Source organism: Pinus tabuliformis, chromosome 2_1 (assembly GCF_031772625.1).
Source record: "Pinus tabuliformis cultivar Carrire ecotype Pingquan chromosome 2_1, CPIR1, whole genome shotgun sequence".
Taxonomy (NCBI): domain Eukaryota; kingdom Viridiplantae; phylum Streptophyta; class Pinopsida; order Pinales; family Pinaceae; genus Pinus; species Pinus tabuliformis.
Window position 1 is genome coordinate 496,783,818 of NC_142299.1, and position 72,089 is coordinate 496,855,906.

The window sequence follows — 72,089 nt, forward strand, 5'->3', positions numbered from 1 at the left end:
GTAAAGAGACATTTGTCTAGATGATAGATACTCAATGTTAGAATCTAACTGAAATTGTGTGTGGTCATATTCTGAAGATGTTTCGAAGTTTTCTAATGTGTTCAAAATTTGACTATCTTCACTGATTTCAGAAATGGTAAAGACAGGTTGTACAGTGTCCTCATCATCAACCCATTCATTATCTCCTACTTCTGTAATTGCTTTTGCTGGAGGATACAAATTGAATTTCTTTGTCGAATTACCATCAGAAATATACATATCCCCAAATCTACAACTGATAAAAGCATCAACTGTGGCTAGCCAAGGTCTTCCTAAGATGAGTGGGTGCCCTCCTAGATTACTCTTGGGATTTAAAATCATGAAATCTACTGGATATTCCCAAGAATCTAAGGAGACCGAAATGTCTTCTAATACACCATCTGGTTTGATAATTGATCGATCTGCAAGTTGCAATAAAGTAGGTGGAAAAACAAGATTAGGAAGTTTTAGTTGTTCCATAGTTTGTCTACTCATAATGTTGATAGCAGCCCCTAAATCAATCAAAGTATTTGGAATTTCTATCCCATTGATATGTGTTTTGACAATTGGACTACCAGGATCTACATACTTCTACATGGTAATTTTTCCCATCATGATATCTGCAATTTTTCCTACCAGGTGGATTCTTCTTGTATCTCTTGGTTTCCTTCTTGGTCTTTTGAGACTCAACTCCTTTATTGTTTTTGCTAGAATAGGAATCTCTCTAATGGCTTGTAACAAGGGAATCTTGATACAGACATTCTTTAATTCATCTAGAAAATCATAATCAGGCAACAAGATTTGTTTTTTCGCCCCTTTGTCAATTTGTAATCTTTAAAGAAAAGGAGGTGTAGATGAAGATGCAGGTTGCTCAACTATAGGAGTTGTTGGGGTTGACTCTTTTTATTTTTCTTTTTGAGTGCTTGGGTTTTGAAGAGGTGCTTCAGAACCTTTATTGGCTTCAAGAGAATCTTCCTCAGAAATGCTTTTCTTTTGAGCATCTATAGAAGGCTTGTCTAGAACTCTACCGGATCTGAGTTGCACATCATTGAGAGGAACAATCATATAGGTAGGAAATTGTTGTCCTTCTACCATGTAAGCATTTTGAGGGTTTTTATTATTGGGATTTGGCAATGGCTGGGAAGGTAGTTGATTTGTCTTCTGTTGGAATGGAAGCAAGAGTTGGGAATTTGGATTTTGTTGAGAAGGTTGTTGTTGTTGTGGAAATGGTAATGAAAGTTGTGGATTTTGATTTGGAAGTTGTGGAGCTTGTTGGTTTTGAAAAGATGGAGGATATTGATAAAATTGAGCAAATCTCCCATAAGGATTTTGCATACCTTGTACCCATGATTGAAATGGATTTTGAGGTTGGGACCAAGGTTGTTGCCAAGGATTCCAATTTGGTGGGGATTGAAAGTTCATAGGGTTGTTAAACCCTTGATTTTGTTTCCCCTACCAAGGTCTCCTTGAAACAAAACAGAGAGACTCAATTGAATTTGGATCTTCTTGAAAGACAGCTTTGAGCCCAGGAATTGAAGGACAATCCTTGGTCTCATGGTTTTCTGAACAAATCACACATGTTTCTACAACTTTTGCATCCAAGGGACATTCCCTTAGAGAATGTTTCTTTCTACATTTCGGACAAAAGATGGCCAAAGCTTCAGCTTCAACTTTCTGCTTGTTTTGTATCTTGAGGGTGTCTAGTTGCTCACTAAGACCTTCTAAAATCTTAGTTTTGAACTCATCAAGCATGTTGCCAATCTCAGCCCTACTTACTGATCCAGTTGCAGATTTGTTTGCTCTAATACGAGAAGGATCTCTAGGCCCTTTCCCAGTTTTAGATTTTCCCCTTGAGAGATGGACACATAACTCTGCTATATCATGAAGTGGAAGCTGAGATATATCTCCTTTTCCCATCATGTTCAAAATATCTATCCATTCATCTCTAATGGCTTTTAATAGAAGGGCTTTCAAGGTTTCCTCATCTAGGTTATTCATTTTTGCTCTTTTCAGATTGTATTGAAATCTTTCAAGTAAATCCTCCAAGTTTTCATCTTCTTTTTGCACCATTTTGAATACCTCATCCTTGTGATTGGTGGGCATACAATAGTCCAGGTATCTATCCAAAAATGTTTGTTTCATATCATTCCAAGTCCTAATGGATTGAGTGACTAATCCCATGAACCATTTTAAAGCAGCTCCCTTCAATGTTGAAGGAAACAATTTGAGTTTTTGAGAGTCTTCCATATAATCATAAGTTCGACACACAACTTCAAACTCAAATAGAAATGTTTCAGGATCCTCACTTCGCAACCCATGAAAGTTTGGGAGGATAGAAGGTGAGATGTTTTTCATTGTTGTTCGAGATTCCTCATCAACTATAGGAAATCCAAATGAGTTATCTCCATCCCTATTTCCCCCATTGTTACCTCTACCTCCTCCATTGTTTCCTCCTCCTCCTCTACCTCTACCTCTACCTCCTCCAAACTCGTTTACTACTTCCTCTGCCATGATAGTTTCCTCAGAGACTTCAAAATCCTCTAGTTCTTCTACTAATGGCGAATGAGGTGGAATTTCTCCTTCTTCTTCTTCAGGTGATTCTACTTCCTCAATTACAATGTGTTTTCCTGTAGAAGTAAAGAAAGGGTCTTTTCCTAACTCAGATTCGGTGGATAGTGTGGGAGAATCTCCTAATTCAGCTACTGCCTCTTGAATTCCAGGAATCCTAAGGGTAGGAGTGTGAGTTAGAGATGATGGAGGTGTTTCTTGTTTATTCCTTGAAGTAGATGGAGTTGTAAAAATCGAACTCTTGGCCATAGCTAAAAACCTTCCCCTAGATTCTCTTGCTCTATGCATGTCATTTTTTTTTATTTTTTCTTCAAGTCGGACTAATAATTCTCTTTCTGATCTTCCAGGTCACTCTAGGTGCAAGAAGAGAGCATACTCAAGAAATCATTAAACCAATAACTCTCTTTTCTGATCCTCCAGATCACACTAGGTGCAAGAGGAGAGCATACTTTGAGAAGTTATCAATTTTTACCTTCCTTGAAATTTTCTTGTTTTTTTTTCAAAGAAATTGGCTACCTAGTTTCACTTCCTCGGCAACGGCGCCAAAATGTTTGGTCAATTTAGTGTGTCCTAAATTGCTATTTAAAATGTCAATCCGAGAGTCGTAAACTGCTGAAGTGAAGTGCACTGTATATGCAAGATAACTGATTTCTTATTTCTTTGTCGTTTTTGAGTTTTTGGTTTGTTTTTGGGTTTATCTTCTATTGATTCCCTAATGTGAGATGGCAGAATTGAAAGTCAAGTATGGATGGCAATGGTGACTTCTACAATGATTTTCCAAACTTTAAAGTTCTCAAAAAGGTTTCAAAACTTGCTGTGATGAAATCAATTCCTAAGAGAAAATAAAAATGTACCAAAACAGTGAGCTAGTGACAATGAAGCCCAGTATCCTTGCTGCTGTATAAAAAGAAAAAAAAACTGAACTCAAAGCAATTCAAAGACTGTAAGCAAAGCAAACTAAATCATACTACTTCAACTCATATTCTGACCCCTCACCATTCGACTCGCTCTGGCTATAGGAGGTAATCATAAACAAATTGAGTAATCTGATATCTAAATTGCATGAAATGAAATTGCATAAAATGAAACTAAGATTAAACTATGCATTCATACTTCAATCCAGGAAAATGACATGAGTAATCTAATCACTAACTTGTAGAAAAGTAAACTAAATCATACTACATCAACTCATATTCTGATTCCTCACTATTTGAGTCGCTCTGGCTATAGGAGGTAATCATAAACAAAATGGAGTAATATGATATCTAAATTGCATGAAAGTAAATGAGCAAAACAGAACTGAAAGAAATGACAATGCTGGAATTAAAACTCAGAAAATAAATCAGCAGAACGACAAGATGATTTCATGTCATTAGTCACTAAAAACTATGTAAATTTCTCGGGCTGTCTACAAGAACCTGAAAGAAAAACACTGATCAGTTAACAATCATGAGAAAGCATAAAAGAAAATATGGACAACAGTTAACATGAATATCAGAACAGTGTAATATATACAAGCAAACGATTATGGAAGCAGTAACATAATGAAAGAAAGCAAGAAACTATACAGTAGTTACAGAGCCTTGGTGTACAGGGGCCCTCTGCAACCTTGGCCAATGAACAATCAATCACAAACTGAACTTTAAGAACACTGTCTTCTCATATATTAGAATGCAGTCAAAACATGAAGATAGAGCACAACATAGTGGGCTCGTAAAACAGTCAAGATTACATATATAAAGCTAACTATCAAGCGTATGATAACACGTTATTTATAACTGAGGATGCTACAACTAATTCCTAAATTCTGCGCTGTCAAACAGAGACGTGAATAACCACGTCCTGAGATCTAGCGGTATGGTAGCCGTGACAATTAAATCTAAGGAGTGGTGGTTGTTCGATTTGGTTCACAGAGCGGTCCACAGGTGTTAGCACACCTCCAGATATTAAGGAATTTGCCATGCAGGTCTTCATGTGGTGAAAAATAGAGTCGTGCCACCGCAAAACTCTTAGGTTGACCACTGCTTTGACTGCCCTTGACCATGGCTATTTGTGAGTGATTCAGCTGAACCAAGGGGACACGCTCCATGTACGCATCATTTGCAGCTTGCCCATGTGGCTGGATTATCCAGTAGACACCTGTAACATAGACTTCAACAAAATAGTTGTGGAAAGTGACAAGTTTCCGCAGCTGATTGAACAAAAATCTAGATCAAACAACAGTCACAAGACATAGTTAGGAAACCATTTTATAAGCTCTTTTAAAACTAATATGCAATAATTTGATAGCTTGGTGGGTGAAGTAACTGGAAAAGAAGGCTAAAAAGGTGTATAGGGAAGATGCAAGTTTGGGACTCAACAGTTACGGCAGGGGTTTTGCGAAGGTATGCGGTTATATGGGTTTTGGGGTTTTAACGCCCGTGACTTAAGAAAATCATTTGATGTGATTTTAAACAGAAGAAAAGGAGATAAAGAGGGGGATGGGCGAGGAAATGGAGAAGGGTGAGGATATCCGGTGTAGGCCTTTTCTGAGTAAAACCAAGGACCGAGCTTACTTCTGCTCTCTGAACATCAATAACAGGTAGCAGAGCTAACACACACCATGCAGAATGTACTGCAGTACCTTGAGGATCATTATCATTATCGATGATTTCTCTCGCGTCTGTTAACAATTTACATCATTGGTTGGTAATCAAACGATGTCTTCCCATGTTCGAATTCAGATCACATATTCACATGGTTAGACTCGTACTTGAGCGAACGATTGAACGAGATAGAAGACCCCGGATCTAGTTTCATCCATCCAGGCTGTGATTTTAGGAGTACTAAATCATATGTACAATGGCCTTACACTGATGGTCATCCATTCATGGGTCTATATCTATAGATGACTATCTATGTACATGTAATGAAAGTTTATATGCTGAGCATGGGTATGCCTTCCCTCAGTGATTCATGAAAAAATCAAAATATCATGATATATGTATTGTAATTGATGCAGGTAACCTTCCACTTCGAAACCTCCTCATCACTTCATGAAGCATTTCATTTGACATTTACATTTTTCGACTTCATGCTTTAGGGGGCAGCTATTACAGATCCATTTGGGCATATCACTCCCATCATCTAGATCAGTGTTTTAGGGCTCATCAAACCCTAGTTTCAGTTGCTACATGCCCTAAATAAGTCAACCTCTTGAATTCCTCCTTCCCAGACAGTTTCATGACTTGAAGACATATTGAAATGATCTCTAAAGGGACCAGCGCAGGTAGGCCCATGTAAGGGTGCATTGCAAAGCAGTTAAGCCCATTCCAGGGTGCTTTGTAGAGCACTTAGGCCTTCTTTGACCTGCACTGGGAAAGATTGAGTGAAATTCACATAGGGTTTGGGGAATATTCTTATCTCTTGGAGTCTTCTATAAGTTTCCCTCACTTATCAACTCCTATGAGATCGAAAATGGACGAGGAATGAGTTAAGATGCATCCCTTCCTCCATGGAACTAATTCTAAGTACGGACGGCCATTCAACACCCCCATTTATGACATAACCTTCTCCATCTTCCTATAAATTGAGCACTCATCTAAGTGATCAATGGGTGGACTTTGATGAATTGTAAGGATATAATGTTGCTATGAGAATTGACTTTGAGACAAGTATTGTTATGCTACCGGAGTGTCATGCTTTTGATGTGATGTGGATGGGATCAAAGCTGGAGGAGTTACTTCAAATCAAACTTCATGGTTGTAATTTTTCCTTCTATTCAATAAAGTATTTGAACCTTTTTCTATATGCTTATCTTGTTATATGATGCGTATATGTGTGAATGAATCTGATTCCATTTACTTGTAATCAATAAATATTTAGATTTGATTGGTTCTTTGTCTTCTGTTGATGTTTACGGGTACTTCACAAGTGTGTTAAGTACGGGAAGGAGCGACGGGATCGATACAAAAGAAATAAGAGGAAAGCAAAACTAAAAGTAGGTCTTATCATTCTCTTTGTCCTATCTATTGCTCATAGGAAAAGGCTAAAGTGCTATAAACTGTTGTTCTAGATATGGCTACTTATCTAGGGAATTAGTATTTATCCGTAGATACCAAATTCTCGAAAACAAGGAGTCTAATGGGTCACAATATAATCAGATCCTACATAACAACAATAATGTAAGGGCACACCAATAACAATAGTAGGCTTCTATGGGGCACAAAATAAACAATATGTGTGCTACATGGGCACAACAATAACAATAAGGGGGCTACACCAGTATTATAGGGACCTAACAAACTTATAAGCATAAACGACGATTACCTTCTTTTGTCCCCGTTTACTATTTTCATAAAATCCTTTTTTTTTTTATTATGAAGGGGGTTGTCCCTATTTACATATTTTAGTGAAGTGGCTATATTCATCAATTTTTTTGCATTTAAATAGGATTTCTTCATAATCCAACTCTTGTAGGTGGCATCAATTATACATATTGAACTAAAATATCTTAAGTAGGTCCTTCTTGATATGTATTTTTTGGCATATTCACATAGATAAGTACTGACTTTCCTTTCAAGCTACCCTTTCTATACATTCACTAATATTAAAGAACGTAAAATTGGAATATTACCCACGATATTCATTATTTAAAGTCAACATTTCAAATCACAAATATGATTCATCATGTTCCTGCTGGTGAATCATGTTTTTGATTTGAAACATTGAATTTAAACAATGAATATTGTGGATCATATTCTGAGTTTACATGCTTCAAATTCCAATCACTGAAATATGCAAACAATTTTTACTAAGATTGTTCATAAGAAATGGGAATCTTATGTCATCCCATAATATTAATGATATGTGAGGGAGCCAAATCAAAATGGTGCTTGTTGTTGGGGTATCCCCTTCAAGGTGGAATTATAGAATCCAATGAATTCAAATATAGCCCTTAATTAAGACACATAAAGTGCATACCACTTCTTAATATCAAGTCTCAATTTTCATTAAATTGAAATAGAAATTAATATATCCTTCACCATGGAGCTAAAAAAAAAGAAGATTATTCCTTACATGATAGAAGTCCAACACTTTACCAGCCAAAGTTTTATTAGCCCGTTTCTTGGCCATTAAACCATGAATTTTTTAATCAAGGCCTTCTTCATGAAGAGGGGTAGTTTGTCCACACATATCAGTTGTTATTTTGACATTTAGAATCTCCTCTAGCTTTCTTACAAAGCATTCGATGGGAAAATGACATTAAGATCCTTGTTTTGAAGCCTCTACAACAAGGCATTAGAAATCAATGACATCATTTATAGGAAATATTAGATTTTTCCCTTTCTTGAGATATGACCAATCATGATAAGTGTTCAATCATTTTACCTCAAAGTTATTCTTCAGGAAATCAATTGGGTTCTTTACAATAGATCACTATTAAGGATTTCAACTTGTAGAGAGGCAGATAGGGTAAACTTATTTGCAGGAAATGGTTTCTTGCTTCATCATTGTACTTCAAAGAACCATGAAACTAATATAGTCAAGGGATTTTTTTAATAGAAATAAAATAGAAATAAACAATCAAGGGTATGTAGGTTTTAACCTTGTACAAAAATTATCTACAAAAAAAATCTTAAAACAAAAAAAATATAATGGTGAGAACATAAAATAAATATACACAAAGATTTCCCCTAGATTCCAAAATCAGGACTACCATATTGGTTTTTCATTATATTCATTTCAATGTTATAATACATATATATGCATGCCAAAGCATTGATAAACCCCAATCCAGTAACCCTCTATTAGAACATAATTATAGTTCCCTTGACCGGATCTACACAATACCATGGGTAGAAAACCATCATGCCCAAAACCATGTGTAAACCGCATGCACAAAACCATGGGTAGTACAACCACAATCTTTGGGTCCAAACATTTTTTTTTTCAATGGGCACTGCCCTGGACCCTATCGCCCCCTGCAAACCCCCTAACAAGGGGGGCTTCCCCTATACCCCCACCAACCTGCCAGTCGCGCCGCCCCCCCGCCACTGCGCCTGACACAATGTACAATAATGCTACTAGTCATGGAAAAAATATAACACACAACCAACATGGTAAGAAATTGATATCATTAGGGGAATTATGTGTTTCCTTATATATGGCTAAAATAAGTAAAACATTGTAGATTACTCAACATGATTATTAAACATTAAAAATGAAATAAATATAGACCTTCATAGGAAATTATTGAACAATTACATTGGTTCAAGAAACACATGCAAGGCATTAAAATAAGTTGGGTTCTCCCCTCTGAGAATATCAATAAATAAGGTAGTGAATTTCCTTTCCAAATTATTCATCCAATAACATGTCTCGCCACCATATTTTTACCATACTAGAGATCCCCAAGGAGGAAGATGAGTGGAAAGAGAATATATTCATTTATGAAAGCCATGTTATAACAACCCTCATGAAAATTCCATGTAATAAAAGTTAGAAATAATAACCACGGTTGATGGGACACTTATTCCAAGCTTAATGTTGGGAAAGACATCCTAGGGGGTGTTCATTTAGTTTATTATGGCTAAGGAAATTGGCAAAGGCAATGGCTAAAGCTTTGGAAAGGCATAATTCCATTTTTGGCACATTTATTTATGAAAATAATGGAAATTAAGAGAAAATGGAGGTGAAAGGTCACAGGTTTCATGTGAGGAGGAAAATGAAGGAAAATAATGGAAAATGAAGAAAGTAGAGGCCTCATTAATAAAAAGGCTTCTGAGGATTAGTTAGGAACCTTTTTTTCAGTTCATTTTTGGAGATCTCTGATTATTCTCTCTCTCTCTCTCACTCTTGGACACTTAGAATTTTCTTGGAACAATTTGGCATTGGAGCATGGAAGGAAAAGAAGGCAAGAGGAAGCAAAGATAAAGCAACTACAACATGATTCTTTGCAGGTATTGATTTGCATGTGTATTTTATTTTCTATTTTTGGCATGCATGGTGTTGCATGTGGTTTTTTTTTGTCATGTCATGGGTTTTCCCAGGTGTGACAGTTGTGGAGCGATAAAAAGGTGTCTTTTAAACTCCTAATTACCTTCACATTAATTATCAACCCAGGGACGACTTTTTATTTCAAGAGTGTACTCAGTCTGAGGCGGCTATTTACTCAAGAGTAATGTTTTGAGTATAGTGCTTAAAATGCAAAAGTAAATGAAATCTTGAAAAAGAAATCTAACAACAACATAAACTCAAATGCTCTGAAATCCAACTATTCACTCAGCAAACATCAATTGAGGATACAGTAACAATAACTCATTCCTCTGGATATTGATGCAATTGAAATCAAACTGGAACAAGACAATCTATCTGGGAACGAGGAAGCAATAACCAATGTTCTCTACAGTTGACAGTCCTGCTTTAAAGCAATCAAAAGGAAATTGAACTTGAACTAAAGTTTCCATTGAAAGTAAACTAGGAAAACTCTTTAAAAGCAAACTAGTGCAATTAATCAATAGAAATGAACAACAAAGTAAATGGGTGCATGTCTACAACTTAACTACTTCAAAAGGATAAATCACACCAAGCATTGCATCAGTCGAAGGTTCAGTAGCAATAACCCATCCCTCTAGAAACTGATGGAAAGGAAATTAGAGCATGGACCATAGGTCTGGGAGCTAGGCAGCGACTGCTGAGGCTCACTATAGCCTTAGACCTTCTCTCACAACAAAGCAGCAAATGCAAGTAAATGGAACGACAAAAAGTAAAATGGAACAACAAATAGGAAATGGAACAACAAGTCTAAAATGGAATAGCAGTAAATGGAACAGCAATCAAATATGAATGTACAACAATCCAAATCAAGCACGCAACACACTTATCATTAAAAGGGACAGTAATCTGAGCTTCGATACAATATGCATGAATCACGGCCATGAAATAATAGAACGGCACTTCCGAATAAACATCAGTCATGATTTAAGAATAAATCATACGTTAGTACCAATTCAGGAATATACAACGCAGTTAACTTGTAATCTGTAAGGAACAACAATGCTATATGATTTGCCAAAATAAACAATAATGTGATGCATAGCATTCCCTGTTGTAAGTAACAATAATATTCAATCAAGTATAACAGAGCCGATATGTAAAATGGTAAAGTGCGTCAGATTACTGAACAGAGTAAAAGAAAAGAGATCAAACCACACATGAAGCATAAAGATATAATACAGCAGCAGCGTACTCCACCGGAGGCTGGGCCCTTAGCCGCCAGCGGATGCTGCTGGGTTACTCCAGGATCAAAGATGAAATGGAAACTAGATTTATATTAAAATATCAAAGCAGAGTTACAGTGGATTACAACAAGAAATCTCTCAATCTCTCAGCCATTATCCATTCTCTAAGCCATCCTCAATTCTGAATCTCTAATTCATCCTCAATTCCATCATTCGAATCCCTCTGAAATCACCCTGAAATCACCCTGAAATCACCCCCCTCTCTGATCTCTGTTGTGATTTAAATAAAGAGAGATCAGAGAGCAGTTACAATCAAGATAAGTACAACATGATTTCTATTACAAAATTAGATTGTTTCCAACCAATTGATAAACAAGAAGATATATTTCCATCCAGCTTTCAACAAGAGCAAGACGAATTTGGCTTTGCAGCTGAGATTTGGAGGACGGCCGCAACAACAAATCTAAGAAAAGCGTGCTCAAAGAACCCTGCGTTTCTCTCAGTACAAGCCGAATTTTGGCAAACCATTCTTTACAAAAGTTAATTGGGCCCGTTCTGGACAAAACCCATGTTCCGGATTTTCCAGATTCTGCTTCATTTGCTCAGAATCTCAACCGCAAAACCGTCACTTCTTATTCCAGCGAATTTCTGAGTTGGCACTTTTAATGATCAAGTCTTCAATCTGGAAATTATCTTGGAGGCTAAAAATGGTGAATAATGTTACAACTGATTTATTAAAACTATCATTGATAAAATCACGCATAATCATCAATTTATTAGAAATAAAAGAGAATAAATAATATTCATCCATGAGAGCATAAATCATTTATAAAATGGATTTAAATGATAAATTATAATAGATGATATAATAGAGAAGAGTAAAAATGGATGAAATAAGTGTTACAAAGTGGTCGTATTCATGGCCCAACATACCCCCACACTCAATATGTTGCATGTCCTCATGCAATGAAAACTGAATATATTGCATGTCTTCATGCAACCCAAAGACAAAAACCCATGTGTTAACCAAGCGATAAAAAATATGTTCATCTCAACTCATGAAATGGATAGAACAAATGAATTCTTCCTTAATTAATGAATATTCACTTTTAGTAATCTTGATGAAGGCATAACAATTTTTACATTGACATTCAATTATATGTATATATGAAGTTGCAACAAAATATGATATAAGTAACAACAAACTTCATTAACCATTTTCTCAAAAACTACAAACCAGCTTTTGTTGAAATTTGGCAAGTAAATTTATAATATATGAATGCCTTTATGATCCAAAAATCAGATCGTTTTGATGCACGGATCATGAGATATAAACAAAATGGCTGTAGGTGAGAGTGCATGATTTCTGAAATTTTATGAACCAATTTATCTTGAAATTATCTAGGTATGTGTATTTTAATAGTATGTCTGTGTTTCCTAGAGATCACAAGAATTGAGTTCATAGTTTTAAAAATATTATGGAAATCAATTTCTACACTGAAATTGTATGCCTTAAATGAGAAAGAAAATAGAAAACATCCATCATGCGTAGCAATTCCTCCCCCTCTTTGAAAAATTAGCATGCCCTCATGTGATGCTAGAAAACAAATAGAGGTGGTAGCTACTATCTGTTGAATTCTATGCTTGGTGTAAAACAACATGGAATAAGGGAGGTGTTGAGAATGAATAAGAATAACAATGGATGATAAAGAATATGAATGACGTGGTTATAAGAAAGAAATGAATGAAAGCAACACTCCCCCAAACTGAAAGATGATATGTCGCTGAAAAATGGGAAGTGGTACAAATGTGGAGTGAAGGATGATAAATAATGCTCAAAATGGATTTTTATGAAATTCTCCTAAATTTGTAATAAATCAGAAAATTATGCGATTTTACCTCAAGTTTTACCTCCAAAAGAAAAATGTGGAATGACATATAGGTACTGGCATTTGTTGAAGCTGATGTAGGCAGAAAAGGTGGAATCTAGGCAAGCACATCATGTCTGAACAATTGTTCACGTTTGCGAGTTACTTGAGCCTCTTCTGTTAGTTGCAATAGTATGGTCATGCTGCGAATAGAATTCTCCATACTTGTTGTTTTCCTGTAAACAAAGCACTATTTTGCATACAATGTTCTTGAATCCATAGTGTTAGTTTTGAATAGAAGCATGCAAAAATGTCAATCAGAAAAACTTTGTATACATGCAATATTAATATTTGGTCAAATCAACAAGTTATGGCAGAGTGCAGTAATCATATCGCATGAAATCCCATAATGCATACATTACCCCCCTCCAATTGGAAAAGGAAGTCCATGACCATAAAGCGTATGAGAGGGGTTATGCTGACGGCAAGACACAGGAATGAACAATATATCAGTAAATGAAGCAGAGTACACATATCAATGATAGGACAACGAGAGTTATGATTATAATGAGAGCAGAGTGTGTAAAGATAGTTATGAATGAGAGATAGGACGCTTTGGATTGATGATAGTTTATGCAAAATGAAAAAGGACAACAATATGCCAAAAATATGCTTGACTGATAGCATTCTAGCTGAAAATGATGCGATTGATCTAAAAACAATTTCTCATGCATAAAGGTTCAAAACAGGGAAAAAATTAAGGGAATAACTTCTCTGATAAAAAGGAAAATAAGAAAAGGGTATTATAATAATAATCGACGATAAGATATAACTTCAATACCATAAGCAGAGCCGCTGCTACCAGCAGGCGTCCATAGCCTCGGCAGGGTTGCTTTTTAATCCATATGAGCCAGAATCCTCAATTTATAACTAGAGAGTTTCAGTGTTGTTCTACAGAAGAGATCAATGTGCTGGCATGGTAACTAGATAACCACACTGCCATTCACTAGGATGTAGCAAAAGTGATCAGGCCGGCTCGTGATGAGACCTCCTGTTCCATGGATAATTTGGCTATCCAATGGATCATAACCCTGGTGTGGTGGCCATAATGGGAATGTCACTTTGTTACAGCCTTATGAACATGGTAGGTTGGCTCGTAATGAGACCCCCTATCCTCCATCTGCGAACAAAATTTTGTTATTATTACACATTTTTATGATAAAAAGAGGGAGGCTCAGTACTCCTTAAGAGCAGGGATGGCGGAAGAAGTTGAACATGTCAATATAAAAAATATACCCATAATCTCATTTATTACAGACAGAGAAGTTTATAACCAGGGATGATGGAACCAGCATGGTATTAAGATGATCAATCAATATCATGTTCAATAGAAAACAATGCAGTAAAGTAGTATATAAATAATTGTGTCCCTTTTGAAAAAAATCTATCATCAAGGAGCTGTCCTGTTAAAGATCATAACGTGAATGATATTAACTCGCTTCAATAGAATCCATAATTCTTGTCCTCATAAAAATAACGTACTTCATGCCATAAAATGAAATCAGTAAAATGTGGTTGAGATGAATTAGGAATAATCCCACAAGAGGAAGGAAGGGTTGCTCTCGAAAATAATCCCAAAGTGTTGCTCTTTTAAATGAACAACAAAAACAGTAAAAAAGTGGTGTTCCTTGTAGGGAACAACAAAGGAAATGCACACAAAAAAACAAAAATACACACACAAAAAAAGTGTGAAAATGCAAATGCCGTTCCTTTGGAAAAATGAACGACAAAAACTAAAAGTGTCGTTCCTTTAGAAAATGAATAGCAAAAACGCAAGTGCCGTTCCTTTGGAAAAGGAACAGCAAAAATCAAAAGTGCCGTTCCTTTGGAAAAGGAACAGCAAAAATGAAAAGTGTCAAAGTGCTGTCCCTTTCGAAAAGGAACAACAAAATGTGAAAGTACAGAAGTGCTGTTCCATTCGAAAAGGAACAGCAAAACGTGAAAGTGCAGAAGTGTTGTTTCATTCGAAAAGGAACAGCAAAACGTGAAAGTGCAGAAGTGTTGTTCCATTCGAAAAGGAACAGCAAAACATGAAAGTGCAGAAGTGCTGTTCCATTTCGAAAAGGAACAAAAAAACGTGAAAGTGCAGAAGTGCTGTTCCATTTCGAAAAGGAACAGCAAAACGTGAAAGTGCAGAAGTGTTGTTCCATTTCAAAAAGGAACAACAAAACTTGAAAGTGCAGAAGTGCTGTTCTATTTCGAAAAGGAACAACAAAACGTGAAAGTGCAGAAGTGCTGTCCCATTTCGAAAAGGAACAACAAAACGTGAAAGTGCAGAAGTGTTGTTTCATTCGAAAAGGAACAACAAAACGTGAAAGTGCAGAAGTGCTGTTCCATTTCGAAAAGGAACAACAAAACGTGAAAGTGCAGAAGCGCTGTTCCATTTCGAAAAGGAACAGCAAAACGTGAAAGTGCAGAAGCGCTGTTCCATTTCGAAAAGGAACAACAAAACGTGAAAGTGCAGAAGCGCTGTTCCATTTCGAAAAGGAACAGCAAAACGTGAAAGTGCAGAAGCGCTGTTCCATTTCGAAAAGGAACAGCAAAACGTGAAAGTGCAGAAGTGTTGTCCCATTTCGAAAAGGAACAACAAAACATGAAAGTGCAGAAGTGTTGTTTCATTCGAAAAGGAACAACAAAACGTGAAAGTGCAGAAGTGCTGTTCCATTTCGAAAAGGAACAACAAAACGTGAAAAAAAGAACAGTAAAATGGACAATCATAAAATGCAAACATGCAAAGAAAAAAACAGATTAGCTGTTCATGGCATTGATGCTGAGGATGAGTTATACTTTGAGTGAAGCAACACCTGAAATACAAAATATAAGAAAAATTAGAAAAGAAACAACAAAAAACAGTATGTAAATAAATAGATTAAGTTACAACAGCTATGATGTGATGTCAAAAAAATGATTTATTCGAAAAATGTTTTGGCAGCAAAGACATGACATGAATCTTCAAATCGAAATCAATTCTTCATTTCTTCTATTATGAATCCGTTGGGTAATGAGTTGGATGAAATTCCTTTGTTTTATTAAAATTTGTTTCAAAAATCACTCGTCCATAAATTGACGTTCTTTTTCTCCTAGGACCTGCAAAAAACGAGTGTCTACCTGCAATAAAACATTAAATCATGGAGAAAGAGAGGTGCACGGCTCCCCTAATCCAAGAATTATGCAAAAAAAACTAACAGGTAGTTACTCTGTAGAACAAATCCATGGAGAAAATAACAAAGTAAAATTTATTTGTCACCTGCGGGAGAGCAGTGGCCAATCATGCTAACCTGCAGTGTTTTAATCACAACTTCTTTGTTTTTCGTCGAAATTGAGTGATTCCAAAGCAAAATGAGAGCTAATTCAAAGGGTTATCTCCAGTAGAAACAGGTTTTAAAGATTCAATGCTATGATATGTCAATTTTAGTTAGAACAACCTGCATAACAGAGTCATTTTTTATTACCCAGCTTAGACCAACAGTTGATATTTCAAGCATAATTTTTTCGTTTGGTGTTGGATTCAAATGATTCAAATTGGAAATGAAATTATATTCATTTATTTATTTCCAATAGAAACAGGTTTTGAAGAGAAGAAGAATTGATAGGTCAACTACTGTAAGGAACAACCGGAAAGACATAGTTTTAAGGGTGCTGATTTACGATAGACAGTCAGTATTTTAATCATAACTTCCCCATACGATATCGAAAATGAGTGATTCCAATTGAATTGTAAACTAGATTCATAGGGGAATCTACCATAGAAATAGGTTTTAAAAATTCAAACATTTAGGCCTCCGAAAACTGACTGTCCCAACTCTGTTCCTGAGCTGCCCACTAGACACCCTGTCAATGTTTTGTTTCTAACTTTTTCGTTTCAAATCCAAATTGAGTGGTTCAAATTGGGTTAGAAATTAGACATCAAGGGCTACCTAGGGTAGAAAAAGGTTTTAAAAATATTCACTTTTGGTCCCTCAAAACATGACTGTCCCGACTGTTTTTCCAGAAAGTTCATCAAGCTCGCAAGCTAAAAAAATGATATTCAAGCATTTTTTCAAATTGGTGATAAAAATGAAAATGAGTATTTGTAGAACTTATTATTTCTATTATGATTCATATACATACATAAATAGATTGAAATATTTATCATCGATGTTGATTTCGATAGCGTGTTGCAACAAAAGAAACAACTAGTTTTACAAAAGTAAAAAAAAAATGTGTTTGTTTTATTTCTTTATTTATTTTATTTTCTCCACTATCCTACTCTTCTTTGAGAATTGAATATGTTTATGTATAAGAGTATTTCCAGTGGAACCATGTTAGAAATAAGGCCTCATGTATGCACATACCCAAATTCGAAAAATGCATGTTGATAAAAATTAGGGTATGAGAAGCCAACTTCCCTTGAAAAGATGGTTTCAAAAATTTTTGAAGTATGGAGTGGTGATGCAAACACTTGATGGAGTGAAACCAATCTTCAATATATCCGTTACTTTCTTGATTTCCCATCATACCATGAAGTTCTTGAGCTTTTAAAATGGTTTGTTGGTGCAACCTACAAGAAACCTCATTTTCTTCCATAGCTTCTACAATTTTTGAATTTAAAACATTCTGAATCTCATTGTAAATTTTCTTTGATAGCGCATGTGAGATAGAATGGGTGGGAAGGGTGGGTAAATTTGGTAGTTCAACACTGTAAGCATGTTGTATTGGTTTATTGCAGTGAAGGTGTGGGATTAGTTGAGCAGGAAATTCAAAAAATGTTGGGCAGTTTCTTACCATAACAGAAGATGTTCTTCATGTGTTCCTTCGAAGCTGCTCCTTCCAATGTTCTTGTCAATTAGTTAGTGAAATGGGTGGTGCTTACATCACCACTTGAGTGAAATTATGTGATTTATTTTTCAAAATTTCTATTTTTTTCCTAGTCATTCACACAAAAATTCAAACATCTATTTCTATACAAGAAAGCAACAACAAATCTGTTAGGAAAGCGGACAGTGGAGCAGGGCTTTTACATGCTCCGTACGCAGGTTCTTACCTTCCATTTTTAAGATCCAACTCTTCCCTAACAGGCACTCATCAGATTCACATTACTCTTTAGAAATGGCTACACTCTCCCCGGCAACAGCGCCAAAATGTGGAGCGACAAAAAGGTGTCTTTTAAACTCCTAATTACCTTCACATTAATTATCAACCCAGGGACGACTTTTTATTTCAAGAGTGTACTCAGTCTGAGGCGGCTATTTACTCAAGAGTAATGTTTTGCAGTATAGTGCTTAAAATGCAAAAGTAAATGAAAGCTTGAAAAATAAATCTAACAACAACATAAACTCAAATGCTTTGAAATCCAACTATTCACTCAGCAAACATCAATTGAGGATACAGTAGCAATAACTCATTCCTTTGGATATTGATGCAATTGAAATCAAACTAGAACAAGACAATCAATCTGGGAACGAGGAAGCAATAACCAATGTTCTCTACAGTTGACAGTCCTGCTTTAAAGCAATCAAAATGAAATTGAACTTGAACTAAAGTTGCCATTGAAAGTAAATTAGGAAAACTCTTTAAAAGCAAACTAGTGCAATTAATCAATAGAAATGAACAACAAAGTAAATGGGTGCATGTCTACAACTTAACTACTTCAAAAGGATAAATCACACCAAGCATTGCATCAGTCGAAGGTTCGGTAGCAATAACCCATCCCTATAGAAACTGATGGAAAGGAAATTAGAGCATGGACCATAGGTCTAGGAGCTAGGCAGCGACTGCTGAGGCTCACTACAGCCTTAGACCTTCTCTCACACCAAAGCAGCAAATGCAAGTAAATGGAACGGCAGAAAGTAAAATGGAACAACAAATAGGAAATGGAACAGCAAGTCTAAAATGGAATAGCAGTAAATGGAACAACAATCAAATATGAATGTACAACAATCCAAATCAAGCACGCAACACACTTATCATTAAAAGGGACAGTAATCTGAGCTTCGATACAATATGCATGAATCACGGCCATGAAATAATAGAACGGCACTTCCGAATAAACATCAGTCATGATTTAAGAATAAATCATACGTTAGTACCAATTCAAGAATATACAACGCAGTTAACTTGTAATCTGTAAGGAACAACAATGCTATATGATTTGCCAAAATAAACAATAATGTGATGCATATCATTCCCTTGTTGTAAGTAACAATAATATTCAATCAAGTATAACAGAGCCGATATGTAAAATGGTAAAGTGCGTCAGATTACTGAACAGAGTAAAAGAAAAGAGATCAAACCACACATGAAGCATAAAGATATAATACAGCAGCAGCGTACTCCACCGGAGGCTGGGCCCTTAGCCGCCAGCGGATGCTGCTGGGTTACTCCAGGATCAAAGATGAAATGGCAACTAGATTTATATTAAAATATCAAAGCAGAGTTACAGTGGATTACAACAAGAAATCTCTCAATCTCTCAGCCATTATCCATTCTCTCTGCCATCCTCAATTCTGAATCTCTAATTCATCCTCAATTCCATCATTCGAATCCCTCTGAAATCACCCTGAAATCACCCTAAAATCACCCCCCTCTCTGATCTCTGTTGTGATTTAAATAAAGAGAGATCAGAGAGCAGTTACAATCAAGATAAGTACAACATGATTTCTATTACAAAATTAGATTGTTTCCAACCAATTGATAAACAAGAAGATATATTTCCATCCAGATTTCAACAAGAGCAAGACGAATTTGGCTTTGCAGCTGAGATTTGGAGGACGGCCGCAACAACAAATCTGAGAAAAACGTGCTCAAAGAACCCTGCGTTTCTCTCAGTACAAGCCGAATTTGGGCAAACCGTTCTTTCATAAAGTTAATTGGGCACGTTCTGGACAAAACCCATGTTCCGGATTTTCCAGATTCTGCTTCATTTGCTCAGAATCTCAACCGCAAAACCGTCACTTCTTATTCCAGCAAATTTCTGAGTTGGCACTTTTAATGATCAAGTCTTCAATCTGGAAATTATCTTGGAGGCTAAAAATGGTGAATAATGTTACAACTGATTTATTAAAACTATCATTGATAAAATCACGCATAATCATCAATTTATTAAAAATAAAAGAGAATAAATAATATTCATCCATGAGAGCATAAATCATTTATAAAATGGATTTAAATGATAAATTATAATAGATGATATAATAAAGAAGAGTAAAAATGGATGAAATAAGTGTTACAAAGTGGTCGTATTCATGGCCCAACAACAGTGTTTTCAGCCTAGCCTTTCCATTTCCTGATACCCTTGATGAGATGGGTTCTCATACTTCAATTGAGCTGGATTGTTGGATGGATTAGAAGCTGAGTGGGGTGGATCTATGAAATGACAAACACATGGCCTAGTGGTCCTTGAACCGGACTTTGGATCATGGTAAAGAAACTGGCCTAGTAACCCCCGAGTCAGACTATGGGTTGCGGTAAAGCCAGGATTATGTGCCTCATTGGGCCTAAGAATCCTTATTAGTGAATGGTGGGATATACGATAAAGCCAAGAGGTGGATATCTCTCTATTGGGACTAGTAGTCCTAGGATGGGATGTACGGTAAATCCTAGAGAGTGGGTCTCGGTGTAGGGTCTAGTGATCCCGGGATCAGATTGTGGATTATGATAGATCCTGAGAGACTAGGAGGCACCCAAATTCCTCTCGGTGTAGGTGGAGAACTCAGTAGCATCCATGCTTTTTTGGTTCTTTTCGGTTGGTTATGAGTCCCACATTCATGCTTTGAATATGGCACGGGGGTGATTGGTTGAAGAGAGACTTGGCTCAACCAATCTATGGTCTGGTGGAACATGGTAGTCCCTGTTGGATTGTGTTATATTCTTTCCACGACTACCCACGCGTGGGGGCATGGGGTTTGGGGTAGCACCCCGGGAAATTTTTTTTGGACCCTATATTAGGTGGGAAGACCTACCTATGGTTTTGTGCATGGATTTCACACATGGTTTTGGGCATGATGGTTTTCTATCCATAGTATTTTCTAGATCCGATCAAGGGAACTACAATTATGTTCTAATTTAGGGTTAATGGATTGGGGTTTATGGATGCTTTAGCCTGTATATACATGTATTGCAACATTGAAGGAACATAATGAAAAATCAATCTAGTAATCCCGATATTTGGATCCAGTGGAAAATCTCTGTGTATATATTTTTATGCTTTATTCTCTCGCCATTTTTTATTTTTTGTTTTTAGAATTTGTATGCAGGTAATTTCTGTACAGGGTTAAAACCTACAATCTCATCTCTAGTTGGTTTTTGCATTCATTAATGAGAAATTAATTCCCTAGGTTTTCATGTGTATATGTACTAGTTTATATGTGGATTTTATGGATGATATATTTATGGTATTTCTATTGTTACTATGTTGTTTATATGTATGTTTTATGACAACGACTATGTATGGCTTTAAGTATGGTTTTACTTGTAAATGAATGGACAATGTATATATGACCTAATAGATGATAATGCAACAAAAGACATAAGGGAACAATGGTTCTTAGCGATTATCAGATAAGTATGAGATCCCTATGCTTAATTATGTTATTTACACCTGTAGATTACATATTTGTGATATGTTTGACGAAATACCTGTCATCCCTAGTAGCGGTTTGGTCAATGGATTGTTTAACTAATTGCTTATACTTCATTGTTTCACTGTTATTTTACTGCTCTTAAGATATCATTCCATTTTGGGAAGTTATGTGGGCCAGAAAAAGTGGCTCAAATCCCAAGGACGCTAGCACAAAACTAGAGAAATTGGTCCCTGGACGTTGACATGCAGGCCTGTGAGAGCATCTAGAGGTCACTGGACACTAGCATACCCATAGCATGAGAGCGTCCAGAGGGAAAGTGATCATAAGTTTCAGTGGGACCTAGGGGAAAGTTGGCTGAAGTGTTGGCATGGTTCTCAGGGGTCTTGTAGCTGATGTGGAAGGCCTGTTTGTTGTGTTTCCATCGATTCCATTTTCTTAAGATCACATAGGATGTTGAATCCAACCATAGTAGCCTCTTGTCGCATATTTACCCCAGTTGGATGTTACTTGGGTAGATTTTGGAGGAGTGTGTTACAAAGTTGTATCAGAGCATTGTTCATCCCTCGAACTATATGGGTTGTGTATTGGTCATGCATGCATGTCAGTTGCATGTGTGTCTCTTACACTTGCATTCCATGTGCTTGTTGCATTACATAATGTTGATCATGTTTGTAGAGATGTTGGCATGAGGAACTTGATGTTGTCATTTTGGAGTGCATCATCATGAGTGTATGATTGGTTACATGCTGTTATATGTCGCTTACATGTTTTTATATGTCACTTGGTTACATTCTTGTATGTTAGGTTGCATTCTTGTATGTTTGGTTACATGTATTAGTCTTGTAGGTTTGGTTACAAGTATTGTTCGCTTATGCTTGATTACATGTGTTCATGTGTATGTGTGGTTGATTACACATTTCTTATGCATGTTGATGGTTGCATGTGGCCATGTGTACAATGGTGTAACAGTTGTTGTTGTCATGCATGAGGTCATGGTATGTGTAGCCGATATGGTCATGCATTGATGGCTGGAATCTAACTAGAATGATGTTTATGTGTTGATGCATTTATTTGTATACGTTTATATGTTGTTATGATTATGTTATACATGTATCACACTGATTTGGATGATATTGCAGATGAGGTAACCTCCCCAAATTATAATAAGGTATGTTGGTTTGCTATGATTTGGTTTATTTGACATATTATGCCTTGCAAGAAAGAAGGTCAAAATGAATAGCAAGATGGTAGACTACAAGGACTCTCCCTATGAATCATATGAGTAATGTGGTGGGCACTCTTTTGATTTGGCAGATACATTGAGAAGCTTGAAGGAAGAAATAAGGAGTTGTAAGGAAGATAATGACAGGATCATATAGGCACAAGAGAAACAAGTAGAGGTTAATGTAATACTTCTTTAGAGTTTGTCAAAATTGCAACGACAAGGGCCACTTCGGATCAGCCATGGATAGGAGGACAAAACTAATGGGGCATATAGCAGTAGGTCTCCTGGTAGACACAGGTTGTCTAGCAATGACATAGTGAGAGATGGTAGGTTGTTGGACATTCCGGATAGGATGGGTGATGAGTACAGGTACTATTCTAGTTCTGGTTTTGACAAACATCATGGTCATCATTGTCATCATTCTTATAGGAGGAGTGATAGGGGATACTTTCCAGATGAATTTAAGAAATCAAATCCACCTACTTTTGTTGGAGATGTGAAGAAGTCAGAATATGTAGAGGCTTGGATAATTGGGATGAACAAATTATTTGAGTTGCATGAGTACACAGATAACATGAAGGCCAAAATTTTTATCTTCAGCTTGAAAGGTAAAGTAGACATTTGGTGGGAAGATGTGAAGCAGGTCAGAGACATCAGGATGGATGAATTGAGTTGGTGGGAGTTGTTATCACTCAGGTTGTTCCCCAAAAGCAGTGGAAAAGGGAATATGGCAAAGGTAACCACTAACCAGTCTTTTAGTTGCAGATTCTAGCCAATCTGCAACCAGAGAGGGCTCTCTCTTTATAATTTAGCTTTGTTTTGCTATATGTTAGGCTAGTTATGAAGTGCAAGTATTTGTTTGGTGTTTGGAAGGTGACATTCAATAAAACAGAGCTGCAAAGTATGAGAAGTTCAGACCATTGGGTTAATGGAGTTAGTGAAAATGAATTTCTGGGTATGGTTTCTTAGGCAAAAGGAGGAACTACAGAGCAAGATAATTAAACATAGAACAATTTTCAAGCTGGAATAAGATGAAATGAAGTTAGGGAATGAAAGACAGTTAAGGATCTTTCATTATGCTAACAAAGGGAAAATGAATGAATATTACCAAGGAGTAGTTAAGAATTCCTTAATTGTATTCAGGGTGTAAGAACCAGGGAGACATGAGTAGTCAAGAATTCCTGCCTATGTTAGTCCTGAAGAAAACATAAAAATTGCCAGGAATTGAAGACAGAGTATAACAAAGTAAATTTTGGGCTATTCTTTTTTCCTGCGATTCAGAACATGATATATAAAACATAGGAATAGTAAAACAAGAGTTAAAAAGACTTATTGATCCATGAGGTAATACGAGAATTCTGTAACATATTCTTCTGCCATTTATTCCACAACCAGAGAGTTCATCAGCAAAGCATTCCAACAATCTTTATTTAGAAAGGTTCTCAAAATTTACAGCGCAGGTGTTGCAGGGAAAAGTGTCTATGCAGAACCGCTAATCCCACTAAGGTGTGGTAGCTACCTTAGAAACAAACAAAGTAAAGCTATTTTCGTTTTTCCTTTATGAAAGATAGATGAGAGAAGAGTAAAGGAGACCAACCTCTGTCTTGTGCTTGGCTCCTAGTTCGATTCCTCTCTCTTCTGATAGTCCTTTGCTACTTGCTTCCTTGCACACCTAGCTTCATAGAGTACCTGTAGAATCAAAGTAGCATAAAACTATACAAGAGCATGGATCTATTATCATAAACAATCTAGGATCATATGTAAATTGACCATAGAAATGCATAAAACATAAACGACACAAGAGTATGGAGGAAAACTTGAATATATTTTATTGATAATCAAGAAAGAGCCAAGAGAGTTACAACCAGTTGTTCTGACCCAACATCATCCTCTCAGCAAGTAAGCCCTTCTTCACCTCATACAAAGCTTAGATCACCCAACACTATGATGTTGTCTCAAGAAACCAACATCAATTCCTTACAAGATGCAAAATCCCAGCCTCTAGATCTCTGGGATGAGGGATCCATATATAGATATCTGTAAGGGAGATGAGTCAGCTTGTGATTTGATTAGTGTATTCCCTCTAATAGTTCTTGCTTCCACTTGGAGATTGATGATCTCTTACTCATCCTTGGTCGAATTTAGAGAGGCAAGTGTCACAGGAGAAGTTTCTAGAAGATTCCATGCCTCTCCACCTCGCGGATTGACACTACCATTTGTCACTTCTTGCCCATCGCACCCCATAGAAGGGCTTTTTGAAATGCAACGCACCCACAAAGTGTACTTAGGTGAGATGCAACACACTTTGCCTATGGAGCAGGTGAGATGATCCTGTTTTGACTAGTTCTGAGCAATTTTTCATGGAGAACTTCTGGGAGAAGCTGTAATCAGTTGACCTTGTTCCTTTAGGGGTTAGAACAACACTTTTAGGGACTTAGGAGCCCTTGGTTTATGGACATTTTATGCTTGGGGTTGCAGTGCCCAAAAATGTCTATAACAGTTGCCCCCTAAAGCATGAGGTCGTTAATATTTTTGATGTCGGGTGAAATGCTTTATCATGAGGATCCGAAGTTCTTTCAAGCTGGGAGGAGACCTGTAATAAGATACAATACAATACATTATCTTCATAATTTTTTCATGATCTAGCTGAGGCGGGCATTCCCATGCTCAGCTTTATAAATTCATTTTCATGTACATAGGACAGACAATCGTCTAAGTGTAGACTGATGATTCTAGTAGAGCCATCATCCATTTGATTGGATGATTATCTGTGTAGCAAAGATGTACATTTGATGTCTTTATTTCCCTGAATATATATCGCAGCCCGGATGGATGAAACTAGATCCGGGGTCTTCAATCTTGTTCGATCTTCACCCGAAGTACAAGTCTATCCATGTGAGAGATGTTCTGGAGTCGAACATGGAAAGACATCACCTGATTACCAACCAATGATGTAAGCTGTTAACAGGCGCGAGAGGAATCGCCGATAATGATAATGACCCTCAAGGTACTGCAGTACAATTCACATGGTGTGAATAGAGGACTTGGCGTCGAACGCCACGCAAAATCTTTCGGTCGAAGGCCATTGACGTAAACCTGTCACCAGAAGTGAGAAACTTACCATTGAGGCATGCAAGCTTCAAAGTACTGAACGGGGTGTTCCTAGATCGACTTCTTGGATAATGAGCTGATGTCGACAAGAAGCGATCCATCATAGGAGGGCCTTAATGAATCCCACATCAATGACACAGAACGGAGCAAATGATTTTAATGGAGGTGAAAACGATCTGGTGATATAAGGTTCAAGGTGGCAGTCATGAAAGAATGGAGCGTAAATGTATTGTAGCGGGTGAGACACAGGTGAATTCTCTAAATGACTTCTCTTGAACATATCGGCGACACTGACGTGATGGATTGGTAGCATTAACCCCAAATGTGGATGGTGTGATGGAACCATGGTGATGTGACTGGTGAATGAAACAACCCAACCTGACTTGGATGCGAAGTGAAAGTGTCATGTTCAAGAGCGACTTGCTACCAACAAAGTTTTCTTCCCAATTTTTCCCCAGTCATTGCTGACTAGTACCTCTTTATTTTTGTCAAGCTTGAGGAGGATAACATATGCTTATTCTATAATTTTCCCTTCAGGCAAACCCATCGCTATGTTTTAACGAGCCTAGCGATAGTGAAACTCGTTCTTGTCTGCTATGGACAAGTTTGTCGCTATTAGGTTTTAACAATTTTAACGACAAAGATAACTCGATCATTTTCAATTTTAGAGAGTCTGAAAAGGAACGTAAAGGAAACTCCAAAATTCCTTTTTCGTCATCTAATCCCTTAAGTCCGAAAAAGTATAAAACAATACAGAAGGGATGAATTTTTGATACTTTTAACGAGCCGAACAAAACAAACGCTCGATCTTTTTGTGTAATAATCCCTCAGGTCCAAAAAGATTAAAATCTAAAGGAGGGATAGCACTTCCGGTCCCTTTAACGAGCTGGAGAGGCCAATGGCTTGGCAATCTTTTCATATTTTACCAGTCAGTTGAAAAGAGCTTAAAGGAGACTCGTCTTTGAGGAACGAGTGATAAAACTGGGTAGCAGCTGATTCCAGGTAAGATTTGGAATTTTCCAATCACGACAGTGTTACAAGGATGGCTAGCGGGATCACTCTTCGCAGCTGTTCCTCAAAAGGGGTAAACAATCAAATGGAGGTGAATGATCGGCCAATACAGAGTGGAGGTGATGATGGGAACACGACCAAAGCTTTAAAGGCTGAAGTACTACATTCACGATGGTTATTTACCAGGAAATAGTTCATTTTTTAATGAGCTTAAACGCGGGGAGAAACATTTGCTCATGACTTATGTTTATTTTTTAACGAGCTTGAACTATGTGCTAAAACTGCTCGATACAACGGTCATTTCTTGATTTTACCATAAATAGCTTTGTTCTTTCAAAGATTGTACTGCATTTTCAATTGCTTCATCAAACTAGTTAGAAATGAACAATATATGTTTGAAAAATGAGTTAGAACACTAATATTTTACTCGAATTACGTAAAAAGTAATTTAAAAGTGCTTTTACCTCTCATTTTACCATTTCATTTGAACTTTGGCTTGTTGGAGCTTTGGAGGTGCTTTTCCCCCTTGATTTTCATCAGCTGATTCTGGGAGATTCTATGGACGATTCTTGGCGCCGTCTGGACCAGGTAGGAGCTAAATCTGAGCTCTTTCATTTCATGCTTTCCATTTTGCATTCTGAGCTTGATTCCTGGTTTTTCTGAGCCTCTGGGGTTTGAAAAACTCACCCTGGCTTCAGCGCACCCCTTGTGTATCGAAAGGTGCGTTGGATGTTAGCCTGTCTACTGGCCAACTGACATGCAACGCACCCAGAACACTACTGTAGGTGCGATGGGCGCAAGGAAGGAAATTTATGCACAGTTTTTGATGGAAATTTTGCCTGTTTCTCACCAAATCAGGATCTAACTCTTCTCTTATTTGTTTTCAGAGATTTTTGGAGCAAGATGACTATTACATGGCGAGAACATGAGCATGAAGAAGAGGACATGCTTGCTTTACATGATCCGGTTACTGTAAATGCATTGCGGAACTGTGGCTTGCTGAAGTTTTTTCGCATTTCTAGCATGAGACAACAAATCAACTTGCTGCAGTATTTTCTCGATGCTTGGGATCCTACTAGCCAGGTGTTCCAGATTAGGGGCAAATCCATCCCCTTGACTGTAGTGGACATCTATTTCTTGACCGGCTTATCGAGGTGGGGTGCCCCCATCTCTTTATCAGGTTCGGCCCGAGGAGGTGAATCTGTGAGAGATTATGTTCACAGGTATTGCAGAGAGGGATCTCAGCCGAGTAAAGACGACAAGATCATCATCCGTGATGTCACTGACAGGTCCCTGAGGACTATTCTGTTTACTTTTGGTAGGATGGCTGGTGGTGCGGCTCTTCATGTGGCCAACCGATCTTATATGCAGTACGCCTTGGAATGTCTCCAACCGAAGGTGTTCAACTGGTGCGACGCAGTACTCCTTGTGATGAAAGAACAGTTGACCAAGGTGAAGAGCGGGAGGTTGAAGAACTTTGGATATGGTTCTATCTTGACCGCCTTCACCTTGGAAAAGATACCACTGATGCAGCCGCAGTATATTGCACTCGATTTACCTCCACCGACTGAACCACGTATGCAGAGATGGGTCGACCATATGTCTAGGCATGCTGGTCAGTCTCAGATTTCCTTTTCTGATACCTTCTTCGGGTGGTTTGATCGTCAGGAGATGGTTTATTTCGAGTATCCATATGTTGGTATGGACTTCCGAGGTGACCCAGATTTGGTACTGCCGGATGGCGAACAGTGGGGTGCCATTAGTAAATTCTTTGACCATATTCCTGTTTATCGTTTTTTATTTTATAATGTCCTTATGATTTATTCTATCAAGACTAATCAAAACTCATGTGTTCATGCAGATGTCGGTCCTGTTCGGCCAGTAGTACGCCTGAGAGTGCCAGCTACCGCCCCAGCAGGAGAGGCTGTTGGAAGGGCTATCCTTCGCGACCTTGATGTGGCTGAGACTCTCACAGCATTACAGGATCAGGTTGAGGGCCACACTCTCGGTATTCCAGATGTGAGGACTGACGAGCTGCCTTTGAGGTTGCAGCGGCATTCTACTGGTGTGCCGAGACGATGGACTCGACTTTTACGCATCATCGCACAGGCTGTGACTTGCTATCACGAGCATCATTAGACTAGGGTGCCCCCTAGCGTTTTGAGTTTTGGGTCATTTGACTAATTTTGTCTTGGTTACAGAACATTATGTGTAAACCATAAATATTTATATATATATTTTTGATTTTCGGAATTTTATTTTGGTTAAGTTACATGATCCAAATGCAAATATTGATGGGATGCTTCTTTTTATAAATGTTGCAAATGTCTATCTAACACATAATTTGCCAATGAGTTAGTTAATGTGTTTAAGCTTCTGGAAATATGCTGATATTGAATAAAATCAAATTGCCTTTCCAAAATATTAACCCTTAGGAACATGCGATAAATAGTTGGATTTTAGACAGAGTAGATACCAGTGAGTTGTAGTATGACGAGTTGTGAGTCTAGCCTGACAATCAGTCGGCGTATACCATGTGTGATGGAATCAGAGAGAAGTTCTATCAACGCGCTATATTCAGTGATGTTATTCATTGATCGACCAATACATACCCCTCTAAAACTTACTAACTCGCCACTTGGATAAAAAATGGCCCAGGTCGCGGAAGATAGGTTCCGCAAACTACGACTCGCTCCGTCGACATATCCAACACATGACTCCAATAGGTTTGACATCTGCAATAAATGTAAAAAGTGGATTACTTGACCAAAACAAATACTTTTAGCGAAAACAAAAACATAACAAAAGCATATAGGTTACTATATTGAATTACGCATAGTAACGCTTAAGGTACAACCCGTTACGAGGTTGTGCCAGTGGAATCCCGTCATAATCCATTAACTCATAGGCTCCTTTTGCTAACACTCGCTTAACAATATAGGGGCCCATCCATAAAGACTTGAATTTACCTGCCCCCAATTTATCGGATTCTTGGTCATAAAGCAAGACCAAGTCACCTTCTGAGAAGACACGGGGTTTGACATTCTTGTCGAACTGCGCCTTGACTCGTTTCTTATGGGCTTCGTTAGCCAAAGCGGCATCACGACAGGTTTCATCCAATTGGATTAGTTCCAAGAAACGAGCCTCCTCTTCTGAAGTTCCGGGGAGAAGGTCAATTGCGAGTTTGAGGGATGAGATTTCACACTGGATTGGTAAGACTGCTTTTAGGCCATACACCAGTTGGAAAGATGTATACCTGGTTGCATTCCTTACCAATGTTCGGTAAGCCCACAAGGCTGAGTACAGGATTAGGTGCCAACTTCTTTTGTGAACTCCAATCATCCTTTGCAGCATGCGCTTCAGGACCTTGTTGATTGCTTCAACTTGTCCGTTGGCTTGCGGGTAATATGGAGTGGAGTTGTCGTGAGACAACCCTAATTTGGCAGCTAATTCGACCATCATGTGATTGTGAAAATGCGATCCATGATCTGTGACTATAACTTGTGGGACGCCGAATCTGGTGACTACATGATTGAAAAAGAAGAGGGCAGCTGTTTCACCAGTATTATCTAATGTAGGCATCACCTCGGCCCATTTGGTAAAATAGTCAACTGCGACTATGATATACCCATGCCCCCCGGTCGAGGTGGGGTTACATGTCATGAAATCGATGCCCCATTTGGTGAATGGCCCTGACTGCGGTTATGCAATGTTTGAAGATTGTTGGCCATAAGTATCCTGCTCGTAAATTTTTTGTGTGCTGTAGCGTAACCGGATTGATGCCCCCCACACGCGCCTGAATGGCAATCATTCAAGACTTTTTCGGCCTCCTCATGAGTGAGGCACCTCCGTAGAACTGTATCGACACCACGACCGTAAAGTGTATCACCGACGATCATGTAGTCTTTTGATTGGTATCGAATACATTTTTTTTCGGAGCGAGAGGTATTGGGCCTATATTTTTGGGTTTGGAGATAAATGATTATATCCCCATACCATAGATTGATTGAAGATATCAGAAACAAATTTTTGTCTACGATGGTTTCTTCGGATGTTTCATCATTGGACGACGATGGGAGATCGTATAATAATTCTGCGAAAACCAGAGCTTTCTTTGACTTGGATTTTACAAATTCCAGATCAAAATCTTGTAGAATTGCCATCCATTTGAATATTTCCCCCCCAGCAACTGTCACGACAATATATAAGTCATGGGGTTGCAATCTAACATAATGGTAGTTTTTCAAAAGAGGACATAGTGTCGAAATATCTGTATCGCTAGCTTTTCAACATAAGAATATTTGCTTTCTGTATCATTTAAGTTCTTACTTAAATAATATATAGGATGTTCATTTCCGTTGTCTTCTTGAACTATAACCATTGCGATGGTTGTATCCGCTGCAGCTAGATACAGGTTAAAGTCTTTTTGATAATCAGGAGCGTACATTAATGATGCTTTCATTAGGGAGTCTTTCAAAGCATCAAAGGAAGCTTGCGCCACCTGATCCCAGATGAAGGGTACTTCCTTTTTCAAAATTCGTGTATAACCTTTAGCAAGTTCGGCATAATTTGGAATGAACCTCCTCAGAAAGTTTGCTTTCCCTTGGAGTTTCTGAATCTGAAGCAAATTGGAAGGTGGAGGCAAATTTATGATTGCCTGAACCTTATATGGGTCGAGATGAATCCCATCTTTGGAGACTACAAAGCCAAGTAAATGACCAGAACTGACACAAAATACACATTTGTGTGGATTGAGTCGTATCTTGTAGTGTCGGCAATGTAGAAATATCGCTCTTAAATGCTGCGGATGATCAGTCCGCTTTCGCGAAAGAGCCGGAAGGTCATCGAGGTACGGTTGAACGATGTTTTTGATGTCATGGAAGGAATAATTCATTGCCCTCTGAAATGTTGCCCCTGCGTTCTTTAAACCAAAGGGTAATTTTCAATATGCGAATGTTCCCCACGGACAAATAAATGCAATCTTTGACTGGTCCTGTGGGCGGATATTTATTTGATTATACCCGGAGAATCCGTCCATAAATGAAAAGATTTCACATCCGGCGCATTCATCAATTATATGGTCAATGAAGGGTGTAGGGTAGTTGTCTTTTGGACAAGCTTGATTTACATACCTATAATCGATGCACACTATAATCGTTCCTTGTTTTTTCATAACAGGGACAATATTCGATACCCAATCGGTTAGAGGAACCAGGTAAATGAAACCAGCATGGAGAAGTTTTTCAACTTCTGCCTTAATGGCAATGGCTTTCTTGGGGTGCACCTGCCGTAGCCATTGTCGTACTGGTTTGACATCTGGATACATCTTGATTTCGTGTTCAACGATACTCGAGTCAATGCCTGGCATTTCATTATATGACCAAGCAAAGACATCTCTGAATTCACGAAAAAGAGCGTTATATATTTCCAGTTCTGAAGGAGAACAACATTTGCCAGCATAAATATTCTCTACAACATCTGTTTTGGTCGAGATATTTATGGTGATAGTCTCTTCAATGTTGGACAAGTTTCGCTCGGAATCCACCGTGTTTACAGTATTTGATAGAAAATAAAAAACTAAAGGATGATAAAGTTCATCAGGTTTATTTTCTTCGCAATCCAGAAGAAGGGAACGATGGTGGTAATCTTCCCATGGTGCCCCTTCAACTACCATTGATTGAACAATTCCTTTGTTGGTGACATGCACTCGTGACCAAGGATCTGAAGGGGTGCCATATTCCTTAGACCTATCTATCCAAACGCTTGATGAGCGTTGATTTGGGTTTGCCTCCCATGCTAGGAACATTGATTGCTACAATATTTCTGTTGGGCCTGGAGGCAATACCTGCACATGATCCATGTTGATATCGTTTTCTGAGATCTTTTTAATTGAAGATATCATATTGCAGGTTCCTACAGAGCTACTTCCGCCAAATTGATTGGAGGTGGAAGGGAAAAAGTTCCCATTAATATAGGGTCTTTTAGTAGGCCTACTCCGATATTTTGAAGCGAATGGGGGCTTCCATGGATCATTGGAATGCTTCCCGTAACTTGAGAACCATTGGGAAGGAAGTTTTGTTGATCGACGATTGTAATTCCTCCTTGAAATGGAAATGAAATCTTTCTAAAATAGGTCGACACAACAACAGCCATAGCATATATCCATGGTCTTCCCAGTAGGATGTTGTAATCGAGATTTCCGTCGATTACTTCAACATCTATTTCTACTGTTTTCCTTCCTAGTTCCACCTTCAAGTTACTTAGAATACGATATGGGGTATATGTTCGTCCGTCAAATGCTTTTAATGTCGTCGAAGATTGCGACAAGGTTGGAGATCCTAAAGTTTTCCAGCAACTCATCGACATAGTACATGTAGATGCGCCCTCATCAATAATCGTTCAATGAACAATTTTGTTGAGGGCTTTCACTCGAACAAGGAAAGCTAGTTGAGCTGGTAACTAAGGATCGTATCCTTTATGATCAAAGGATACAAGATTGGAATCCTTTGGGTCTATCCCACCGATGGCTGATAATAAAGCCTGCTTTTGGGATGGGAAATTTTGCAGTAACTCAAGCGTCGACATAGCGGATGGCGATTGGGCCAAATATTCCACTATATTATAATGCTGTGCTGCTCTAGCACGAGGATTAAACGTCGACTTGTGTACTACTCCCTTTGGCAGTTTTATTGTCAACTCAGGAATGATGGGTGGCGCAACTTCTGTTGAAGTTGTTGTCGAACTACTAGGTTGATCTTTATCCTTGTTGTTCGACAGCTGTGGATTCCCGTAATCTTTGTTCCTTGTCGATATCAAAGCATCATTTTGCTGTTTGGAAACCGACAACATTAGTACTTGAGACGGGGAAGCATTTCCACTGTCAACCAGATTTGTTCCTGGATTTGGAAACGGATTGGTTAATACTGCCGAGGTTTTTGAATTCTTGAAGAATTTTTTAAGCTTAGCTCTGTGTGGACAATCTGCTGTCCAATGATCCTCATCACATATAAAGCATGGATTTCTTGGTTTCCTATTTCCAGGAGGGTTTGCAGAAGATTTTTCAGGTGATGACTCTTCCTGTTTCTTCTTCTTCCCTTTTCTTTTCTTCTTGCCCCCTGGTTGCTTGGTTTCTTTGCCTTTATCTGTCGATACGACATTTACTTCCGAGGCAAGAAGTTCTTCTTTTGCATTTTGACTGGAAATCTTACGGGCCTTTTTAGATGTAGCCTTTGTCGATTTCGTGTCTGTTGCACCAATCACGCCATCGCCGGCATGAGAGTCATTGTTTGATTTAGGAGGAGGAGGGACTGAGAATTTCGGTCTAGGAGCGTCAGGTATTTTATCGTAGAGCGTGCCAGACTGAGTGTAAATCAAGTCCAAATATTGTGCACGAGCGATAACTTGCTATTCGGTGACGACTCCCCCTTTTGCCACATCTTCCGTGATGGAAGGCAATAATGACTTAATAAACCATTCAGCTAAAAGCTGATCAGGAACATACATTTTTACCATTCTACGACGACGTCGCCACTCATGTATATGATCAGATATGTGAGTGGCCGTTGTTTGTTTGAAATTGGTAAGAAGTTCTGTTCCCGTTTTGTACCTTATCGGTAACTGAAAATGGGTTAAAAAGGTTGTGGCTAGGGTACTGAAGTTGTCAAACGAAGCTCTGGGCAATTCGATATACCATTTTGCTGCTGGACCAGTTAACGTCCTCTGAAAAAGGCGAAGCCTAATCGAATCATCGTTTAGGGTGTTTGATGAACACCACAGATGAAAGGTCATCACATGATTCGACGGATCTTCACTCGGATTTCCATTAAATTTAGGAATATCTGATGGAAGTTTATGCGGAATCGTTGGCCACCAAGGGGCGTAAGGGATTGGATCGTTTGTTAACCGATTTAAATCAGGTAACTCTAAAGTCGCCACGAAGGGTAACTGTTGGTTCAGGTTAGGTGAAGCATACCCAGGATAAGATGGGATCACCTGAGCAGTTGGTCTTTGCATACCAGCATAATGCATTTGATGCTGGTAACTTTGATAAGGTTGGTGGGCATGACCATTGTAGAATGGTTGATTTTGACCATTTTAAATATACGGCTACCCACTATTTGCAAATATTTGTTGATCAGAACCTTGGTATACTTGTTGGAACTGTGGTTGTTGGTATTGCACTAGCCATGGTTGTGAAGCCATGTGCTGTTGTCCGATACTAACTGTTTGACCAAGATGAGGGGTAATTGTACCCGTTTGAACCTGTGTCATTCCACCAGTCGGCGATTGTGGTTGAGTTGCAGGGTCAAGAGGCTGTTGCATTACAACCTGAGAAACCTGAGGTTGGCATACAACAGGCAGCGCTTGTACTTGCGACACTGTCACAATAGCTGGCGTAGTTGGTATACTTGACATAGGTAAACATTGTTGCATCGAATATACAACTCTTGGTTGTTGAGGCAGTATTGGTACCCAACCGCTTGACGTAATTCCAGCATAACCCGAATTTTGTTGTGAACTCCCGTATGGTTGTCCTCCCGGAGGGGACAATGAAAGGGTATACTGCCCCCCATATGGCGGTAATCCGGTACTTAAGGGAATGGTTTGCCCTTGAGGACCGGATTGCCTAAATTGACCTCTAAATGGAGCAATTTGTTGAGACTCAACATAAGAGTTTTCGGATATTATTCCGGATGAACAAACAGGAACGGACCATACCGTCGAAATAGCCCCTGAGTGGGTTCCTTCTAGCGATTGAGAGCTAGTTGGGACAGATGGTATACCGACGAACATTGTTGGAGTGATAGCAGGAAGTTCTGCCGTCGTTGTGTCAGACGACACAGTCCTAGATGTTGATGGTTGTTCAAACATTTCTAGTCTATCTAAAAGATTACCTAGCGATTCTACAGGAGCTTCCGCTGGCGGTAGACTAATTTTTGATGAAGAAGGATACAGAGTGATCCCGATTCCAAATTGCGATCAATCTCTTCTATAGCAATCAGACCAGGTGGAAGAGGTAGACCGTCGGGTCTGTAGAATATTTCTGGTGCCGAAGAAGGTATGGAATCTGCAGCGACAGATGTTTGGGGAACAACACTCTCCAAACTGGTTGTAGATGGAACTGGTTCGGTGATACAAGTGTTTACCCTCAGACTAGGATTAGTACTACTGTCCTTCGGTGGCTGCTGAACTTCTTCTGTAAAGGCAGGGATACCGGAAATGTTTGGAGTAACCGGAGTCTCTGATGTTGTTGGAACACTTGTTCTAACTTTACCAGGAGATTTGGAACCAGTTAAACGAGTTCGATTTGTCCGTAATAGTTTCGATTCCGAGACAAAGACGATTGACTCGTAAGCCTCCGCGAACGACGGGGTTTCAATTGACTTTCTTCCACGATTGCGGATTACTCGATCAACTAAAAATCAAGGGGAAGTATGTTTCTGAATTAGATGAATTTTAGACGCTTTGACACAACTTGTTTTTTCATTTTTTAAGAGTCGAGAAAAAACAAAAGATGACTCTAGTCGCCTTCGATTTTTAACGAGCCTGAAGTCACAAGTGCTTAGATGGACCTTTTCTGTTAAGGAGTCTGAAAAGGAATGAAAGGGACTGCTCTGGAAATCTAGGTAGAGGGATTACCAAACCAATCATGAAACTGCAGAATACTTTTTACGGTACGGCAGTCAATCTTCCCGAATGCTGTGTTCAGTGCATTGCGATCGATAGGGCAGCAGACACGGCTTCCTATGGATAAAGGATTAAGCCTATTGTGGTCTCCCAAAATATACTCGACGGTACGTGGGAGCACAAGTCCGTACTGGAACTTATCATCTCAAAGTGGAGGAATCACCCAACCAACAGTGAGAACAACAGTTACCAGGTTTTACGACGTCAGAATATGTCTCTAGCCTAGACTTCTAGATGTTGTTCGTTAGGTTCCAAAGCATTGTTAGATTCATTAAATTTATTTTATAGTTGATCTTGCTTAAGAAATTTGCCTTTCAGGTTCACCGCGTGATGTAGATGTACAATTCCTAAAATTCAATCTAAGATGATAAACAGTCTTTTATCTTCTTTGTGCAATGAAAATCCTAGCTACTAAGGAAATAAAGACAAAATTCTTTCAACAAAGAGCAAAGAGCACATACTATATGCACTGTCCAAACCAATCAAACAGTCTAAATGCAAATGCACATGCATGTATTTTTTTCAGCCTTCTTAATATGTGAATGATAAAAAGAAAGCTAATGTGCAAATCTGAATTACTTTTCAAGCGACAATTACTAACAAGTTTCTTTTCAAAATAAAAAATGAAGACAATCACAACACTTTGCGATTTGGAAATGAATACTTGCTTTCGACACTAGAAAAACTACAAATTCAGATCAAATACAATAGTAACAGGGTAATAGACTATCAAGAGAAATCAGACTCTCTTCTATGACTGAAAATGACACTTGCGACACTTTCAAATCAAGAAACGACAGTACAATTACGTTACTTTTTTGCAAAGGAGAACTGAAAATGACTCAACAAATACACAAAAACTTTTACAGTTCTTTGCACAATGGAGGCGGAATATCAGTAAGGAAAGGGGTTTCAAACAGAGGTATACTGATTATAGGCAACAAAATTCATGAATAAAACTGAAAAGAATGAACAGAAACCAACATTCAGGAACAATGTCTAGTCTGATCAGTGCACCTGTAACACAGTGAATTTGAAATGCAGCGCACCTACTACACTCGGGAAGTGCGCTGAAGTTCAGATTCATAGAACAGAGACTGCACTGGGCCAGGGAAGAGACTTTGTTTGGGTTCCGAGTCACAGTTTGCAGTTCAGTTTAGGGGTTTTGGCCGAGCAAGTGGTAATCAATAAATCAACAATAGGGGTAGATCTAAGGAGGTTACTAGAGCCACCACAAGGGAAATTAGAGAGTTTGTAAATCAGTTTTTTAATTCATAAACAAAACCTAGAGATTGACTGAAGCGACATTTATCTACTTTGAATTTGCATAGCAAATGCAGTTCGAAAGCTACCTGGCTCAACTTCAGGCTCCGTCTGTAAGTTTATAAAGTAAATAACAAGGTAGATAAACAAACACCCTAGTCGCTCCCCAGCGGAGTCGCCATTTTGTTATAGGGAAAAGTGTCTATGCAGAACTGCTAATCCCACTAAGGTGTGGTAGCTACCTTAGAAACAAACAAAGTAAAGCTATTTTCGTTTTTCCTTTATGAAAGATAGATGAGAGAAGAGTAAAGGAGACCAACCTCTGTCTTGCGCTTGGCTCCTAGTTCGATTCCTCTCTCTTCTGATAGTCCTTTGCTACTTGCTTCCTTGTACAGCCAGCTTCACAAAGTACCTGTAGAATCAAAGTAGCATAACACTATACAAGAACATGGATCTATTATCATAAACAATCTAGGATCAAATGTAAATTGACCATACAAATGCATAAAACATAAACGACACAAGAGTATGGAGGAAAACTTGAATAGCTTTTATTGATAATCAAGAAAGAGCCAAGAGAGTTACAACTAGTTGTTCTGACCCAACATCATCCTCTCAGCAAGTAAGCCCTTCTTCACCTCATACAAAGCTTAGATCACCCAACACTATGATGTTGTCTCAAGAAACCAACAACAATTCCTTACAAGATGCAAAATTTCAGCCTCTGGATCTCTGGGATGAGGGATCCATATATAGATATCTGTAAGGGAGATGAGTCAGCTTGTGATTTGATTAGTGTCTTCCCTCTGATAGTTCTTGCTTCCACTTGGAGATTGATGATCTCTTACTCATCCTTGGTTGAATTTAGAGAGGCAAGTGTCACAGGAGAAGTTTCTGGAAGATTCCATGCCTCTCCACCTCGCGGATTGACACTGCCATTTGTCACTTCTCGCCCATCGCGCCCCATAGAAGGGATTTTTGAAATGCAACGCACCCACAGAGTGTAATTAGGTGAGATGCAATGCGCTTTGCCTATGGAGCAGGTGAAATGATCCTGTTTTGACCAGTTCTGAGCAGTTTTTCATGGAGAACTTCTCGGAAAAGCTGTAATCAGTTGACCTTGTTCCTTTAGGGGTTAGAACAACACTTTTAGGGACTTAGGAGCCCTTGGTTTATGGACATTTTATGCTTGGGGTTGCAGTGCCCAAAAATGTCTATAACAGCAGGTCCAGAATGATATTCACCAACCAACCCCCAATACATCTCTAGGGGAGGTATTTATACAAAAAGAGTTACAAAATATCTCATAGAGAAAATATCAAGCAATAAATTTATCCGTCTACTTCTTCAAAGGCAGTAAATGACATTGAAAACAAAGCGCAATGAATGTAGGAGTAACTCCGCTGTACTGGTTGCCTTAGGTGGTCTGCTATACTTGACTTTTTGACTCAAAAAGTTAGCTGGTAGCTGTCTCTTTAGTTTGCGTTCCTGCGTTGTTGTCCCGATCCTTTCATCTGTCCCTGATTCTGCTTTAACGCATTTTAGCATGAATTCCTTCCTTTGTTAGTTTCATTTTCTGATATGTGACACATGCATTTGAATTTGATTATATGCAGATGATCAAAAGAAAAAATAACCAAAAACTACTTTGGTAAAACCTCCAACATGCTCTGCCACCATTGGTCTGTTGGCAACTGGTGTCTTTGTAGCTTTATCAATATTTCATCAGCTTCAGTATACCTGTAGAAGTTGGGTTGGACTTCAAAAAGATGTGTTATTTCATGCTCAATATAGAACAAATTTTCCAACTTGTCATATAATCTTTGTCTAGAGGGAGGTATTATATCTTCTGAATTCCTTAATGATGCTGTGATCTGATTTGCAACATATGTATTCACCCTGTGAGCATACTGTTCATGTGTCAGCAGCCTCTGGTTGCTGGTTAACAAATTGGGCAGACCCTTTTGCTGCAAGATTGTAAACTTTTTTGTAAAAGCATTTATTTCTATCTGCATTTCTTGACACTTTCTCTCCAGATTTTGTACAAAATTCTTCATAGTTAGCACCTTTTTAATTGTCAAAATTGTACCTATTCTGTCCCCAATATCTAGAGCTGCTAGTTGTTCTCTAGTATGAGTATTCAAAAAATGAATTAGTCTGTTGGCCTGTTCAGGCATGTTTCTCAATAATGCTCTGGCCTTTTGGATCTCCACTCGGGCTATTTCTATCAATTCAATTTGCTCATGGATAGTCTGTATTGATCTCCATTGATCAGTGATGGACTGGCCAATCTTAGTCCACAAAATTGTTTTGATTTCTGATAGAGTTTTATGAAGAGTCAGATCTTTCTCCAAAGATTTTACCTTATTTTCCAAGGCCTTTACCTCTCTTGTTTTTTCAGCCACAGTTATTTTTGATTTATCATAGCTTACCTCTAACTTGGCCAGTTTTTCTTTGGCTTCCTTTAGCTCTGCCATTTGGAGTTCTAAGGCCTTTATTTCCTCCATCATCTTTTCCATGCTCATGCTGGTATCTGGCACTGTTGTTGTTGCTGCTGCTGAAGTATCTGTGGCTGATGTACCTATTGTCAATGCTGGGGTAGTGGGAGGGACTGATGTTGTTGCTGTAGGAGGAACAGTTGTAGTTATTGGGGCTCTTTGAGCTAGCTGACAGGCCAACTCTCCCTGTTTTTCCTGCAATGCTTTCTCTAAAGCCTGCTCTGTTTCGCTTAGCCTTTGATTCATTTTTATTAACAATTCCATCATATCTTCTTCTTCTTTTTCTTTCACCATCTCTGTGGCCTGCAGATGCATAGTAACTGGTAGTTTTAACTGTTTCTTGAGGGCAACTATGTCATCCTCCTTTTTCTTTATCAGTGCTTTTATTGCCTTGGGATCCTTGGGATTATGTCCCAGCTCAATGATGATTTCTTCCAAGGACTTTATCCTATTGTCCTTGGCCAGAGAGGATACCTTTTCCAACTCTAATTGAGCAAATGTATTGTTTAGTGAATTCTGCAATTGCTGAGCTAGTATGGCTTTATCTGCTAAAGTGGAATAAACCATTTCACTGGTTTGTTTGTGTAGCTCAACTTGGTCCAAAGGGTGAATGTCTTTGGCAAGAGCCTCCAGATTTTTTCTAATATAATCGGCAGCTGACTGTGGCTGCTGCATTGTGGGCTTGAAATGACTCAAGATCAATTTCCCTTCCTTCATATCATAAGCAGGCATCAATCTCTGCTATTTGGCAGGAGTCATTTTGAGGAACTGATCGCATTCTTATTGGCTCATTTTGTGCCTTGATCTCCATGAATGGACTCTTAATATTAGAACTTTGTTTGCTTTGTGGCCATGCTGATGAAATTTCCATAATAGGCCGTTTTCCAAATTGCTGTCCATGAGAATTGGTAGGTGATTCTGTCACTGGGGAAGTTAGTGGGTTGGCTGCCCTTTCACTTCTTGGACTTTGAATGATCTCCTCAACAACTTCCTATTTAGGTAGAGGATCCACTCTTTGCCTCTTTGCCTCTGGCTGTTCTACTGGCCCACTTATTGGCGTGTCCTCTTCCCGGTCCCTTTTTCTACCCTTCTCCTCATTGAGAGGAGTCTGCAATGATGGTATCTCTGGTGCATGGGTTTGGGCAGGAGGAATTTGCCCTTGGCCCTATTGCTGTGATGATGTTGACTGATTGGTCATTTCTTGTTGCTCTGAATGCAACACTTATTTGCCTTTGGATGTCCCTGCAGGTGGAGTATTTTCTTGGGCATGTTGTTGTGAAGTTGTAGCAGCTGATGTGCCCGCTCCAACGTGTTGAGGCAATTTGAAAGAGACCTGTCCAAAAGTGTCTAGGTCAAGAGTTTTTTCAAGGTCTTTCATTACCTGCTCCATTTTCTCTTCCTTAGTAATCTGTTCTACCAATGTACCTTCTACCCATTCATCTTGATTAGCATACTGTTCTATATCAGGAATTCTACAATGTTCATAGCCTGATAGCCTATATTTTGTCTTTCTATCATTGATAAATCCTTTTGGGTCATAGGGTACCCACCAAAAGCTCCATTTTAGTTTGAGCTGCTCACTTAATATCTTTTCAACATATTTCCACCCTTCCTTTTTGTTAATGAAGAGGGGGCCTAGTTGGTTTCTTAGCTTCAGCTGAGCGTTTTTCTTAGCTTCATAAAAATGAGTCAAATCTGAGCTAATAAACTGCCTAAAGTATTCAAGGGAAAACAATCTCATAGGCACATATCTTGGCAGCTTGTAGGGGCACAATTCACAGCCATAAATCCTGATCTCTGTGTGATTTTCGTAAAAGTACTAGTCACCTATTTTATAGCTTTTGGACAACTGCAAGATTTTCTGCATTTCAGCTGAGAGTCTGGGAGGGGGACTTCTCATCAGCAGAGATGAGACTGGATATATGAATAGATCAATGAACTCACAATAAGTAAAAGGAGAATTATGGACTATATGGAAGACTGGGGTCCAAAATATGACAGATCTCCTTTCTCCTTTTGCATCCAATTTCTTGACAGGGAACTGAAAACTATTTGTTTGATAGTATAAGAACAGATGATATATATAGGTTGTATACTTGAAAACCCCTTCTCTATTTAGGCTCATGAATTGTTCATGGATTTTGTTGCTAATGAAGGTAGCAAAGTCAAACTTGATGGCAGGAGGGTGTCCTGGAATAAATATAGACATCAGAGCTAGAATGGTTTCATCAACATACTCACTTGTTCTAAAACCCAGGACATAGGATATCATGTCAATAACAGTTCTCCCAACTTCATTGAAATAGACCTGGTGAAAAGGAGGTGAGTCTCTGGGCTGGGAGTCTGGGCTCATGAATAACTTGGCAATTCGACCTATTTCTGCAGAGGATAGTTTGGAGCCTTGGTCTAGCAAATGTTTCATAGACAGAGGAGCCAGAGGCTGATTAGGCTTGAAATGCAACATCTCATTGATTGAGTCAGGAGTGATATAGAATAGGACAGTTCCATTTGGAGACATGACTGCTCTTTGAGTGGGCTCATAGTTAGCACATCACAAGCGGATTATATCTGGAAACACATTAACTGATGGAAGATAATATATGGGCAGATTGGACTCCCATATGCCATAGAGATTAGTCTTGTTTAGATAGTTGTTTCTAATTTCACAAAATGTTTGGAGATGGTTTTTGATACCCATTAAGTCTTGTATTTGGAAGTCCCTATCAGCTAAGGGCAACCATTCCAGCTCCTTGTGTGGTGCATTCAAAGGGGCAACATTGAGGGCTACTGGAGGTTCCATTCTTCAACCCTCTGTGATTTTTTAACTTAAAATTTTGAGTTTTCACAGCAACAGTAGGTAAAATATCAGTTTCTGGGGCTTTCTGTGGAAATTGCAGGCGGAAATAAGCTTAATTTCAGCTCGATGGGCGAATTTGCAGAGGGAAACACAGTTCACAGGTTTTCTTTGGAAAAAAATGGGCCGAACAGAGGTTAAAATGCAGAGGTTCGGGGGCAGCACTGTGTTTTTAATTCGAAATTTGGTTCTACGGGCAATTTTTGGAGAAAAACTTGGAAAAATAGGGTTTGGGAGAAGAATTTGGGTAAATACCTATTTTATGGATGCCTGGTGCACAATGTGGGTGGCAGACCGAGCTGAGGGACCGAGCAGCAGAGTTGATTTCCCTGGGTGGTGGACTGTGCAACAAAAATGGCGTTTTGGATGTTGAAAATCATGCAAACATCGCGCAGGAGAAACAGGGTGAAATGGACAAAAAACAACGTTTAACTGCTTTTTGACAAAAAAATTGATTTTGACGGGTTTTTGGCGCACTTTGGTCGGGTGACGTCAGCATGATGTCATGATTTTGTCGTATAGCGGGGGGTACGGAGGCCGACTTGGTAGTGACGTGGCGGACACGGCGGATGATACGGAGGCGGGGTGGTGGGTGACGTGTCTGATGACGTGAGGGTGACGAGAGGGTGACGTCAGCGGGGCGGGGGCATAGGCGGTAAGCGGTTTGGCCCCCGCACCGCCTTTGGGCCAAAGTGGTTTTGTCAGAGGGGGCAGCGATCACGCCGGGCGCCTGACACCTGTCCTCTGTACGGCGGCAATACCGCCCATCCCCCAGACGCTATCGTTCGGCATATGATGGCTTGCGATATGCATGAGGGCCATCCGATCTGGGGGATCGGATCTGACGGTTGGCGGCATGATAAACATGCGGAGCGGTAATATACGGGACTTGCCATAATATTTCACCGTTCTGTAAGGTTTTTGTGAAGTATTACAGTGTATTGCAACTTTGGGTTTCGTGGGTTGGTTATTCAATCAACCAAATGTTAATTAAAATCCAAGGTTTGTGTATGCGGAGGGGTTATTATAAGGTTCCAAGTAAACCTATAATTCCCGAAATGCCATGTTTTATGGCTATAATTGTCGGGGCGGGGAATATTTAAGTATTTTGGGGTTTTTATGTAGTTTTACATAGTATGGGAAGGGAAATATACATAGGAGTTTTATAAATAGAGTTAGGATGTTAATATGGTTTTATGAATGGGGAACGCTAAGTTTATAAGGTAACAACTTAGGTTTTTAGGGAAATGAAAGTGAAATGGAATGAATATTTTTACACAAGAAATGTGGCTTGTTTTGGCTAAATAAACACAGAGTTCCAGTTAGTATTTTCATAAAATGAAATTAACTAGGACCACTGAGTAGATCTCTCTTGTCCTTGAAGGGATGTTAGTAAGTGTTCTTGGGGAAATGAGAGGAGAAATTAGTCATGCTCCACCTGAACTGTAACCACCTTGCTATGGTATTTGTGATATTCATGAGATAGATCATATTCAACAAGACAAAACTGATCACAAACCTGTTTCTGCAACATCCAATTGCATACCCAGCCTAATACACCTGACATTTTTTCTTCTTTTTGATTGGGTGCATTTGAACTAGCAAGCCCTTTCTCTTTTGTTTTCTATCAGTTGTTCTCCTATTTAAGTCTACCCTTATCTCTTCCAGGGGCTTAGATTTAGCTGTTGAGCACCCTTGCTTCTCTACCTATCTACTGATCTGCCAAGCTTAAACTGTTTGAGCAAACCTTATTCTCTAATGCTAAAACAAGAAATTTAAACATGGACTGGCCAAGATTGAATTGTTGGGCCATCCATCAAGTGTGATAGAAGTCACTGATTGCATAATTTGAATTTGTTTGCAAAAAATAGGATAGTAGTGGCATTTTGACTAGCCACTTTCTTGGTCTTTCCTTTGGGGTTCATTTTCTTTCTTTCTTGACCAATTCATTCTTTTTTCCCTTTGATTTTTCTTTTAGGGCATACCCTCTTTACATTTTTTAAATGTTTTGGTTTTTGAAAATATGGAATCTTTGCAGCATGGAAAGGATGATCATATTTGGTATTTCCACAGTTAATCATGAAACATGACACCTATTGGTATAGGAACCTAACAGGAGTTCAAGAGGATTTTCAGGAAGAAGTACTTGTCAAAAAGGTACTACGACATCAAGGCCAAAGAATTATATGAGCCAAATATGAGCTCAATGACAGATGAAGGGTACATGACAAAGTTTCTGGAGATATTGAGGTATGTATCATATCTTACAAATGAGAAGGCTAAAGTTCAATGATTTTTCAATGGTTTTCCATTAGCATTTAGAGATCATATTGAGTATGATGAGCCTCGATCACTTGAGGAAGTCATTCGGAAATTGAAGAATTTCTATGAATAGTCAAATCGTAAGAATGAATCTCAGTAAGGATGGAAAGGGAAAGACAAAGCTAAAGGTAAATGACAGCCTAAGAGAGCAAGGCCTCAAAATGTAGATGGGAAAGAAAATATGGCACCACAAAAGAAGTTTAATGTTGTTAAACAGGGACATGGGTCACAACATTAGCATATAGGTGAGGGAACTAGTTGGTTAGAGTGTTGGACATGTGGTGAGGAACACCTTAGGAGAGATTCTCCTTAGAACCAGCGTAGTAGGCCTAAGATATACAGTGCGTAGGAGGCGCAAAATGTTGGGGATGTTGGGCAGAGCATTCCTCGTATTTATGCAGTCGTGGACAACAGACAGGAAGAGCATCAGGCATCTATCGTTGAGATGGACGGTAAGGTTTGTGATCAAGTTATTTCTATTTTGATTGACCCTGGATCTAATTATAGTTATGTTAGTCCTAACTTGGTGGATAAGCGTGGTTTGAGTAAGGAATTGCATGCAAAATCTTGGTTAGTGTAGTTGGTTACATGTACAAAGAAGCGAGTTCATCATTGGGTAAGATATTGTTCATTTGATTTGAATGGTATGCCTACCGCATCACATATAAATGTATTACTGTTGGGATCATACATTATTTTGTTGGGCATGGATTGGTTGTATCTTCATAAAACCAAGGTAGACTATTATGACAAAGCCATTGAGTATGTTGATGACAATGGGGAACCAAGAGGCTTGTAGGGTAAGAAGAAATCCACATTAGTTAGGATGGTGACAACTATGCAGGCAAAGCGTAGTCACAGGAAAGGGTGTATGTTATTTGTAGTGCACATTTCTAGTGATAAGGGTAAGGAGGTTGAGGATGCAGATGTGTTGAGAAGGTACCCAGTTCTAGAATAGTTTCACGATGTATTTGCTGAGGACATTATACTGTTTCCACCTCAAAGGGAGGTAAACTTTTCTATTGAGTTATTGCCAGGGGCAGCTCCAGCATCAAAGGCACCTTATAGGATGAGCACACTAGATTTGGCTGAGTTTAAGTTGCAATTAAAGGAAATATTTGACAAGGGATACATTATGCCAAGCGTATCACCTTGGAGGGCACCAATATTGTTTGTGAAGAAGAAATATGGTACTCTTAGGTTGTGCATTGATTACAAGCAATTGAACAAAGTGACCATCAAGAATAAGTATCTATTGTCGAGGATTGATGACTTGTTCGATTAGTTGAAGGGAGAAACGGTGTTCTCGAAGATTGATCTGAGATCCAGATACCACTAGGTAGAAATCAAAGAGGAGTACATTTCCAAGACAACTTTCTAGAATAGGTAAGGGCGTCATGAGTTTGTTTTAGTTCCATTCGGTTTGACTAGTGCTCCAACTAAATTTTTGTGCTTGATGAATAGTGTGTTGCATCTATATCTGGATAAGTTTGTTAGTGTTTTCATTAATGATTTATTGATATATTATAAAAATAAGGAAGAGCATGTCGAGCATTTAACAACAATGTTGAGGTTGTTGAGAGAGCATTAGTTGTATGCTAAGCTCATCAAGTGCAGTTTCTTTCAGACTGAGCTACATTACTTGGGCATGTTGTCTCCAAGGATGGTGTTGCAGTAGATCTATAAAATATAAGAGCCATCATGGAGTGGGTAGCTCCTAAGAATGTGGATGAGGTGAGATATTTTATGGAGTTTACAGGCTATTATAAGAGGTTCATGAGGAACTTCTCGCAGATTTCTTATCCTATCACATCATTGCAGAGGAAAGGTATGAAGTTTGAATGGAGAGAGGAGTGTGAGGCTACTTTTGAGCAACTTAAATAGTTGTTGACACATGCACCAGTGTTACAGATTGCAGATCCAGACAAAGAGTTTGTAGTGTGCATAGATGCTTGTGAGAGAGGACTTGGTGGAGTCCTTATGCAGGAAGGACAGGTGGTGTGCTATGAGTCACATAAAATAAACAAGAACGAGAAAAAATACCTGACACATGATCTTGAGTTAGAAACTTTCATATATGCATTGAAGATGTGGAGGCACTATCTTCTTGGCAGGAGGTTTGTACTGATGAGTGATTGTTGGCTTATATGGGCCTAACCAAGGTTCGGAAGAGTTATTTAGCCAAACAAATCCCACAGCTACCGGCCCTTTCGGCAATAGCCCGCGGAGCGCGGACTGAGGTCTCACCCGAGGTAGCAGGGGAGGGTTCTGGAACCAGGTTTCCACACCCTTGGGCTATTAAGATGTGGTTTAGGGGACTCGCACACCCTTCTAATGCTTTGCGCTGCTCTACAGTCACGCAGAGCAGAACCCGAAGTAACTTCCACTTTCTATTACCGTGCTGATTACTGATCTAATCTAATTAATGGAGCGTATCAGATTTTCTTAGCAGGGTCTTTAAGCAAACATTTAACAAGTTTAACCATTCGCGCACTTAAAATGAACCCAGATTCACATACATTCATCACATTCATATTTAAACAGATATAGAAAGGTAAATCATAAAGTCAGATGCGCGATAACACAGAATTACAAAAGCAACTTATCTTTAATCACCAATACATCCAGATCTACCCCGCGCACTCAGCTGCAGGGGGTCCGCACACACAGCTGTGGACTTTCCAGGCCTCTGCACACACAGCTGCAAAGCCTCTACCTACTACCCTAACCCTCAACTTGGACTTACAGATGCTTTTCAGACTATTTGCTTCAAAAACCCATTACATTTCATATTCCAAAAAGAACTACCTTTCCCTCATAGAGCCGTGCTCTATTTATACCCTTCCTTGGCCTGCGATCCCTGCGCGGGCCGACTCTATTTATATTTCTTTACATTATTTTCGGGTGGACTACCCTTTGACTCAACCTATTATAATTCGTGCTCTGCATACTTTGGAGTTTTTATAATAATTCAATCCTAATTTTTGGGTTTTTTGCCCCAGAACTGTTACGCGGGACCTCCGCTACCCAATGGCCCCCCAACACAATCATCGTGACTCGTCCTTAGTCACTCGCCAGTGCGGCTAGACACTCTACCTTGGCTTCGCAGTTCGTCTCCCTTTGAGTGGCGCTCGTCGTCCTATTGCTCCTTCATTATCTCCTGCAACACTTCGTCTGGCTCCTGCTTCACTGTTTCTACCATGTCTCACAACAGATGATGCTCATTCTACTTTGCTCGGTTAACACAGAACACCCCCTCATAGGATTTTAGCGCGAGTGGGGGAGCCGCATACGGGACCGCCTGGTACCACCGCAACCACTTCCAACCTTCGTATCTTCTCCTCGCACCATCTGCTGCAGCTTGTGTTGCAATTTTGTAAGACCCTAGCTACTGTCCACAAGATTCCAATATTCGAGGGACATCAAAGACGACTTATTAACTACATACCTACCCATGGTCTTCGTCTGTCCATCCTTTCATTGTTTTGTTGTAGTGCACCAGCCTGCCCCTGGGCGAGGCGACGACATCCAGACCAATTCTGCTTCATGTTCCCTCTTTTCCGGTACATCCCCTATTGGTGATGTTGCAGCCTGCAGGATGCCCGCAACTGTCAACACCATACTCCTTAGAGATTCCTACTTCTTCATCGGCCAAATCACTACCTTAGGGCACATGCCTTGTGTAGATATAATCAACAATGCCATATGTGTTTCCGAAGTGTAGGCCGCCCAGTGGATTCCCCTCAGTGATTTATAAGCCATGCGAATTTCAAATTCATTGATTACCACCCGTTCTAGCTCGTGTAAACTTCTCGTATAAAATCTATGGCCGCTCGTTCCATATCTGGCTCGTACTGTTTCTCTTGATTTCCCGTCGCCCGTTCCCTTTTGCCCTAATGCAGACATCTTGTCATGAATAGTGATATTAATGATCATCATTCCTTTTATCAGCGCATCTGTGTGAACCTTCTCGCGCAACCACGACCCTTGTGTTTGGTCAAATGTATGCACACCGTGGTACTCGCACATCTGTCCCCTAGGCTACTTTATCGTCCCCTGCTCTCTTTCAACTAGTTGGAGCGGTGAGACTATCCTCGGAACGGCTAGTCAGGCGGTCGACCCGCTCGTGTAGAGCTTTAGGCGACTGCCATTCACTCTTCCTGGGAAGGGGTCTCCATTGAGTTTAGCTAGCTGAACCACGCCCCCATCAGTAACTTCTTTGATGACATAGGGTCCCAACCAGTGCATGTGGAGTTTTCCTGGGAATTTTTCGAACTTACTGTCATAAAGCAATATTAGATCATTCTCCTTGAAGGTGTGCACCTTGATATGACGATCGTGCCACGCTTTCTCGCGCTGTTTCTGTACCTATTGATGGGAATCCAACCAGAAACCATTCCTCCTCCAATTCTTTTAGCTGTGTGAGCCTTTCTTCTAATGCTTCGCGGTCTGCCATACCTGTGATTGTCGCGATCCGCAGACTAGGCACAATATACTCCATAGGCATAACGACCTCCTTGTCATAGACTAAGTGAAACGGTGTCTGGCCTATCAACTTCTTGCACGTAGTTCAATATGCCCATAGCACAACAGAGATGCACAAGTCCCAGTCATTTCGTCGCGCATTACAAGCCTTAGTCAATGCGGTCTCCAAAATTTTGTTGAATGCTTCAATGGTCCCATTTGCTTGCGGATGGTAGGGCGTACTATGTTGGTGATATATCTAGAATTCCTTAGTGAGTGCGTTGATAATTTCATTTAGAAAATGTTTTCCCCTATCACTCATGAGAATTTTGGGGTAGCCAAACCTGTTCAGTACATTCTCGAACAAGAATTTTGCTACTGTCGTAGCCATGCAACCCTTAGCTGGCTGTGCCTTGGCCCATCATGTCAAACACTCAGTCGCAGTGATGATATAGCCTGCGCCTGTCTTTCCTCGCAGTTCAATAGGCCCAACGAAGTCAATCGCCCATTTCTCAAATGGTTGTAGTGTCATTTGTGGCTGAAGTGGCATTTCGTCCCTCCGCGATGGTTTGCCCGTCCGTTGACATACATCGCAGGCCCAATAGTATGCTTTCGAATCTTGATGTAGAGTGGGCCACCATAATCCAGCGAGAAGAATCTTTTGGGATATGGAGCGGCCCGCATAATGTCTGCCAATAACCCCTCCTTGTGCTTCGTCCAGGATCTGTCCGCACTCAAATTCTGGTACATATCTGCACAATATTTCGTCATTGCCCATCTTGTAGAGGTGGCCTGCAATTACGATAAAATCTGCTGCGCGTATCACCAATTCCTTCTTTTGCTGGATTGAATATCCTTGTGGCGCAGTGCCCATAGTCTCAAGGTTGCACACCTCATGACTCCATTCGGATTCTGGTACATTGATGTTACGCGGGTCATCCTCATCATCTTCTACGTGTACGTTGTAACATGCTAGGGCCTAGCTCAACTGTCGCGACCAGTCTAATGGCACAACTTCCTCTAGTTCCGGTGGTGTTCTAAATATGGTGGTCTTTACTAGCTATAATGCATCATCCACGGTATCCATCCATTGGTCTTCAAAGAGAAATGTCAACGGAAACCCTTCGCAGAGGATATCCCACTCGCCGGTGCCATGTCGAAGCTCTGTTTCCGTATACCAGTTCTTTGGAATGACATCTAGGGTATGATAAAATAAGTTCACCCATTCTGGTTGAGGCTTCGCACTGTAAGCTTTGGTCCATTTGGTCGGGTGTAGGTGCAGATCATCTCGTCCATCGTATTTCTCCGTTATTCGTAGCTCTTGCTTCCCAAATATTATTTGCATCATGCGCCTGCAACTTCACCAATCTTCTAAGATTCCTTCATGGGTATCCTACCATCGCATCGGTGTCACGCGCAATGTCCATTTTAGTGCATCAAACCGTTGGTACTCTAGTACCGCGCATTCGAATTTAACAAGGAATTCATCCACTACTGTCAGCCCATCATACATCGCCAACTCGCGGTTCTGAGCTTTAACGCAATACAGGGATTTCGTCATCATATTACAGTGTAACGTGGTTACCCCTGTTGGGCAATTTATTGGGCTTAAATTGCTGCATTAAATTATCAACCAGGGAAACTCGTAAGCTTGTGATGATGCCAGCAAAATATATGCAGGAGTAGGCAACTAACTCTATGTCTAACTAAATTATTTACGATTCAATATAATATGCAAGGGAAGAGGCTCCTAACTAAGGAGGTCCTGGTTGTCCTTCCCTACAGTATCATAGAGAAATCATTGATTACATAAAACTAGAAACTTGAAATGAAGACAAGAGAATGAACTTTAATTGTTGTTCAGATTCAAAGAGAGAGAAAGACTAACTTAGTCTCTTGATTGTCCTCTCATGTACTAATCCAAACTAAACTAAGATTCATTCATAAGCATAAGAAATGAAATGACTTGAAACATAAAAGCAAAAGAATGAATTTCAATTATCATGTAAATCAAATGGAGAGAGAGAGCCTAACTTAGACCCTTGGATATCCTCTCATATGTTGATAAGATTCTAATTTAAAACTCATTCATCAATCACAAACAAATCCTCAAACATCTAAGCAATTAAATGAAATAAGATCTAATATGAAATAACATGTTCCTTTGATCCTTCTAGAGTGAGCTCAATTCTCCTAAGAACAAAGTGACAAGCTATTCCATATACTACATTAAGGCAACTTATATCTAAAACTACATAATGGAAATATATGTAAAACTTATATCCAAAACTACATAATGAAAATATATGTAAAATGAAGCTTTATTCTATTCCATCATAAGTTGGATACAATACTCCAAGAGTCCTCCCCTTGGAATGGAGGAGGTACTCCTATTTATACAATGAGATGAGATAACAAACTCACAATGATGATCCACTAATCTCTCTTTAGTTCCATACATTTCTCAACCATCTAGACACATAACCCTATCCTCCAAGATCTCCTCCATGAGGTCCATGATTTTCTCCATGACATCATGATCTTTTCCATGAGGCTTATCTTATCAAATTCGAATTTGATCATTCAAGGCCACATAAAGATGCCCTGGAAGCTTCCTTTGTACCTACACATGTCAACAAACTCATTCTAATTGTTAGGTATAAGTATAAGCATATTATTTTCTAAAGTTTATCCATAAATTCACTCAAAAATGTTAAGAATTAATAAACTTTGGAAAAGCATAGTTATAACCCAATAATGAGGTAAATGTAATGATGTGGAGGTGGAATGGAGGTGACATGAAGGTAAAATGTGAAGATATTGGTGAATAATGGAGTGAAAATAGGGACTATTTTGAGGCCCAACATCTCCCCCAAACTGAAGGTATTGCATGTCCTCATGCAATCTATTACATTACTTCTTGGTACTTGAGCTTTGGCTTAAACTCTGCATGATATCATTTACTTAACTTTTGCAAAGCGTTATTTTGATGAACTACAACTTGGTTGGTTCTTGTGTTTCAACCATATTTTGTTTGTTGCATTCAATGTATGATCTTTGCATATTGATAATGTGCTTTTTATTGCAGAGTATTTTTGTTGGAATGCATCATGGTTGGTTCTTGTGTAACAACCATGATTCTGTTGGCATCCAATTAACTTTTAAATACTTTTGACAAAGCCATTTGTATGCTCATGTAATAGTGGCAGAGTATTTTTGTTGGAATGCGTCATGGTTGGTTCTTGTGTAACAACCATGATTGTTTTGGCATCCAATTAACTTTTAAATACTTTCGACAAAGCCATTTGTATGCTTATGTAATAGTGAATATATTTTAAAGGTAAGTGCGGTTAAGTGGGGTTGTGATATATGAATGTGGATGTTATATGACAAAGTATGTATGCAAATGTATCCTTCCCCTTAAACGGATGGTTTGGGTAATTATGTGAAATGAGGAAAGAAAGTGAAGTTTTTCCAAAAATTATTATTCTAACTTTTCAAGGAATTTAATGGTTAAAAGTTAGAAAATATCATACCTTAACTTACCCTTCCAAAAGTAGATGAGGGTCGTGCACGTGTGGCTGCAAAAACTGTTGTTCGTAGGCTTCTTTACTTGGTTGGGAAAATGGTGGATGAATCATGCATGTTCAATGACCACAATTCTGCTCTGAAGCTTCTTCTTCAAGTTGTGGATGAAAGATGGATCTGTATTGTCATAATCTGAGGAGTCTGCTGAACATGGCTGAAAGTCGTATCTGCTGCTGGATCCTCTACTGCTGGATGATGAATCCGATGAGTCTGCTAAATATGGCTGAAAATCTATAAGGCTTGGAAGGTATACAAAATATAGAAGTTACATTTCCCTCCCAGCCTTATTGATTGACTTGTCCTCAAGTGATGACAAACTGAAAAACAATGAAAAGAAATTGGCTTCATCTGCTACAAAATATTGGTCTTCAAGTCTTCAACGCTCGATGGCACAAATCTTACTATGTGATTAAATGTGTCGATGTCGAACATAGCAAGAAGTTGTTGACTTAGTGGTCGTTAATGAATTCCCCTAGCCAACACAAGAGCTCCCACCATTGGTTCCAATGGGAGTCAGGATGCCTAACACATCTTTGTAGGTACGAATAAATTTGTCGTGGTCGAGTCACCTACAAGATCCAACGAACAAGGGATATTAATGTACTCCCATTGTTCATTGGCAAGAGTACTTGCCATTAAGGCATGCAAGCCTCTAGGTGTTTTTTCAATGATACTTAGACTCTAGGACTTTGACTCAAGCAGGGTTTTATTTGCGGAAATGAAGGGGAATGGTAATGACATGGAAAATGACAATAAGGAAATGCATGGTGTATGAATAAGAACTCTTGCTGTGAAAAATGGATATGGAAAGGTCATGCTTTATGGTTTGACAATTGGTGGAATTCAAAATCTTGTGCAAAAAGGGAGTTGCAAAGGAGTGGTTGTAGAGTTGGATTTGTCTTTAGAATCTGTCATGACTTTAGTCTTTGGAAGACCAATTGTCGTCACAATGTAATCTCCTTATGTTCACTTGATTATCCTGTAACCTGTAAAAAAACTTGGTACAAAGAAAACATAAGTGTGCTCTAGAAGAAATGGCCAGTTTCTTCATGATTCTTACGCAAAAATTTCATACCAAATAAAACAACTTAAGGACAAACAAAGTGTTAAAATTGACTTAATCATGATATTAATATCAATCCATTTTTTTAAAAATAACCATGAAAAGTAATACTCCCTGTTTGTGTCAGCTGACTTTTGTGCATGGCGCAAAGTTTGGCATTTGCTGTTTCCTGCGGATTACTACGTTATAAAAGCTTACAACAATATCAAATTGTCAATTCTATGCAAGTTAATCAGCAAATCCACCAAATGTTCTTTTAAACTATGCTTCCAAAAGTTTCAAACCTGCGTGAATTTTGTGAAAAGTGTGTTTGTTTTTTGTTTTTTGTTTTGTTTTGTTTTTTTTTTTTCTCATCCTGTTCTCATGATTCTCTCAATTTCCATAGTTGTGTTTTATGCCAGTACCCTTCACATGTCAATGTTTTTTTTTTTTTTTTAAATCCTTCTAAACAACAATACAACGATTGTTAACTATTTTTTTTGTTTATATATATATATATATATATATATATTGAAACTTGATAACAAAAGATAATATATTATCATAATATATTAAGATATTAATATAATTAATACAATCATACTAATATATTAATATATTAATATAATTAATACAATCATATTTATATATTAATACAAATCAAATATTCACTAAATATATAAATCAAAACATATCAATCAATAATAAATTATAACTAAATATATACAAAAACAAATCACACAATCAAAACAAATCAATTATTAAAACAAAATGATAACTAATAATATATAAATACAAATCAAATGAAATCAAATCATTAAATGAAAATCTATAAATATAAAACAAATAAAAATTACAATAAATACAAAACCAATTTAAACTAAACATGGAAACGAAATCCAAACCAAACATGAATATTGGCAGGTGAAAAGCGAAAGGAGTTTTTGTAATTGGAGCAACAAACCGACCAGAAATAATGGATCCAGCAGTTCTAAGGCCAGGACGTTTTGGCAATTTACTTCTTGTTCCTCTGCCAGACTTAGAGGGACGAGTTTCAATCTTAAAGGCTCTTGTCCGAAATAAACCTATGGTTACAGATGCAGATTTGAATTATATTGGCCATAGTCAGGCTTGTGAGAACTTCAGTGGTGCCGATCTTGCTGCTCTTGTCAATGAAGCTTGCATGTCTGCATTTGTAGCGTTTTTAGCGGTTAGCATGGCTCTCAATACAAGCAAGAAGAATCCTTAAAGCCATCTCATGACAATACTTTGCACCATATTTTGAACCATATTTTGAATAGCAAACTTCCCCATTATTCCCACAAACCAGTGCCATATCAGTTGCTGTGCACATTAACATCCCCCCATCCGCAACTGACTGTACTGCAGAGTCCAGAAAAATAGAAGGTGACCCATAAGGATCAAGGTCAACCACATCAAATTCCGTCTCATGCGTAAGCATATAGACTCGGACATCAGCAAGTTGGGTTTCAACCTTTGAAGAGACAACAGAGCCATTTAATTTAATATTTCGCTTGTAGGCCTCCACAGCCACTTTATCATTGTCAAGAGCTACAACTGAACCAACACCTTCCACTTCACGAGCATAACGTAGTGCTCTTAATCCTGAAGCAGACAATGCCTCAAGAATGCGAAGTGGCTCTAGTTCTTCGTGTACTCTCCGCACTGCTGGTTTGCATGCTTCATCTGCAACTGCAACTACTTCCTCCGCAAGGTCAGCTTGAGCTCCTTGATCTGAGACCACCTCTTCTCCATTGCCTTTTCCTGATTGGACCGTATCTAACGTAGAAGCTGGTTCATTCGTCTCGCCATCGTCAGCCAACTTAGATGTCTCTGGTCCATTATAATGGACAAAGTCTTATGATTGAGCTGTAGGCAATGGGAGAGTCCGAGTTCTAGCTGTTATTTCTTTTATACGTGAAACACATTCTCTCGAAATGAAAGTCTGCGAATCCCAACAACCTGAATGCAGCGGAGGAGCAAATTGTTCCTTTGATTGACCGCTTCAATTTTCTGTCCGAGTGCAAAGATCTGCGGTCTGAATAAACGAAAATTTGCCTCCTGAGTCTTCAGAAATGCGGTGCATGGTCGCTGCGTCATGGTCAACTCTGAAGCCGAAGGCATGGACCGGGATTTGTACATGGCCACGCCGCTTGCTTTGTCTGGCATTTGGCCTCTGTTCATGGCCGGGAAACAAAACCAATCCACGAGAACGGGATCGACGACGAAACCCTTGAATTTGGACTCTTGATCATCATCAGATTGTAAGCTTGTTTTCCCTTCATTCTGTTTCAGATTCGAAAGCGAATCCAGGGGCTCGTCGTCATCGTATACTTCTGGTTCTTGGATAAAGCTTTGACGATGAATTGTCAAACTCGCGATCGAATCATCTAGCATTCTGAGCACTGGATCCAATCTTCTCTGCTCTTCTGAAGCGGCCTCTTCCTCTCTAACAATATTGTGCTGCCTACGATTCTGTACGGTTCCATTTATAGCCATCGGCGGAGTCGAAGCGGTATCAATATGCTTATTCTCATTTTCCTTTACGGGAACTTGCCACGGCACTTCTTTCCATTTGGATCGGCAGATGGGACAAATCAAGTTTTCGTGCCGGACATTGAAGGCAATGCACGGAAAATAAAAAGAATGAGAACATTCTGCTGTAAAGATCGCATGTCCGCAGCCAGGTTTCATCGTCTCCAAGCATATTGCGCAACAGCCTTTCTGCGGCCGAATCCCGTTGCGAAACAAATTCGGTGGCAGCGATGAAGGGATCAATTTATCCGACACCGTTTCAGGCGACACAGCAGTGTCCCTATTTCGCAACCGAGGATTTTGGGTATTCGACCTCGGACAGTTGACAGGCTAACAATTCGCTCCATTGCATGAAACAGGCTGCCCGCGAGGTCTTCCGAACCTTGGACCTCCCAAATCCGAATCATCGAGTTCGGGAAAGAGCCTTGTCTGTCCCTTGCAACCTTCAATGCTTTGATACTTGTCCAATCCAATGAGATTTCAACATATCTCCACATAACAATCTTTCTCATCGTTCATGAAAAACAAAAGAATGAAAGTCATTTTTTTTTTTTTAATAATAATAATATATATATAAGAGATATATATATTATTATTACATGGAATTTTTTTATTTTTTTTAACAACAAATCTTAGAAAGAAAATATGAAAATATTTTATTTTTATTTTTTTATGTTGATTTTTTTTTTTTATTTTTATCTTTTTTATTATTATTTTTTTTTTTATTTAAGTTGAGATTTTTTTTAAATCATAAAATCAACAATTTTTTTATTAAAACCTAATAAAGGAATATTCTAAAATTAAACAATAACTAAAATAAAGTTTTTTTTTAAATATCTTAAAAAAACAAAAAAAAATGGTTAATTTTTTTTTTTTTTTTTAAATAATATATATATATATATATATATATATATATATATATATATATGATACATATATTATTAAAATTTTTATTTTTTAAATCTAAAATTAAAAAAACTAAATTTCATCTAAAAATTTAAAGATTTTTTTTTTTCACAAAATTCTTTATTGTCATATTGCACATTAGTTCTCCAGCAAGAGTATTTTTATTCGAACGAAATCAATAGATTTTCTGATCTTCCTAATCGCACGAAGCGCAGGAAGAGAGCATACTAATCGCTTGATTCGTTTTTATTCATGCAGGGGGGTTTCAAAAAGGATTAAATTTAAAACTAGCTAAATATTAAAACATCAGAAAACTCAAACTTAAACTCCTTTGTGAAGATCCTGCTGTCACCAGGTTTCAAAAATTATTTTGTCTAAAGAAAAATACTAGTACTGAATTAAATTCCTAATGCCTAATCCCTTAGCACCTTCCCCGGCAATGACGCCAAAATGTTGGGCAATTTATTGGGCTTAAATTGCTGCATTAAATTATCAACCAGGGAAACTCGTAAGCTTGTGATGATGCCAGCAAAATATATGCAGGAGTAGGCAACTAACTCTATGTCTAACTAAATTATTTACGATTCAATATAATATGCAAGGGAAGAGGCTCCTAACTAAGGAGGTCCTAGTTGTCCTTCCCTACAGTATCATAGAGAAATAATTGATTACATAAAACTAGAAACTTGAAATAAAGACAAGAGAATGAACTTTAATTGTTGTTCAGATTCAAAGAGAGAGAAAGACTAACTTAGTCTCTTGATTGTCCTCTCATGTACTAATCCAAACTAAACTAAGATTCATTCATAAGCATAAGAAATGAAATGACTTGAAACATAAAAGCAAAAGAATGAATTTCAATTATCGTATGAATCAAATGGAGAGAGAGCCTAACTTAGACTCCTCGTTATCTCCTCATATAATACTTGAAACATAAAAGCAAAAGAATGAATTTCAATTATCATGCAAATCAAATGGAGAGAGAGAGCCTAACTTAGACCCTTGGATATCCTCTCATATGTTGATAAGATTCTAATTTAAAACTCATTCATCAATCACAAATAAATCCTCAAACATTTAAGCAATTAAATGAAATAAGATGTAATATGAAATAACATGTTCCTTTGATCCTTCTAGAGTGAGCTCAATTCTCCTAAGAACAAAGTGACAAGCTATTCCATATACTACATTAAGGCAACTTATATCTAAAACTACATAATGGAAATATATGTAAAACTTATATCCAAAACTACATAATGAAAATATATGTAAAATGAAGCTTTATTCTATTCCATCATAAGTTGGATACAATGCTCCAAGAGTCCTCCCCTTGGAATGGAGGAGGTACTCCTATTTATACAATGAGATGAGATAACAAACTCATAATGATGATCCACTAATCTCTCTTTAGTTCCATACATTTCTCAACCATCTAGACACATAACCCTATCCTCCATGATCTCCTCCATGAGGTCCATGATTTTCTCCATGACATCATGATCTTTTCCATGAGGCTTATCTTATAAAATTCGAATTTGATCATTCAAGGCCACATAAAGATGCCCTGGAAGCTTCCTTTGTACCTACACATGTCAACAAACTCATTCTAATTGTTAGGTATAAGTATAAGCATATTATTTTCTAAAGTTTAGCCATAAATTCACTCAAAAATGTTAAGAATTAATAAACTTTGGAAAAGCATAGTTATAACCCAATAATGAGGTAAATGTAATGATGTGGAGGTGGAATGGAGGTGACATGAAGGTAAAATGTGAAGATATTGGTGAATAATGGAGTGAAAATAGGGACTATTTTGAGGCCCAACAACCCCGTTCATCCTGTTTCGCCACCACTCGTTGTCTTCATCTGAATCGCTAGTGCATGAGCCAACGTAGCCCTGCGAGAGTCTTCGCTCCTCCTTTGGCCTATTTGTAGCACTTTTGTAGATACAATCCAATGCATTGTCAATTTCTTCGTTGCGGCCAGGTTCTGTGTAGTGCAGTCTGTCTGTTGGATCTAGCGGAATGACTACACGGAGCGACTTCTTCTCAAATATCATATTTCTCTGTTTGAGGTCAATAACCCCATTCATGTTAGTGGCCTAGTCTATCCCTAGCAATGCAGGGTACAAGCTATTTTCGTCCATGATTTCAATAACTTCGAAATCTGTCTGGGTACTTGCGCCATCAATATCTATTGTAATTCCTTGCAACCTTACCATGGGTAAGATCTTCTGCTGATTGGCCATCCATAATTGGATAGGAGACCATAGTAGTGTAGGCTTAATCATGCGCTCCCAAGTCTGTTTAGGCAATATGTTTGCATCCGAACCTAGATCCAGAATGACCTGATCCATCTCATAGTCGCCAATCTGCGCCATTAACCGCATCTCCCGGACCATTCACGATGCGTGTCTTCCTAATTTCCGGACTGCGTGAGGTTCACCCCACCCTGCGCATCTATTAATCACTTCTTGTAACCCTTTAAGTGCCCTGTTGTCGTGAAGCAATTTTTGCATGTCTCTAAAAAGGTAGTCAACATCGAGAGATCCCTAGCTGGCTCAAGCTGATACCTACTACCTTGGGTAAAGACACCCGTGAAGCTTTCCTTAGCTTCCATATTGGTCTCCCCATAGACCTCTCCTGTGGCTGTGCCGCTCCACAATACCATGTTTACCGTGGGTTCGTCGTCGTGTGGTTCGGATCTCATCATCTGCACATTTTGCATTGTTGTAGGAGGTGCTGCCTTCTTTTCGCGAATCTGTGCCATCAGCATGGGGCAATCTAGCAACTCATGATCGAATTTCTCACAATAAGGACATGATATTCAGGTTGGATTGGTACAATCTCGTGCCTAATGTCCTGGTCCTCCACAGTTGTAATATATTAGCTTCCCACGACCCCTTCCTAGTCCCATTCCACCCTGTTCTTGACCCTGTCCCAGGAACCCACCACATGCAATCGCCAAAGCTGGATCCTAACCTCACACCTCAGTCTACATTCTATAAGCAGGTGCTTGGTCCATCAACATTCGATGGCTATGGAAATCGCTTTCTTCGTGACCCACCGATCTACAAAAATTGCAAAAGAGCTACAGGGGGGTCTGGTTGTATTTTGGCAATAGATGATAGTTATCAGTGTTGTGCTTTCCTCCTACTTGACAGATTGTGCACTAGAGCGGGACGATTACACTCAACCCTACCTGTGCCTCTGGTCACAATTGTGTCAGTCCCCCTGTGACCACAAAATTCACTGAGACCGGACAGTGATCTTTATCGTGTCCCTGGATCTTGTACTTTATACACCATACTTCCTCCTGAACTTTTGAACGTGGTGTCTGTTCTTGCTTTAACTTTTGTATTTCCAAACACAAATTTTGGACCTGCACTTGGATTTGTTGGACTCCCAACCCTGGGTCTTGTACCAGGGTTTTGTGTAGCCACATTGCTACTGTTAGGACTCCAAATTGACCATTTTCGACCTTGTATTTTTGCTATAATATTACCCTTTTTCAGTCCATAAGTTGAAAGCTTTGATTACATAATGACCTAATCGTCCCAAGGTATGAAGTAACTCTTCGCATGACTATATGTTTAATTATTCATTACATATTCATGTTATCTTTATATTTATCTTTGGAAAAGTTAACCAAGTTGCTAAGTAACTGTTGCACTGTCTAAAGTCTGCAGAAATTATAATTCATAGTTGCTGTAACACCAGAAACAACAACTACGCAGTTGCTACAACACCAGGAACAACAACTACACAGTTGCTGCAGCACCAACAACAACAACTATCTAAAGCGGGGAAACGTTATTTTGCAACAACTGGAATACCGGAAATAACAAACGGCAACTATCAGAAGATCGCCAGAGTTCCATGCTGACACAGCATGACCAACAACTGTCCAAAAAGGGTAAAACACGGTTACAGTTGCTAAAACACCACGAACAACATGAGTTACTAAATCAGCAACAATGGGGAAGCGGAAAAGGATAGTGCGAGGATTCCAAGAAGACAGTTGAAGTCTGGTTACCAGCTGTGTAACAGTAAGAGACCGAAGAAAGAATACACTGTCACATTGTTGTAACAGCATCCTGTAACAAGGATGGATTTCTTATTTTTGACAAAAAGGTTTAACTGAATGAACTATGACAGTCTATTGTAATAGATGTCTCCTTTATAAAGAGGAGACATCTACATTAGAAAGGGGGGAGAAAAACAAGTTGTAAGGGAAATTTTGAAGGACAAACAACAAAGTCTGAATTTTTATTGTAACTTGACCTTTTGGTAGATGAATAGAAGATTGTTCTGAGCACCTAATCCAGCATTTGTGTTCTGGGGAATCTTGTGAGAGGGACAGGGCCCACCTTCCTCACAAGATTCACCCATTTATTTCCTGTCAGTGTGTAAGTGTGTTTGGTAATTTCCTTTTCGCTGGTACTCTGTTTGGATTCTGTAGCATTACCTCTGATAATTTCCTTTTTGCTCGTACTCTGTTTTGTTAATCGCTTGAAGTTGTAAAAGAATAATCCACCGGTGAATTAGAATTACTGTGTGTATTAGCAATCTGGTTACAGGGGTAGGTGCTAAACATCCTTACCCTGAGGATAGGGTCCTGGTCCTCTGCTAACAGAGCAACCATTACTTCTCTTTTCAGATTTGTATTCTTAGTTAACTGCTTTCATTTTATCTTTGCAATATACTGTTATAATATAGAGTAAGGAGTTTTGACAGAAACAGAACCGTGTATACTACAGATTTTAATGCTTTTAGAATTAAGTACATACAGTACGCGGTCACCTTTGAAATAAAAGGACTTTCCCGGGTTGACAAATTAATGTGGTACTTGACTGTTTAATCAATAAACAATTCAACTAGCCAACATTTTGGCGCCGTTGCCAGGGAAGGCGACTAGAGATTTTTAAAAGCATTAATGATTTCTTTTTAAGAATAACAGGTGCATGAGAGGACGCAGGAAACCTAATTTCACAGGGGGCAAAGGCGGAGGAGGAAGGAAAACCTTTATTGACGAAATTATCTCCAAGGTCGAGACATCACAGAGGACGAGTTCCCGGAGACCTCAGATCCAGCATTCCTCACAAACAGATCAACAGACGGAGGAAGTACTAGGACCTGAAAGGAAGCTGGAAGTACCAGAATACACTGAGGAACCGGTAGAAGAACCTGAAGAAACGGAAGATACAGAAGATAAAGCAAGTGATTCAGGAAAAAGACCAATGGAGGGTAACATAGCAGAAGGAAGAGGGGAAAACTCACTCTCCACTCTGGAATTCCCTATTGGGGAGCTACCGAGAGGAGCAACCCCTATGAAGAACATTCCACTTTCAGCATTACCCAACTTTCATGGGTTATCCTTTGAAGACCCGGATGAATTTCTCTTTGAATTCGATATACTATGTAGGAGCTATGATTATGTGAGCCCTAATCAGAAACTAAAACTGTTTCCAACAACATTGAAAGGGAATGCGTTAAGGTGGTTTATGAGCTTAGGAGCTCAGGCAATCACTACCTGGGATCAGATGAAAGAAAGCTTTCTAGCCAAATATCAGGATTACTGCCGAACAAGAGAAAGGAAGGAAGAATTGTTTAAAATGGTTCAGAAGGAGGACGAGAATTTGGAGGACTTTGTGGAAAGACTGCAGTATAATCTGCAGCGGTCTGACCACCCTACCATGAGTAAAGATATTCTGAAAACAATATTGCTGAAAGGGGTACGAGATGACTGCTTGGACATGTTGAATATGCTGGGAAAAGGGGACATTTCCAAAGAACCATTTGATGAAATTATCAACCTCTGCATGAGATGTTCAAGAGGAGCAGTAAGCAGATCAAAAAGCAGGGACAATGTATATTCAAGAGTCCAGAAGTCAACAAGTGGAGGAGCAACAAGGGCTGAAATAGGTAATTTGTTGGAAGAATTTAAAACTGAGATGTTAAGCTCCTTTGCTTCACAAATTGATGCTCTGCAGGTAAAAAAGAAACAGGCAGAAGCAGAAGCTGCCCTAGCTATTTTTTGTTCTAAATGCAGAGAAAAGCACCCACTCAGGGAATGCCCACTAGATAAGATACCAATCTGCACGATCTGTGAAAAGGACCATGAGACCCAGCAATGCCCTTCTCTGCCAGGAATAAAAGCAGCATTGTAGTCAACCGAAGAAGAGGCTGAAGCAGTGTACCTGATGACACAGAGGAGGCAATGGCCACAAAGACAAGGTATGAATTCTAACACAACATTTAATCGTTGGAATAATCATTCTCCTTTTCAAACAAATTACCCACCCATGAACCAAATGCAGTACCCACCCTTTAATACGATGAATTTTCTACCCATGCAGCAACCAAGTCTTCCTTTTCCTGATCCTACCATATGGAATCCTTGGGCTCCCCAGCAATCGTATTTTAATCAATGGAATCCAAACTGGGCAGCCCAGCAGATGCCATTTCCTCAGCATCAACAGTCTCTTTCTTTACCATCCAATACTCCTCTGAATAACCAAGCAATTAGACCACAGCTGCATGTGTAACCCAACCCCAACCCAAATAATAATAAAGCCTTGCAAGCAATTGATATTCAAAATCAGCCTGTCTCGCCCATGCAATGTAACGATATCCATCTTCACTCAGGGAGAGTTGTTGAACCAATTATTGATGACATTACTGACTCTGATAAAGAGGAAGTTGGAAAAGAAAAACCAGCTAACAATAATGCTGAAACAGTCGAATCAGCATCTAACAATAATACTCAAACAACAGATCCACCATTCCCTGAACGTCTGGCTCTCACCAAAACACTTGAGCAACCTGCTTTTAACCTCTTAGGCGAACTACAGAATTTATACGTTAAAATTCCATTGTTACAAGCGTTAAGAGATGTTCCCATTTATGCTAGGACTGTTTGAGATATTTGCATAAAGAAACATCGAAGAAAAACTAAGGACCCCCTCACAGTTCATGTGATGGGTGAGCTGACTGCTTTAATGACAGAAAAAGATCCTCCTGTGAAATATGGTGACCCTGGTCACCCTACAGTAACAGTTCAGGTTGGAAAAACTTTTGTCTCTAAAGTTCTAGTAGATTTAGGTGCTGCAATAAACATTATGACACTTGAAACAGCACAATTGCTGCAGTTAAAAAACTTCATTAGGGAAACTCCAACCATCCTAGAGTTGGCTGATCGCTCTAGAATTAAACCTGAAGGAGTCATTGAAGATCTAATAATTTCTGTAGAATCCTGGAATTACCCAGCTGATTTTGTGGTGTTACAAACTAAAACAAAGTTGGGGGGTCATCCACTGATTGTAGGAAGACCTTGGCTAGCCACAACAGATGCTTTCATCAGCTGTAGATCAGGATCAATGACCATCTCTAATGGGCAGGAAACCAAACAGCTTACCCTTTATCCTCATGCTACACCCATGATTAATAATGACAATTCTGTATGGATAGATTATGAGGATGAAGAAACCCAACCTATCTTGACTATTGGACAAGCTTTAATTTTCAAAGACTCTACCGAAGATGAATTAATCAGCAGCTTCATTTCTGAACCTTCTTCGGTCAACCCAGAAATGTATAATCACTTCACTGCAATCTTGGAATCTGAATCTCAACAGAACCTGAAAGCTAAAAATTTATCTCAGACAATAGTAGGCAGCTCCTCCAAAAGTACAACAATAGAAATTGAGCCTGGCAAAACATTAAATATAAATCCTAACCTAACTAATAACGAAAAACAACAGTTAATAAAGCTACTTCGGGAAAATAAAGAAGCATTTGCATGGGACTATACACACATGAAGGGGATCTCTCCTGAGCTATGCACCCACCGCATTTATATTAAAGAAGGATCCCGGCCAGTCTGTCAACCCCAGCAGCGGATGAATCCCAACCTAAGGGAAATTGTGAAGGAGGAACTTCAAAAACTGTTGAATGCAGGATTTATATACCCTGTATCTAATAGTGAGTGGGTTTCCCCACTTGTAATTGTACCCAAGAAAAATGGCAAATGGAGAGTATGTGTGGATTACAGAGCTTTGAATAAAGGCACCCGAAAAGACCATTTCCCTTTACCATTCATTGATCAGGGATTAGATAATTTGGCAGGTAAGAAATTCTTTTCATTTTTGGATGGATTTAGTGGATATAATCAGATTAAGATTGCACCCCAAGACCAGGACAAGACCACGTTTACTAGCCCATGGGGGACCTTTGCTTACAAGGTACTTCCATTTGGGCTATGTAATGCTCCAGCAACATTTCAAAGAGCAGTGATAGGGATCTTTTCTGATATGCTAAATGATTCCTTAGAAATATTTATGGATGACTTTACCCCTTATGGAGTGACTTTTGAGGATGCACTGCAGAATCTTGAAAAAGTACTTAAGCGATGTGTAGAAGCACACCTTGCCTTAAGCACTGAAAAATGTCATATGATGATGAATCAAGGTATTGTATTGGGTCACTTCATCTCATTCCTAGGAATTCAAGTTGATCTAGCCAAAATACAGGTAATTCAGACCCTCCCTATCCCCAAAACACAAACTGATGTAAGAAGCTTTTTAGGACATGCTGGATACTATAGAAGATTTATTAAGAATTTTTCCAAAATAGCTTCTCCTCTATTTGTGTTATTAACAAAAAATGTTGAATTTAAGTGGACTGATGATTGTGAAAAAGCATTTAATGAACTTAAACATCAGTTGTCTACAACTCCCATTTTGAGAGGACCTGATTGGGCACTACCCTTTCATATATCCTCTGATGCCTCAGATACTGCAATTGGAGCTGTCTTGGGCCAGGAAGAAAATAGTCTTCCCTATGCCATTTATTTTATCAGTAAGAATATGACACCTGTTGAACTAAATTATACAGTCACTGAGAAGGAATTCCTAGCACTCATTTATGCTATCAATAAATTTCGACATTATATTACTGGCTACACTACTTTTGTACATGCTGATCACTCGGCCATTAAATATTTGATGAATAAATCAGTTACAAATGCCTGAGTCACCATATGGTTATTATTATTACAAGAATTTAACATCACAATTGTAGATAGGCCAGGAAAAGAAAATGTAGTTGCTGATTTCCTTTCTCGATTAAAAACTGATGAAAATATTCCAGTAGATGATTCTTTTCCTGATGAATATTTATTTGCAGTATCTGCTCACTCACCTTGGTATGCAGACATTGCCAACTATTTAGTTGCAGGAAAATTACCGTCGCACCTATCACACAGGGAAAAAAGAAAGATCATCCAGCAAAGTGCTAGGTACAGCTGGATAAGCGGGTGTCTTTTCCATACAGGAATCGATCAGGAAATCCGGAGGTGCATTGGTGAAGATGAAATTTATGATGTACTAAAAGCTTGTCACGATGGCCCTTGTGGAGGGCATTTTGCAGATAAAAGAACAGCACACAAGGTACTCAGAATGGGTTATTATTGGCCCTCACTCTTCAAAGATGCAAGGAAATATGTGAAGGCCTGTGATAGCTGTCAAAGAATGGGCCAGCCTAATCACAGGGATGAAATGCCACTCAATACCCAGGTAATTCTTGAACCTTTTGAGAGATGGGCATTAGATTTTATAGGTCCCATTAATCCTCCATCCAATCAAAGAGTGTACATATTAGTATGCATAGATTATATGACTAAATGGGTAGAAGCTAAGGCACTCCTTAAAGCTAATGAAGAGGCAGTACTAACATTTTTATTTGAAGAGATCTTTGTTAGATTTGGATTGCCTAGAGAATTAGTCACGGATGGAGGACCTCCTTTCAACTCTCATGGTTTCAAAAATACGCTTCAGAAATATCATATTAAGCACAAAATGACTACACCTTATCACCCCCAGGCAAATGGGTAGGTAGAAAGCACCAATAAAGTTATAGAAGCCATCCTGACAAAAACAATAAAGGAGAATGGGAGGGACTGGTTTCAAAGGTTGCCCGAGGCATTATGGGCCTATAGAACTACTTGGAGGAATACTACGGGCTTTTCACCTTATGAATTAGTTTTTGGAAAAAATGTTGTTTTCCCTGTAGAGTTTGAAATCAAAACTTTAAGAACCGCTTTAGCTGTTAATCTTGACTTGACTGATGCACAAACAGCCAGGTTGCAGCAGCTTCAAGAGTTGGACGAGAAGAGACTGGATGCCATCCATCAAACAACCATGATACAGCAACAAAGAAGCAGGTGGGATGACAGAACCATCAAGCAAAAGCAGTTCCAGAAAGGTAACTGGGCTCTACTCTATGACTCCCGTTTCGAGAATTTCCAAGGTAAGTTAAGAACAAGGTGGTTAGGGCCTTATGAAGTGGATGTTGTTTTTCCAAATGGGACAGTCAGACTTTTAACGATTGATGGAAGCAGAACACCACTACTAGTGAATGGGTACCGATTCCGTTTATATGAGCGGCCTGTTTCTAAAGAAGATTTTAAAGCTACTTGCATGGCAAATAAACACTATGCTTCCCTAGGGGAACTTGTTGTCCCTCAAGGCACTTAAATTTCTGTTTATTTATGCATTTTTTTTAGATTAGATATTCTTTTTAACTAATAATCCCTGCCAAGGGTTGCCATATTACATTTCAGTATTTTGCATATTTTAGCTTCGGAAAATAGCTGAGAACAAAAGCTTCAAAGGAATCACTTTGCGGACTTGGGAACCCTGTTGCTGCAACACCATTTCCCGTTGCTGCAACACCATTTCCCGTTGCTGCAACACCATTTCCCGTTGCTACAACACCATTTCCCGTTGCTGCAACACCATTTCCTGTTGCTGCAACACCATTCCTTGTTGCTGCAACACCATTTCCCGTTGCTGCAACACCATTTCCCGTTGCTACAACACCACTTCCCGATGCTGCAACACCTTTTCCCATTGATGTAACATCATTTCCAGTGGCTGCAACACCAATCCCCGTTGCTGTAACACCACTTCCCAATCCCGTAATACCTTTTTCAGTATTTCTCTCATTTATAAAAGCACCAGTCTCTCCACTTCAGCTCCCAAAAGAAACGAATTTTTATAAAATATACCATTTCCTACCAAAAGAACCAGCCATACACTATGATGATTACAATTCTCCACTATTACTTCCCGTCATTATTTAAAAAACCGCCGGTATTCTCATACTTTTAGACCCGCTTTAATCATTATGGATCCAGCAAAAGATAAGACAAGACTTTTCGACGCAGCAACCAAAAAGGTAAAACATAAAGGTACGCATGATTATGTATGGACATTAAATAATAGTTAATGTGGAGACGTTGATAGGACTACCGAATAATTGTACTTCCAATCATATCACTTACGCGTAGCTTTTTGGGGGGGGATTACCAAAGCGCTCTCATAATTGTATAGTACGCCAACTTCCACCGCCCTTAACTCTCCCGGTAATATGTAAAATTCATCTCATCACGGCATGTTACCATTTGCAACGATTTACTCTGGACTGAACTCGGAAGCTCGGCTCTGAACTGAGAATTTTCACTGAAACAACAGCTATGGGAGGAAATCTCATCACATACGAACCTGGCACAACAACACTTCTTGAGCTCTATCCCGAGGTTTATCAAATCTTTCTGCAAGCGGGATGGCTAGATTATTTTAGGAGACTTCCAGACTTTGACGCACAGCAAGTCCTCGAGTTTGCATGCAATTTAACAGAGGGGTTTTCTGTCATTCAGGGAGTTCAAATTCCAGTCATGGAGGAAGTCATAGCTCAAGTTACCGGGCTACTAGCTAACAGCACACGGTGGTTCAGTAGGAAGCACTTGATCCTTAATGCGCAGTAGGATTTTCTTCAACCAGGCGAGCAGGTGGAACCCAATGGCAGAGGCGTAGCACTTCAGTCATTACCTCAACCGTGGCCAAAAGTTGCTGAATTTGTGAAGCAATACCTAACGTGCGAAGGCCGGTACCAGGTAATTTACCGGCATGATTTCGTCTTTTTGAATCACTTGAGGCATGGTCAGTTGATAAATATGCCATATTATCTATTAGGATGTCTTAAAAATATGTCACGTTACACTGTCAACGCAAAGCGTCCGCTCCTTTCCTTGAAACACCACCGTCTAGCTCAATTGTTGATAAATAGAGGCCTTGCCTTAAATAACCCCCCTCCCCCCATTAATCCCCATCAAGAGGCAGAAATCCCTCAGCCAGAGCAGGAAATTCCTCATCAGGAAGAGGAAATTCTTCACCAAGCTGAGGACATACCTCAGCAGGATGAAGAAATCCCTGAGTAAACAGAGGACATTCCAGAGCAAATACCCGAAGAAATCCCTCAGCAAACAGACGATATTCCAGAACAAATGCCCGAGGAAATCTTACAGCAAACGCCCCCACAAGTTGTTGAAAATGTATAATCAGCAGTAGAAATACCCATGGAAACAACCCCATCCCCCAATAGAACCAACCCATCCATTCCCATACTTGGTATTTCTACCGATGACTCTGATGATAACATCCCTATTACCCTTCTCAAACGAAAAATGCAGCAGAAAAATGAAACCCCACCAAAAAGAAGAAGAACTAGGGCTTCGGCTAAAGCAGCTACTATTTCCACCACTACCCCTATTTTAAAGAAAGCCAGCCTGAAAAGAAAAATATCTGAATTCCCTGCTTCTCTACCCAAGCAAAGGACTCGGTCGTCTGTAATAGCTGAATCTCCTAGCCACACCCTCCCCAGCTCACCACCCATCATGTTAAAAACCCGTACTCCCACCATCCCTGGAAACTCTTCTCCCTCACCCTCGGAGGATGAGATGCAAAGTGTTCACAGTGTCGTGACATTATCTTTTAAGGCAGCTGTCACTCGACACCCAAGGTAATATTGGCCAAGTGGCTGCAACACAAGAAACAACCACTACCCCAGGTGACACACAAGAACCACCTGTTGGGGGTATAAGTGATCAAATGAATGCTGAAACACAACCTCTGCCTCCACTGGAACCTGCCGCTCCACAAGCTCAGCCTACCATATCTGCCCTGTAGGAAGAAATTGAATTTCTGAAATCCCAAATTCAGGATTACCAGGAGGAAATAATAAGGGTCAAGGAAGCCTATCAAAATGAATTTATCCTGCACATTTTAGCACGAGTAGAATCTGTAGCAAAGAAGAGTAAAGAGAGCGAATACATGTGCGCGAACGGTGGTGAGATATACACTCAAGCAGGATACAAGATAGTTGCAGAACCAATAACTGAAGTCATTCCAGAATCCTCTGCTGTTGTGGTTGAAACGAAAGAACCTGTTGTTACACAAACTGCAGAAGCAAAAACAGAACCACCACAACCCTCTGCTGAAACAGAACAACCTGCTGTAACACAAGAACCAGCAGGCTCTCCAGAAAAGGTGCAGGAGCAGACAAAAGAACCTGCTGTAACACAAGAACCAGTAGGTTCTCCAGAAACTGTGCAGGAGCAGACAGAAGAACCTGCTGTAACACAAGAACCAGTAGGTTCTCCAGAAACTGTACAGGAGCAAACAGAAGAACTTGCTGTAACACAAGAACCAGCAAGTTCTCCAAAAACTATACAGGTGGAAACAGAACAACCTGCTGTAACACAAGAACCAGCAGGATCTCTAAAAAGTGTGAAGAAAGAACTAGAAGGATTTGTTGTAACACAGGAATCAGCAGGGAATGAAGAAGAAGATATAAAGTCACCACGGCCTACCCAAACTGTTGTGAAAAAAGAAAAAGAAGCATTGGTTGTAACACAGGAATCAGGAGGAAATGGCGAAGAAGACATAAAGTCACCCCGGCTTACCCAAGCTGAACAAGAAGATGAAACATTGACTGGAAATGGCGAAGAAGACATAAAGTCACCCCGGCTTACCCAAGCTGAACAAGAAGAAGAAACATTGACTGGAAATGGAGAAGAAGACATAAACTCACCCTGACCTACCCAAATTGCTATCGAACAAGAAGAAGAAGCAGTTACACAGGAATCAATACAGAATGAAGAAAAAGACATAAAATCACCCCGGCCTACCCAAACTATTATAGAACAAGAAGAAGAAACAGTAGCTGGAAATGGAAAGGAAGACATCGAATCATCCCGGCCTACTCCAATTATCATAAAGCAGAAAATTCTTGTTGATGCCTTTACACAAACAGAATCTCCCTCTGTTAGTAATGCATGCATAGAGACCGCTAGTTTTCACGAGTTAAAAGGAAAATGGTGGAGAGAATATGAGCTGTCACAAGGCAAAGCATTCCAACAGCAAAA